The sequence below is a fragment of the Talpa europaea genome (assembly GCF_964194135.1).
Source record: "Talpa europaea genome assembly, chromosome: 4".
NCBI lineage: Eukaryota > Metazoa > Chordata > Mammalia > Eulipotyphla > Talpidae > Talpa > Talpa europaea.
The window spans coordinates 115,419,875-115,491,963 of NC_140070.1; the positions used below are offsets into that span (position 1 = coordinate 115,419,875).

The 72,089-nt window shown below is 41.0% G+C and overlaps 3 protein-coding genes across 3 annotated transcripts; 2 read left to right on the forward strand and 1 right to left on the reverse strand.

Moving 5' to 3' along the window:
• Positions 1 to 4,282: 4,282 nt before the first annotated feature.
• Positions 4,283 to 11,351, forward strand: TMEM41A (transmembrane protein 41A; the record flags this gene model as incomplete). The annotated part of the gene is made up of 5 exons (XM_084232281.1): positions 4,283 to 4,401; positions 6,592 to 6,745; positions 8,785 to 8,946; positions 9,301 to 9,439; positions 11,134 to 11,351. 5 exons carry the CDS (start codon positions 4,283 to 4,285, stop codon positions 11,349 to 11,351), a joined length of 792 nt encoding a protein of 263 aa, XP_084088407.1.
• Positions 11,352 to 18,987: 7,636 nt separating this feature from the next.
• On the reverse strand, positions 18,988 to 57,015 carry MAP3K13 (mitogen-activated protein kinase kinase kinase 13; the record flags this gene model as incomplete). Its single annotated transcript, XM_084231806.1, has 13 exons — positions 56,535 to 57,015; positions 49,990 to 50,173; positions 46,177 to 46,368; positions 43,420 to 43,578; positions 40,996 to 41,154; positions 40,358 to 40,466; positions 31,013 to 31,122; positions 30,172 to 30,288; positions 29,327 to 29,464; positions 24,480 to 25,266; positions 22,628 to 22,698; positions 19,840 to 20,137; positions 18,988 to 19,089 (listed from the first exon to the last, which is right to left on the reverse strand). The coding sequence occupies exons 1-13, from the start codon at positions 57,004 to 57,006 to the stop codon at positions 18,988 to 18,990; spliced, it is 2,898 nt and encodes a 965-aa protein (XP_084087932.1). The 5' UTR covers positions 57,007 to 57,015.
• On the forward strand, positions 32,923 to 33,396 carry LOC311169411 (activated RNA polymerase II transcriptional coactivator p15; the record flags this gene model as incomplete). The annotated part of the gene is made up of 1 exon (XM_084231305.1): positions 32,923 to 33,396. The coding sequence occupies one exon, from the start codon at positions 32,923 to 32,925 to the stop codon at positions 33,304 to 33,306; it is 384 nt and encodes a 127-aa protein (XP_084087431.1). The 3' UTR covers positions 33,307 to 33,396.
• Positions 57,016 to 72,089: the final 15,074 nt, after the last annotated feature.

A 72,089-nucleotide genomic window follows, 5' to 3' on the forward strand; every position in this document is an offset into this window, starting at 1 on the left:
ACCAGCCTTTGGATCCTGCTCTTTGAGAAGGTGTCTATCCTGACACAATCAGTTATGTTTTACTGGTGCTGGGGCGCAAAATCTTGTGATCTTCATAACAACTCTTTTCAGTTCCATCCAGACCCACGGAAGCCTTAAGGAAGAGTAAACTATTGACAGCCATGGTGCATGACTGGCTAATTTACTCCACTGAAACTCTTGCCTGGCCTTTACTCCCACTTCCCTGATTCAAGAGCAACTACCTGTGTCCCAATCCAGCAGGTGTCCTCATTGGAGGTTGCAGGTATCCTTTGTCAGGCTACCTGCACATGACTGAAAATGATGGGGACTGGACTGGAGGCTGGTGTAGCCTGTAGGTGGTGCAGTGACTGGTTAGAGTTGGCTTTGCAGGTGTTGTGATGGGGGCCCATCCCCAACCATGGGGTTGGGGACATAGATCAACATGGAGGTGGGTTGAGAGTGGGAAGTCCAAGGCTGCTTCCTCAAGCAGATAGGTTTAACAGAGGAATCAGAATAAGAGAATGGCAGGACTGGAGGTGGGGTGGGGGTTGGTGGTGGAAAGCAGAGCTTGGGGAGTGAATCTGTAGGAAATCAAGTCTCCAGAGAGTTCCGGTTTCTTATACTCCCCTGTTGACTGTATCCACAAACACTTAGGTCTCCCTGCTGGATTTTTCTGTGGACTGTCATTCATACTGGTTCCTTTTCTAATAGTCTTTCTTGACCCTTCAGACCACTCCTCTCCTCATCCCCACTGATTGTCATCCAACACCCCTAAATGAGCCATCCTGTTCTCTTTCACGGTTTCCACTATTTCCTTGCCAATTTCTCATCTCAGTCTTCTCTCCCAAACAGGTAGTGTAGAGATTAGGTTCTGGTGTTTGCTTTGTGACCTTTTTGATCACCTGTGTTCCTAAATTTCCATTTCCTGGACTGTACAGTGGAAGAGTCCCAGCTTCACGGAAGTTGTTATGTGGAACGAGTACGTTCATATTTGTAAAATCTCATGAGGTCTGGAGTGTATTAAGTACTCAGTGAATATCAGATGCTGTTACTTTCCCTCTCAAGGCCTCCAGGAGACCTTCCACTGCCCCCTCATTTCAACTTTTCCTCTTGATGGCTGACCTCCAAATCTGAATGGCCAATTTGCGCTCTGGATTTTTCACTTGCTCAATGGAGAGGTGGCGTGAGACAGAGGAAAGAGCAAGAGCTCAGGAGAAGCAGATAAGGGCATGAATCCTTTTCAGCACTCATGACTGTGGATTTTACAAAGTGGCTTCATCTGAAAACCTTCTCATCCATAAGTGGGATATAATACTTGCTTCTCTGAAGCGAATCAATTTTTTTTTTTAATATTTTTTTTTTTTTATAGAGGCATGTTTTTATTTATTTATTTATTTATTTGCTTGCTTGTTTTTTTGTTTATACATGCACTGGGTACAGTCAGAAGCGCGGGAGAGTGAGAGAATTCACCAGAGCCAGAGCGGGGAGCAGAACAGGCAGAAGGACCGAAGTACACTGCTGAGGGGAGCAGCGGGCGGCAGGAGAGGTCTGCGCACCATGTGGGACCCTCCTCTGGTGGCCGGGGAGCAGCCGGGGATCGAACCGGCGCTGCTGAGGCCGCGGGCAGCTTCGCAACCCAGCGCTCAACCGCTGCGCCACCGGGGAGGCCCTGAAGCGAATCAATTTAACACGTGTTTCCTTCCTAGATATTCATCATACTTTATACTTGTATTTTTCTCCATGCTCTCTCCCACCAAAGGGAGAGTAAAGTCCTTGAGAGTGGGAACCTTGTATTCTTGTTAATTACTCTATTTCTTGTCCCAGCATACTCCTGGTACATGCTCACTAACGTTTACTTCTCATTTACTTCCTCTCCTATATTCCTTTGATATCTCAAAATCAACATTGCCTAATCATTTCTTCATGAGACTGACCCAGTAATTTAACAAACATTAAGTGCCACTTTTATACCAAGCAAAGACTAAGGATTGGGGTGAGACATTTGTCTTATTTTTGCTATCTACTGGAGACATGGATGATATTGGAATACAGTATTTATGAACCAAGTTATACAGGCACTCTACAGGCAGGCCCAAGTACAGAGAAGGAGTAACCTTTCTTCTGGAGAAGACTTCTCAAGGGAGATGAAAATTGCTCTGGGTGTTGATGAAAGATTAGGAATTTTCCAAGCAGAGAAGATTGCTAAATAGAGGGAGAGTGTTGTCAGAGGCATGGGTTCATATTTAGCTGGGATGGAAGATCTGAAGGGAGAAAATTAGAATGAAAGGCTGAGACCATATCTCTTCATTTTTTGAAATGGAAAATTTCAAATAGGTACAGAAATGAGAAATGGTATACAATTATCCTTCATGCAGCCACCATCCAGCTTTAAAATGTATCAGTTTAATGACCAGTCTTTTTTATTTATATCCCTATCTCCTAAACTCCTATCCAGTTATTTTGATGGCAAATTCCAGACATTGAATCATTTCATTCAGAAGAACTTTAGTATTTTTGAAAACATGTATTTTTTTCCTTTTTTACAACTCCATGCTAACACTGCAACTTGTTTGATTTTTACCCTCACCATCTTTCAGGATATGTAGTGTTGCCTCCATCTTTTAGGAGGGTATTCAGTGTTTTAGTTGTGAATTCACCATAATTCACCTTCTAATCCATGAGTGATAGGCATTTAGGTTCTTTCCAATCTCTTAATATAAAAACAGTGCAAAAAGAATACCTTTGAACATCTTTGTCTACTGAGTGTATATATAAACTAAATTCCAGGACATGGGATTCCTAGACTTTGCATACTTCTGATTCTGACAGGTGCTCCCTATTTGACCCAAGAGGTGATTTGAATGACATGACAAGGAGACTTTCTCTCTGTTATCCAGGTTTGTGACATTTTGGGTCGTATCTGTCCCTTTTTCATTACACTCATCATACGTCCTACCAACTCAACTCCTTTCAGTTTGTCCATTTTTCTCCATTCTCACTGCTTTAGTCCTGACTCAGACCTTTATCCTTTCTCTCCAAGACAGGTGGAACTCTCAACTTGTGTTCTAATCATCCACCCTCCAGAGCTAATGCCCTAAAATGGAGTTAAATAGCTTTCTTGGTTAAACACCTCTGTTGGTGTCTCACCGAGTACAATATTAAGAAAAAAAAAAAGTTCAGCTTCTTAGCTTGCATGCCTTCCAGTTTGTCCCCAACTTCTCACTCATACTTTTGGCTTCACAGAAACTGAACTATAAGACATTACTTTTTCCCCAACCCTTTCCCTCCTTCCTCTGTTGTAGAAATCCTGCTGATCCTCTAAGATTTACTCCAATCCTACAGCCTCCATGACTTCATACCCCATAAGGACCACTCATTTTGGATCTAGGTTGACTTGGATTTTAATCTTGGCTCTCTTTGGGGCAGGGGGAGGGGGATGTCAATTACTCTTTCTGAGGCTTAGATTTTTCATCTGCTAAATAAAGACAAAAATGCCAACCCTGCAGAATTGTTGTGACGATCAGGCATATTGGACATTTAGAAAGCACTCAATAAAGGGTAATTCTGGGCCTCCCCTGGTGGCGCAGCAGGTTGAGCGCGGCGCTGTGAAGCTGTCCGCAGCCTCTGCAGCGCCAGTTGGATTCCCGGCAGAACAGGGAGATTCCCACATGTCACGGCAGACCTCTCCTGCCTCGCCCGCTGCTCCCCTCAGCAATGTATTTTGGTCCTTCTGCCTGTTCTGCTCCCTGCTCTGTGTCTGGCGAAGCCTCTCACCCTCCTGCGCCTTTGGCTTCTATAACAAATCTTAAAAAAATAAAAACAAAACAAAAAAACCCCAACCTTAAAAAAAAAAAAAGGTAATTCTGATTATTTCCGTGGTCACTACCCCTGGTTCTACACCTGCTGCATTTGCTTTGTGTTGCAGTTGGTGGTGGACAGAACTGTCTTGACCACTAGACTGCAAGCTCGCCGTAGGCAGGGTTCATGTTTCATCCCTGCTTCTCCCGGTGTCTGACAGAGCCTCTGCAAACGCAGAACGAGGAGTTAAAGATAACACACGGGGACACCCGCTGGAAGACAGGCTTCCCCTAGCGCAGCTCTGCCCAAGAAATCGCAGCAGGAACCCGGGCCGGGGGCGGGGCCTGGGCCTGGGGGCGGGCTCTGCGGTGGCCCCGCCCCTGTCCGTCGGCAAACGCGCTCCCCTGGCGGAGCCCGCGCCGCGAGTTCCTCGCGCTGAGTCCCGGCTCCTCCGCCGCCCGGCGGGCCCGGGTTCCGCGCCGACATGCGCTCCCTGCTCGGCCTCCTCCTGATCTTCGCTGGCTGCACCTTCGCCCTGTACCTGCTGTCAACCCAACTTCCCCGCGTGCCGACCCTGGCCTCGGATGGAGAGACTGGAGACAGGTGTTTGGCGGGGTCGGGGTTCGGGTCAGAGGAAGGGGAGCAGGTCAAGGGATGGGGGCGGAGACTCTGAGATTCGCGTTCCGGGGTCGAAGGCGTCGGGGATCGGGATTTGGGGTTCAGTTCTAGGGCTGGAGATCGGGGTACGGTACCCGGGCGGCCAGTGGAGTAGCCGGATCCCGGATCCCGGCCCTGACCCGGACGTGCGCTGTCAGGGCGCGCAGCTCGGGGTGGTGGGTTTTTTTTGTTGTTGTTGTTTGTTTTTTTAAAGATTTATTTATTTATACAAGAGCTGGGGTACAGACCAGAGGATCTGGAGGGTGAGAAAGTTCACCGGAGTCAGAGCAGGGAGCAGAACAGACAGACGGAGCAGCGGACGAGGCAGGAGAGGTCTGCCGCGCCATGTGGGTTCTCCCTGGCCGGCCGGGAATCGAACCCTCGATGCAGAGGCTGCGGACAGCTTCACAGCGTGGCGCTCAACTCGCTGCTCCACTGGGGAGCCCCTCGGGCTGGTGTTTTGCGGCGTTTTACCCAGCGGAGTCTTCTTCTCAGGCACACCCTTGACCCCCATTTGCCGCAATACAAATCCGCCACGACTGCCCTCGGGGCTCCCATCCAGCCCATTTCCGTCAGGTCTACCCTTGGGACCTTAAAACCTTAGGTCTCCAGGAGATGTATTGCTCTGACTTTAAATTATTCACGGATCCTAATTGCGTCCATCTCTCTTCTTGGCTGCCTGTTTTTCTGCTCTGACCCACTGAGTCAGAACGGTACCTGCTGGACTGGTTTGTTGCGAGTGCTGCATCCTTTGTATAAAGTTACAAAAGTGGGCCTGGCAGAGTATTGTATTGTCAAGGATGTTACTGATGGTTGAAGATCAGGACAACTGTTTTTTGTTACTGTGTTCTTTTGGTCTGAGAAGGCTCTGCTGTCGGTGTTAGACATAAGAAAAGAAACATTCTTATGAGAATTAGGAGGGTTTGTTCAAAGTTGATCTTTGACGGATTCTGTTCAGGTGGCAGAAGCAAGGTAGCCTTTACTCTGTAACCCTTGTACCGGATTCAGAGTACACTAGAAGCCAGGTTAAGAGCTTAACGAAAAAGCAGGCCCATTGAAAGGGCTGGTTTCAAGACTGATACATTATCAAGAAGGTTATATTTATGGTGTGGGACAGATAAACTTTCTCGGAGACTCTTTAATTGGCTTATTACTGATTGATAAACAGTCGTTTAGCCTGCTAATTCAGGAACAATGTGATGTTGTTAATTGTCCTTGACCTAAAGCTTGTGGGGGAGGGGGTGTTTTTTGAGTGGAAGGCAACATGGAAATTAATACATTTGCTCTTAAGAGTAGATCATAAAACCTCAATGCTAAAAGGGAACTTAGTGATTATAAGCACCAACCCCTCATTTGTAAGATAAGAGACTAGCACAGGACCATAAACTAGATAGTAGGGGAGTTAAGATGTTAACTAACCCAAGTCTCTTGCTTCCAACCCAGCGCTCTTCTGTCTGCCTCTGCTGTGCTGTTTCAAGTCACCTGTATCCCATGCATTCATTATGTGTGTTTCTAGCAGGCCAGATAATGGGCACTTTTTTAAAATAATTAATTTTCTTGCATTGTTGTTCATTTTTGTACAATATTCGATTTCTCCCCTCAGGCGTAGACCCCGTAGTTCTCCCACCACCATAACGCTTGTGATCCATCTCCACATTCCCTTGTTCTCTTCTCTCCCCTGTTTTGTTTTTTTTAAGATTTATTCATTTATGCATACAAGAACTGGGGTACAGGCCAGAGGTGTGTGTGGGGCGGGGAGGATTCACCAGAGACAGAGTGGGGAACAGAACAGGCAGACTGACTGAAATACGTTGCTGAGGGGGGCAGTGGGCGAGTCAGGAGAGGTCTGCTGCGCCATGTGGGTAGCTCCCTGGCTGGCCAGGGATCGAACTCGTGCTGCAGTGGCCGCAGATTGCCCCACAGGCTGGTCTCAACCCCTCGCGCCACCAGGGAGGCCCTCCTCCCCCGTTTTGACCTTCTACTTTCCTCTCCCCTGACGTATGCCTCAGATCTATCTATGTTCATCTTGCAAGTTTTGTTTGATATAAACCTACTTTGGAAAGAAGACACAAATGATTTTCTTAAGTGCGTGGCTAATCTGGACTCATGTTTCCATCTGCTTTTCCAAATCCCCAGGTCCCTGCGGTTCCCCTCAGATCTGGCAGAGCTTCGGGAGCTTTCCGAAGTCCTTCGAGAATATCGGAAGGAGCACCAGAGCTACGTATTCCTGCTCTTCTGCAGTGCCTACCTCTACAAACAGGGCTTTGCTATCCCGGGGTCCAGCTTCCTGGTCAGTGCCCTACCCTTCTGTGTTTACCAGGAGCCCACCTTGTGTTTCGAGGGGCCCTTGGCAGCAAGTCATATGGCCTTGAGACAGACTACACTGACTACTTCTGACAGCTTCCTGTGTCATGCACTGACCTAGTTGCTTTCCCTGCAAGATCTCACTTAGTTCTCTCAAAAGCCCATAGTGGGCATTATTATCTGCATTTTACAGATAAGGAAACAAATGGTTTGAAGTAACAGTTTAAGGTGACTGGTGAGGAGGGGGCAAGACTGGGGTCTCAACCCCATCTCTTCCCTTGCTTTTCCTCTTAGGTATGTTGCTGCTTTGTTTCTAAGGCATTGATACTTAAGGAAAGCTGTCCCTGAGACAGACACACAGGCATGCACACACACTCTGGACTGTGCTACCTCCTGTAATATTCTGCATGTTAGCCATATTTTTTATTTTTTTATTTTTGTTGTTTAAATCTGTTGTCTCTACTTGTCTGTGAATTCCTTGAGGGCAGAGCCTATTCCTTATTATCAACCTTTGTATTCCTTTGGCTGGCACAAAAAGTGCCTTCTAAGTGTTTGATGAATAAATGCAAGTTGTTTATGGTGATACTAGGCTGTAGAGGATTGGGAAGTCTCCCTGGTGTTGAAAGGACAAGTCCTGATTTGCTAGCAGTGCCCTGCTTTCAGGAACTGCAGTGTTAGACCTGGGCTTGTGCTCTGTCTTTTGGATGCTCCTCATTAGTTACCATCTCAGGTTTTGCAGAGAATCTGTGTGATCCTCCCAGCAGCATTTTAAGTTGGCTCAAATAATTGTATGCATATGTTTGGGCTTGGAGTGGGTTTGAGTCATAGCTGTGTAACTGTGGGCAAGCCTTTTACCTTCTCCAGTGCTGTTTCCTTATCTATTAAACGGAGACACTCCTACCCACGATTGTTGTGTGGGAGAATCAAATGAAAGAGTAGGTTTAGAGTGACCATCTTGGTGATGGTCCCTGGCACACAGTGGCTCTCAGCAGTTGTCAAATGGTTGAGTGACTAAGCAGGACACCCTGTCCTCTTTGGCTCTCCTGTCCCAGCATCTTTTCTCTACTTCAGGCTCAGGTTGGATCCAGTTAAGCAGTTGGAAACTGGAAGAAAAGCAAACATGTCCATGGCAAGAGAGACAGGGCAGGTGTGGAGACAGGGATAGGATATGCTGGGCTTGCCCCGAGGGGTTGCCTGCCTTCCCTGTTGACCTGATCCTTTAGCAGGGCAAAGAACCAGCTGCTCCATGGGGTACCTAATGTGATCTGGGGCCCAATACTTAATCTCTCACCAGCAGAAGAGGATAAGGGGTATTATGGTGCAGTGGGCAGTGAGGATTGAGCAAGACATAGTCACGCACTTGCAGTAGTAGGTGCTCTGCAGACCCCTTCTTCTCACTTCCAGGATCCCTTTTTACTTTCTATTTTGAATTCCAAGTTTAGCAGGATGATGTCTACTAACTGAATTGCATTTAGCAAGGAATGGTTCATCTTTCCATTTCTGCTCATTGAAACCTTTTTTGCATGTCAACGAGAGCTCTCGTCAACATGGAATCCCGGGTGTTAGCATACCACATAGATGTCACCCCAGCAAAAAGCAGAGAAACAAGACATTTACATCACTTACATGGTTTTGTCGTAGAAAAACCCACAGATTGTGTGCATTTAAAATAATGAAAATAACTTGCAAGTTGCATTTCGGCCTTACTAGAGCATCAGGGTTTGCGGGACTTGCCATGGTCCACATGGAAGGCTGGGTGCTGTAGACGTGTATTTTTACATCTCACCCTCTCCTGCCTGTGAGGTTTTAAAAAACCTCATCTCTGTTTTAAAGGTGAAGAGACTGAGGCCAGGGCTGGAGTTCGCAGCTTTTCCATTACTTTTCATTCACCTCTTTGAAATGTGAGTTGGGTTTAGGCCAGGAAAATCACTGAAGGAGAAGGGAACATATGACTTTGGGGCTCCAGGACAAGGTGATTGGCAGTTGTGAAACGTTCTAATGGCTGAGAGTTTGCTTTCTTTGCAGAATGTTTTAGCTGGTGCTTTGTTTGGGCCGTGGCTGGGCCTTCTGCTGTGCTGTGTGTTGACCTCCGTGGGCGCCACGTGCTGCTACCTGCTCTCCAGTATTTTTGGCAAGGATTTGGTGGTCTTGTACTTTCCTGATAAAGTGACCATGCTGCAGAAGAAGGTAAGGAGGGGAGGCACAGCTGAGTGCTGGGCCCCTGGAGAGCCACTTGGTGGCCTTGGGGGAACTAAATGGTAGGGATTCCCCCTAGTGTTCCTCTGCCCTGCTTTGAGAGAATCTTGGGCTTCTTTTGATATCTTCAAAAGACACAGACCTGGGGTCAAATCCTAGCTCCATCATTACCACCTCTGTGATTTTGGGTAAATTTCTGATTTCTCTGAGCCTCGGGCAATTCTGTTTTAAAAGTGAAGATGCCAGTTTCTATCCCAGAGGGTTGTTGAAGGATTCTAGAAACAGAAAGTGTATAGTTTTCTTTTTCAATCTGCTTCTTAATGCCCTTGTCTTTTTTGGCTATAGGTGGAGGAGAACAGGAACAGCTTGTTTTTTTTCTTACTCTTTTTGAGACTTTTCCCCATGACGCCAAACTGGTTCTTGAACCTCTCAGCCCCTATTCTGAACATCCCCCTGATGCAGTTCTTCTTCTCTGTTCTTATCGGTAAGATGCTGGTAGGATAAGCTTGAGCATTCAGAGTTGTCATATTGGGTTGTTTCCCAGGGTTATAGCCAGCCACACGGGCATGTGCCCACCTTGAGGGCCCAGTGTCCTGAAGAACATCTGCAAGCTCTGTGACCAAAAGGAACTCTACCTGATTTTAGAGCTGCTCAGGCTTGAACATGAAAACCTATAAAAAACTACTTGTGGGAAAAAAATAAGGATTATTTATTCTATAACTGTATGCAATGCCATTCTGCACTAGGCACTGGGATTGGAAGAGTAATCTATAAAGCCCTCGACTTGGCCCATGGTAAGTTCTCAATGAAAGCCAGCAAAAGCCGGGTAGGAATAGACAGAAGAAAGCAGCAGAACAAAGAACTTCATATCTGGTTTTGGCCTCTGTTTTGGTAAGATCTGTCTTAGGTAGAGCTGGTGTCACTGAGTTGCTTTTCGACAACTGAATGACCTTCAGCTCCTCAATACCCTCAGTGGGCTGCTTGGCCAGATGAGGGGCTGGGGGCTTGAGTGGTCTATGTTTTCTCAAAGCATGGGCCTTGGATCACCTTTATCAGAATAGTAAAGGTGCTAACATCTTATAAGACCAAAGACTAATATTTTCTCCATGCTGGAAATAAACCATGTTCTTGCCTTTGCTAAGACAAGGATTGGCTCTCTTCAACCTTCTTTAGGGCATAGAGGGAAAGTTGCTCAGAGCTTTTAGGTCAAACATAACAAATCTGTGGTTGAGCAGCTTCTATTAATAGGGAATTCTTGAGAGAAATTGAGATCTTAAATTGAAGCAAAATCTACCACAGCTAATTTTGGTCATATCGGCTTTCAGGCAAAGAGCCTCAGTACCTCGGTAAGCAGCTTGTATTTACCTAGGTAGTGTGAGGCTTGGAAAGATTCTGGAGGTGTCCCTTCTGATCAGCTGTGTGACCTTGAGTGGTCTGTGATCTTGAGCATATGTACTATAGAAGAGGATTGGATTATCGGGGGTACCAGACCAATCAATATCTTACGAGTGTAGGTGGGGAAAGGCTTTTAAAATGCTGGCTCTACCAGACCCAGGTAACCAGAATCTCTGGGGTCGAGCTGAGAATGTTTTAGGAACTTCACCAGTTAGGGGGCTGGATATAACCAGCCTGTCTACCACATAGGCTTTGGGGTTAGCAGATTTAATCTCTTAGAGACCATGTAGAACATGAAAAGTAGTACTTCTACAATATGAAAAGTTTTTTCTAAGAAACTTATTTTTTTGTCATTCTCATACTATAAATTTCACAGTGTTGCTGCTGCTCTGTACTTGCATTTGGGCACTCAGAACCAAATTTGGACCCTTCCACTGTCAAATGGGTGAATCTTATGTGCTTTTTGTACTAATAGTATGCCCCTGTTTATTTTATTCTTCACTCATTTGGTTTTTCCTAATTTTTTTTGTCTTATTGAAGTATATATCTGTTTTTATAAACTATCTTATCCTTTTATTGCACAAGGCAGATGTATATGGGAAGTTGAAGGAAGGAGGGGAGGGAGGGAAAAGAAGAAGGGAAAGGGAATTGTGCAGGGGTAGTAGTTGGAAGAGAAAGACTGGATGTCCCTGTTGTGACTCCTTGGGGGCATTTCTGAAATGTTACTCTTCTTCATTTTTTTTTGTCCGCCAGTAACAGGCTTTTTCCCTTTTCCTCTTGCAGGTTTGATCCCATATAATTTCATCTGTGTGCAGACGGGCTCCATCCTGTCAACTCTGACCTCTCTGGATGCTCTTTTCTCTTGGGAAACGATCTTTAAGTTGTTGGCCATTGCCCTGATGGCCTTAGTTCCTGCAGCCCTCATGAAGGTTAGCCAGAAAGACCTGCATTTGAATGAAACAAGTAACACCAGTCATCTAAATGGTAGAAAGGACACATGATGTGAATTTGTTGGTTGCTGTGTTTCTGGACCCTGTTGCTTATTTGTATAATGGGTGTGGTCCTCTAAAGCCCCTCATTTGTTGTTTAACTACCCTCAGCAGGTGATTTGGGTACTGTTTATCGTGTACATTGTTTTGTCATAAAGGACAAATCTGTGCTCTGGATAGTGAATTATATCAGGTTCCACACTAGCCCTGGTTTAGCAAGATATGCTACAAAATGGGCCTCCTAGCAAATCCTGATCTTAGTTTATTGAGGGACAAGAGACTCAGGATAGTCCACTGTATTCATCTGTTGCCAAACGTGGAGGTGGCTGGGGAAAGGATGCTGATTGTCCTTGTCCAGAGAACCTCCTTTGCAAAGTGATAGGCTATTGTGACAAGTGTTCTAGTAAGTCCCTAGTGGATGTTTCTAGTAAAAATGGCATGTGAGCCCACATCACTGGCATCGCTCTCTCTCTTTAGTCTCTTGAAAAGTATTTCTTCTGTACTTCTTTTGCTGATGACCTACCTCTTCCATAAACCAAGGGAAACAAGCTGACACGCTACATAGAACTTCATGTTCAGTTCAAATGCACTATGATTTCTGTGATGCACTTTGTGTTGAGATACTGATGTTAGCATATTTGTCTCCTGACAATTAAGCTGATTGCAAACAGACTATTAAATATGAATGGAGCAAATGGGTATGTTCTGGGGAAGTTTTTTACCCATGTGGATAGGACAGGGCCCTGACTCACTTGAACCAAAGGACCATCAGTACATTTTCTAATCAGACCTTTCTCTGTGGGAACCTCTTCTCCATCTCCCTGCTGGGAAAGTGGATTCAGTACTCTCAGATATCAGCAAATGTACCCTCAGAACATTTTTCATTTTGGCATTTGTTGAGAATAACTGAGCAATAATTCTATTTATCTTTTAGTTCAAAGAGGAAAACTGGTTTTGGATCACTTTATGATGTTGTGTTTTAATTATCTATACCTATCATTACTTCCTGCAGTGGCAATATTGAGTGGGCACAGATCTGGGAAATGTTTTTAAGGACAGAAAGACCTTGGCTCCTAAACTGACCAGGTCTGGGATCCTGTACCCTGCAGGAGGAACTCATCATTTCTTGCCAGCACTGTTGCCCTGGGGCATCACTTACTGGGTTTTTTTATTTGACTTGGCCAAGGAGTTTGCCAAGGCTTTGATCTGGATGACTTGTTCTGGAAATTCTTGGGAATGCTTATGTTCAGTAGGAAGAATGAATTCACAGGCAGGGAAATGATCCAAAAAACACAACGAGAATTTCATTTGTAAAGATGTGTTGCTTTAAGAGAAGCTTGATTACATGAGTGGGGGTAAGGGGGTGGCCAACTGGACTTTGCAACCCCTGGCTGTGTGTTCTGGAGTCGGGGGAGGGAAGGGGCCAGAGGAGCTTCTCACACTTGCAAGTGTGTGCCCTGTGCCCTTATCAGGAGGAAACTGAGATTTGTCCTTCTCTTCCCCCTTGATTTTGTAACAATGTGCCTTATCAGTTGTGAGTTTACAGGCAAAGCAGTTTCCCAAATAAATGGATATAAATGTTCTGTGTGGTGCTTATTTGTGCATGTTTCAATCTCCCTTGCCAATGGGAGTTGAGATCGGCTGTAAATCAGACAATCCAAATGGTATTTTAGCTTTCCACTCTCAGTAGGCTGACCGGTATCATTCTTTGGGAAGGAGATTTTCGTTTTCCCCTCTTCCTTTTCATGCTCACTTTAATGGGCCCACTAATAATATGCTACACAACAGGCATCAGAAAGTCCTAGGGAAAAAGCAGAGCGCCTGCCTAGGCTGTTCAAGCATCAAGAAGAGAGTACACCAAAGGAAAAGGATGGTTGTCTGTTCCTTCTGTGAATGTGTCTGATGAAAGTGCCACAGAAACCAGCTTCCCCGTCATGTTTCTCCTGCCTGCGGACAACCAGTCGTATAAAATCTTCTTTCCCTAAAGTTTTGACAAATGCTGAGACTTGCAAAGGCAGCTTTCAGGATCCAAGCTATATCTTTAGGAAAAGACAGGACCAGGAAACAGTGAAGTACACTTTTTAATTCCATGCATTTGCTTTGATAGTTGCTCTTGTTCCCATGGCTGTACAATACACAGAGGGTGTCCCGTCAGAAACCAATACAGGGTGCAGGGGAAGACCAGTCCTGAGACCATAGGGAAGACACATGAGGGGGCCCATTTTGAGATTTAACTCAAAAAAAAAAGTTAATTTGCTCCAAATTGATAGGAACTCAAATCATTGCAAATAGAATCAGAGTGGATTTTTTTTTTAAGAAGTGGGGTACAGGTCAGAGTCGTGGGGCGGAGGGGTGAGAAGATTCACCAGAGAGATCAGGGAGCAGAACAGGCAGATGTCCAAAATACACTGCTGAGGGGAGCAGTGGGCAGGACAGGAGAGGTCTGCTGCACCATGTGGGGTGTTCCCTGGCTGGCCAGGGATCGAACCCGCATCTCAAAGGCTGCAGACAGCCTCACAGTGCTGCGCTCAACCCCCTGCACCACTAGGGAGGCTCCCAGAGTGAATCTTTGTACCTGCGGAATCCGAGCAGCCTCTCAGGAGGCAGAAAGCCTCCTGGGGCATCTTTCCATGCCCTGACATTCTGGCTGAGGTCCCCTCTGGCCTGCAGCCACCGGTCTGCCTGGTGTCTGGACAGCAGTCTGCCACCAGGAGCCGGCATTCCCCTGAGTGCTGTGAAGAGAGTAGGCCTGGGATTCTACTGGAAGTTTCCTTATGGTGGCCTCGCCATCTGCTTGGGGGCTTGGTTCTGAAATCCTGCCATCATGCCATGGTCACATGATGGAAGCCTTAAACCGACCCTGTTTCTCAGAACAGTGGTTTCAGAGCTCCCCTCTTCTGCCACCTGTCCCTGAGAAGTGTTCCAGGTCCCACGGGGCCCTCCACTCAGCAGTCTAGCTCATTCAGTTTGAATATGAGTTGCAATATAGGCTGTAACATGCAGACAGAAAGACTAATGCGATTCTAAGGTGAAGTGGGTCACTGGTGGTGTGATCATACTAGGACATTTATTCTATGAAATCAGCAAAGAAAAATCTTGCTGCCTGGAAAGGCACTAAATTCATTGTGACGGTACAAGTCCAAGTCTTAAAAAGAATATCACATTGTTTTGGTACAGAGACTAAGGAAGAAGCAACTAACTGGGACTTAACATATCAACTTTCTGTTTATAGCAGATGAGGAATGAACATGCTCATTTAATACAACGAAATGAGGCAAATGAAGGGACATGTTGGAATTCAATCCATCAGTGATGGGAGATTACTCAATCGGAAGTACCGTCCAAAAGGGCAGTGGGTGGAGGTACTTATGTCGCCACCTGACAGCTATTGGGTGGGATCCATTAGGAGAACACCAGTGTACTCCTGTCGTTCTCCTGTGAGGTATCACACAAGATCTCAAACCACCTTTGGAAAATTAATTATGCGCTTAGACGTTGGATGGCAAACCTCCCTGGCACAGCAATTCCAATCAAGTGGTAATTGTTGCCCCAGGTGCTGAGTGGTAAGAAGTTCTGGAATGTCCAGGCTTAGTTGGAAAGGCTATGGTGATCAATAAATAACGTTAGTCTTGGGTGTTTATGGTGGAGATGGTAGATGGAAAAAACGAAACACAGCACACTATATACTGCAGAGCAGGGTGGGAATTCCTTGGAATGTTATATTTCACTTTGGAGATCAATTTCAGGAAGCTCAAGAAGCATATTTTAAGAAAAGCAGGAAAAGCTGAAACATGGGACATGGAAAAAACCACTAAATCATTTGATTGGTGAGGATGCATTTACGCCAAAAGGTTGCCAGTAAATCTATTACATCGTGTAAGAGGGAAATTTAGCAAATTGAGGCTCTGAAATGAATGTCCAGTATTATTAAATCCTATTAAAATGTCCTTAATTCTACAAGGATAGATTTATTCATCCTAAAGTTTTAAAATAGCTGAACTTCAAGCAGGCTAGACCAGATGGTCTAGCTAGCGTCTCCACCTCTCTGAGCAGAGCGCCCCCAAATTTTGCAAACATGTCTAAACTTTACTGATGGGAGGGCCTGGTCTAATTTCAAAGTGTATGCAGGCTTCTCATTTCTTCTGCTAAGCAATTTTAGGAGGAATTGTTATTCAGAGGACACAATCTAGAAATAGATGGAAATCGGAACCAAATGCTCATCTGCAACACACATTAAAACTCATTATCTTGCAGTCAATCAAAAGCAGATGCTAAATGAATGTGGACATTCATCCCAAGGCGGTGGAACTTTCCATCAACAATGAAGCTTGAAATCACAGTCCTGTGAGGTTTTTTTTAAAGCATTGTTGCACAGCTGTCAAAACTGAAGACTTAGCTTTTGAATTCCCTGAGCTCCTGATTCAATACTCTTTAAGCGACTGGAGTTGTTCTCAAGAAACCAATATACCAACTCAAAATCATCCTGGTTATCTCAAGGCAGGCAGTGAAAGGCAAGGCAGGGGTGGAGAAGGGATTTCTCTTTTTAACCTACACTAAGGACACTATTATTCTCTGTAGCCTCTAGTCACTTATTCTAAAAAATAAAAATGTGCAATGTGGAACTTTATTCAACTCTTGAGGACACAGAGTCAAGAAGATTCAATAGTGTTGCCTCCCCTAACATGCTCATAATAGTTAATTCACATAAGGTATGTCACATTTTTATGATAGTCAAGACAGGAATTCGAAACTTTCCAAGATTATCAGGTATCAGGTGTGGGTTTTCTAGGAAGACCGAAAGGTGTAAGACAGACTTCGATACTCGTGTTTCTCTTATGGCACTACAGGTGGCCAAGAACTGGGCAAGCTGAAGTGTCAGTGTTTTAGAAAAGTTGGAGGGAAAGAGGATATAGAAATTAGCCTCTTTCTTCCTAGCCACAGTGAAACAGAGACATTCACAGCACAGGGTGGTCTGAAGTCAAGGATGGAAAACATGGCCTTTCAAGAGACTTTACCAGTCCTATTAAGACCCTCTAAGCCTCATCCCAGAATTTCTCTCATTTTGTCACAGGATCATCCCAGCCAGGCACTTTTTGTCCTACCATAAATGTGCGTGTGTGTGTTTTCCTTTGTTTCAGTTTCCCTGCCACCCAAATTAGGAGAAAAGTGGCTGATTCTGTGGCATCTGGCAGGAAGGAGATTACAGTCTATGCCTTCAGTTCTTCACACTATCTAACCAAGGGCCCCAGGCAGAAACGCTCTAGGTCTGTTACTCTCAGGGCATTAAATCATGCTCCTTTTGTTTCTAATGTAGTTCATGATTTTATTTCTTGAGAAACTTGAGGAAGTTTACAGCTTTTGAAACTCTTGTCCATCCAGCCACTCAGTCATCTGTCCACCCAGGAGATTTCATGATCAAGTCAAAATCATAGCGTACCCATTGGGCTCCAGGGCAGAAGACACCTCCGGTGATTGTTGTTGTACACAGAAAATGAGGGAATACAACTAACACGGATACCAGGAGCTCCCAAAGCGCAGTCCATTTTCATTCCTTCACAAAAATCATAAAAATCCATAATAATTCATGGTTAGCAATAAACACAATCATTGTGCTGCACCATAAACCACACCTTCTGATCGACAGAAAATGAGAGTAACGATAATTATTATAAAATAAAATAACAATGATAAGAATGCCATAACTTAAGATCTTTCATGTAGTCCAGCTACAGAATTTGTACAAAAGGGAATAATTTAATGCAAACAATACTGCTCTCTGTATAAGTTAAACATTTTCCTTCATCCTACCTAAGAGCTATAACACGAAAATTTAAATCACTGTCTCAACATAAAATGTAAACAAATGGAGGGATCAAACAAGCAAAGGAACCACGCTACATTCCCTCCTGCCTTTCCTTTTTTGGCTGACGCCATCAGCGAACCCCAGCAGTGGGCCACGTTTTCGTCCGCACGGGAGATGGTGTAATCCATGTATGTGTCAGTCTCTCCTAATGTCCAGGTGAGGCACTGTCAAGGAGAACAGCCATCTTCTGAAGTCTTGAGCCTCGAGAGGTTGTTCGACAGTAACCTACCTTGAAGACAGACTGCAACTAGGCCAACATCTATTTTTATATAAAATTCTAGCTAAAAATACTTCCTTCAAGCCAAGGCACTGTGAAGTACCTTGGGATGATTTGCAGAGCTCATGACCCTGGAGACATGAGGGACCTCATGCTTTGGACAATGTAAAATCTTTTCAATTGCTGCTCAGCAGAAGTTGCTCTTTCCACAAATTGTTAAATCCAATTATTCAAAACTGCATTGATCCAAAGGGAGGTAAAAGACATTTTTTACAAGTAGCATTTAACAAAAATGCTACTGGGGTGGGAGAGAGGTTGCCTTTTGCAAGTTGCCTAGTTTGCCTTTACTATGATAGTTGTAATCAGTCACTAAAACTTCCAAGATAGGAGTTAGCGAATACAAACCAAGGGGACAGTTTGGGACCGGACATGGGACAGACTCACACATATCTAACTGTCTTCAAAGTCTGTCCAGTTAGCATCAGTCTGACTCTAGGAGACAAGCAGCCTGGTTCCACAGAGGGAGGGTCGCATCTTCTCCCAGCGGCTGAACTGAGACATTCTGAGAATGCACTCTTACAGATTCCATGTTTGCTTTTCCAACACTGTTGTAGATTTTCTTTTTTTCTTTTGCCCTGCTCTCTGCCTCAGTTGACCCTCCTTTTCTCCTGAAGGAAGTGGTCAACAGGTGAAAGGAAAAAGCTAGAAGAAAATGGCACTTGAGTCTGACAAGTCAACACATTGGTCAAGGAAATGACAATGACAGCATTAAAAAGGGAAGTATTTGTCAAGGATAAGGTTTGACACTGTAAGTCTCACTACCAAATACTGCTTAAAATTTTAAAAATGAAATCAGCTTCCACATACAGTTTTCCTTTTCCTCCTAGAGGAAGCACATGCGCTCAAAGACCATGGACACAAGTATCTGGTCACCAAACTTTTCTAGGTCATTCCCATTACCCATCTGGACAAGCTAATGTAATCTGTCACCAGTTATCTAAAATTGATTTCCTGTTGCTGAAAGGAAAAGCATTTTCTAAAATGCTCAATATGTCTTGCTCTGGCTCTTCTTCAGTCACTTATGGCCAAAAGAATTGGTCCCCTGTTCAAGTAGCAATAAAACCTCCTGGCCCCACAAATTCCCAAGGATGTTGCTCCTAGATTCCACTTCTTTCTTTCTTCCTTTCTCTCTCTCTCACTCTCTCTTTTTTTTAAGCAAGAAATTATTGTCTTTCTATATATCATATAGTTCACTCTTTACAGTACAAAGTGTTAAAATGTCAAACAAAAATAAATATCAATGTTACAGTAGCTAGAATATTCAATAAAATAGATCCCTGCCATTCTTGATTGAAATGTTCAGTGAGACTTAATTTCATTTGGATATTTTTTCCAGAGATTTGCAAAGTCTCAATTTCCTGTTATTGCAGCTCATTTCTAGGGGTAAGAAAGATAGGGCAGCTCTCTTTCCCAGACAAAAAAGCAGGGAGAGAGTGGGAAGAGTCAGGGGTGGGATGGACTTGAAATGCCAGGATAGCCACGAGCTCTTCGGGGTGGGTATTCTCGCATTACCAAGTAGCAGAGCTGTAGTGCTTATTGGTCCTAACGGTGGCATCAGAACACTCCCCTTCTGAAGAGTCACAGTCCGATTCTTCAAACTGCATAGGATTCTGCAAAGTCCAGACAAAAGAAAACTCATTTATTCCTGCACTCAGTGAACATATGTTGAGCACCTCCCGAGCAACAGCCACTTTACTGGTTTGCTAAAAAGGGGGTGATGGTGATGATGAGGCAGGACCTGCACATCCCCACTTAGCATTGGCCACATTCCAGACTCTGCTGTGAGGGCTTTGCATCTACTCATTCATCTCAGCCTCACAACGAGGGACAGATGCTATTACCATGCCCAGTTGACAGAGAAGGAAATGAACCTACAGAGAGGTTATGAGGCTTGCCCAGCATCCACAGTAAGAAAATATAAAGGCTGGGATTTATATGTGGGCTGGCGGACTGCAGGCCGTACACGCTCAGCCTCTGCGCTCTGGCGTGGTAGGCAGCGCCTACATGGGCTAAGGTGCTAGCGCAGTGGCAGCACCCTGGGGGCGAGAGGGAAGGAGGTTGGGCACTGGGAACACAGAGCAGGGAGGCCCATCCCATTAACCAGGTGGGGAGACGGGTCCCAGAGGAGGTGACGTTTGAGCTCAACCTTGGGTGGAAGGGCTCCTAAGCAGCAAGGCGTTTGTGCGGCCTCCAGGAGAAACTACCCTGATGCTGCAGCTTCGCTGATCTCGGTATTGCTGAGTCACGGAGGCAGCTGTATCTTGGATGCCAGGTCATAGCCGTAGAGGATGTGCACATGTTCCAACCCAAAAGAGCTCCAGGATGACAGGGATGAGAGCAGGGGGCAGGAGAGGCCTCACCTCATAGCCACGTTCCTCCACGCACAGCTTGCCCAGCGACATCTGCGTCTTCACGCGGCGCACAGCGCACTCCTTGTCGGAGAGCCCGTCTGAATGCGAGGATATCTCGATGGGGATCTCTGGCGTCTGGGACAGCAGGTCATCCAGCTTCTCTGCCAGGCGGTCTTCAAGTTTGTGAGGCAGCTCATCGGGACTGTTGGAGTGGTCGCTGGTATTTCCCTCCTCTCCATCAGACACGGAGAAGTTCTCGGAGCTGAAGGTTGAGTATGACTGGCAGCTGCTGATACAGCGGTGGGGCCTGGAAAGGAAAGAACCGAGAACAGAGACTACTTTCCTGATTGGGTCAGTGTGACCTGGGTGAGAAGTTTCATCCTGCCCCTGAGGGGTATTTAAATACAGATCAATAGAAACTATAGTTGTGAAGCAACAGACAGGGAAATTGTGTTTCCTTATTTGGCTTTCCTTTCATTAGTTTGTGTGGCTAAAAGGCTACATGCCACAGCTGATGGTTTGAAAAAAGTCATCGGGTGGAATCTCTCTGCGTACACCTATGTGTGGTGGGGAAATGCTCAAACTGAAATGTTTTTTCTTATTCATAGAACCCCTGTATCCCACAGGCGAAAGAAAATGGAGATTCTCTAGTCAAACTCATGTCCTGCATGAGAAAACGGGAGCCAGAGCAAGAAAGTGACTTGTTCAAGGCTACACTGTCAGAGGAAGTGCATCCCACTCAAGTGCCCTCCTCGACCCCAACTGCATTTCCTGGGGTGTGGTGTCCTTCGAAGGCTGTGACCCATCACGATCCCTGTGGGCCAACGCGTGACAGAATTGAGTTTGGAAAGAAGGTCACTCTACAGCTGTGGTCACTGCCCAGCCAGTTAACATTTGGGTTTAACTCTGATGAGGCAAAACATCTAGGGGATGGGGGGCTATGCAAAAGCTCTTCATTTCCTTTAAGTCAGGAGGACTTAAGGTCTCACTTACAAGGGGACTATAGGGCAACCAAACAAAGGATCAGGAAAAATACCAAATTTGCAAGCTGACTATAGATCTGAGGCATACTGCAAAGGAGGGGGGGTGTAAGGGGTCAAAATAGGGGCGGGAAGAGCACAAGGAACGGTGGTGATGGTGCACGGGTGTCGTGGTGGTGGGAGAATCATGGGGACTACACCTGAGTGGAGAAATCAACTATTGTACAAAAATGAATAAAGATGTTAGAAAGTAAAAAACTAAATTAATAAAAAAAAGTCCTCATTTCTTGCCCATTGTTTAGAAGTAGTCTAGCAAACAAGCACATTGTTAGCTTTCACTGGTTTAAAAAACAAAACAATATAAAGGCAGACTGCTTTTTCCTTGGTCATTGTCTGATCTTTCTGTATTTATGATACAAAGTCATTTGGCTGGCACGTGACCGAGCCAGGCAGGTGACCTGGCATGTGAGGGGAGAGGGGTGGCACATCAAGGCCACATGAAAAGAGGGCAGGCAGGAGAGGCTCACGTGGGCAAGGGAAGCTAAAATAGGACTCACACAACTTCTCTAGGCTGGTAATCCAGAAGGGAGAGAGGGAGAAGAAAGTTATATGTAAAAAACAAAAGTGTGAGGTGAGAACATAAAGATCATTTGCATCATGGCAAGAAAGGTGGGAAGCCAGTGGGTGGGCTGAGTTCGTGGAATGTCACAGGAACACAGGCTGGAAGGAACGTAACTGTGACGCCAGTACAAGGAGTTCAGAGAATGAAAAGCCATTTTACTTGGACACATCTCACTGCACAGAGAAAACACAGCGTCCAAGGAAACAATAAGACAGCAGTAGCAACGTCGTGGGAATAGCTCAGGGGATGAGGACAGACTTCAATTTTGTGTAGTGCATAGACGCAGAACATAACTTAGCACAGGACTAGGAGGGGCCCCTTGGTTTGCAGGGAATTCCTGTTTCTGGCAGGTACACAGAATCCTGAGGGCTTACTCTTTCTTGGAGGAAAACTAGTCTCCGTTTCTACAGAGGGGCAGCTCTTATTCCAGAAGCAGGGGGATGCAGTCCATCTTTAACCTACCAGCAGATTATTATTGCTGGGTGAGCAGGAAGGTATTTCTAAGGTTGGGCTGAAGAAGGACTCATCTGTTTATGCTATGGACTGAACTGTGCCCTCCAAAAATCACATGTTGAAACGCTACCCACAAAGTGACTAAATCTGGAGATTCAGGACTTAAGGTCTTTAGGAAATAAATAGGGTTAAAAGAAGTCATAGGATGGGGCTCTAATCCCATAGGACTGTGGTCCTAAGAAGAGGAAGATTTCTCTTCCCCACCTTGTGAGGACACAGCAAGATGGCTGCAGTCTGCAAGCCAAGAAGAGACTTGGACTTATCAGTGTCCACAACTGTGAGAAATAAATGTCCATCGTTTCAGCCATGCAGTCCATGGTATTTTGTTATGGCAACCTGCGTGACTACTATAGGGGGGAACACTGGAAGCCAGTAAAATTTTCCATAAAATAGCACAGCCATTCTTCATAAAATCCCACTGTATTCTCAATCGTCATCTTGAACCTATCTTTACACTCCTCATCTTGAAGTTCCTAGGGAGGGAATTCTATTAAACTAGGATCTTTTATGCTGAGCCAGCTGCCAAAATGTGGCAAAGGGACATCACGAACACAGCAAGTTCAAACTCCCCTGACGTGACTGTTAGAAAATAACCTTGGAAGCAGGAAATTGGCAAACTCAGGTGCCTTTCAACACACACACCATTATGATGAAGGCAATCATATGTGTTTGTTGGTTTTACCTCTGTCTTCGTGGAAATTCAACTTCACTATCTACTTCCCCTTCTTCCTCTTCAGAGGAATCATCTCCACTCTGAGAACAAGAAAAAAGTTTTATTTTTCATTCATTAGCAGGACAAGCTAACATTTTTGGAAGGTTGATTCGTGCCAGACCCTATTTACAAGCTTTATATATAAAACTCACTAAAAACTATAAAACTCACTACAATCTTCACATTAAACAATGAGACACCACCCACTATTGGCCCCATTTTATAGGCGAGGTCACTAAGGTTCATGGAGGTAATAAGTGAAAGAGCCTGGCTTTGAGCTCAGGTCTGTCTGAGTCTCAAGCTTATGCTCTTAACCGCCATGGTGACTACCTCGTGGCTAATAAACCACAGGCAGCCAGGGCCATGGAGGAGAACAGGTTTAAATGTCTAAGAACTGGCTGGATTATGATGGTTACTAATTTAGTCAGTGTTTCCCAGAATGTATTGTTGAGAAAGCTAGTTCTATGGGAGATCATAGATGTTAAACTGAAAGGATGGTCTCACTCATAGCAGGAATTTAGAAAACTTAAATAAGAGACCAGGGAAAAGACTAATCAATGCAAAGTAAAAATCAAAATCAACAAGCAACTATAAACCAGACACACACTACGGGGGGTGGGGTGGGGGAGAGGAAGGTACAGGGAGGGGGGTGCAATTGCATGGGGAATATAACCATAATCTTTGCATACATTGTGCGAAGATGAAAAATGATGTAAGAATTTATAAAATAAAATATTAAAAAAAAAAGGACAAATAGGTGAGTGAAATGCTGGATTCGACAGGGTGACCACATCATTTCTCAAGCCCAGGGGTAGTTAATGCGCGCTAGGAATCTCCAGAAGGGGGCAGGGGATACTGTCTCCCAAATTTGTTTTATAACAGGATCCTTCCTTCTTGCAACATCCCTCAGGAGCGGGCTACATTAGTGGTTTACAAACTATTCTGATTAAGTGTCCCTAATATATGGTTATTTATCTATTTTTACATTATACACATTTGAATCAGTCCTTCGGGTCAGTAGCTCCCAAAGTTTTTTCCTAGTTCCTCACCAAAGTAGCGTGGAAAGTATGGTGAAAGAAACTTTTATGCTTTTGTGGTTTCATGCTCTTACGGAATGTGTACTTTTTTTTTTTAACTACTTAAGGAATTTTATAATCCAAATTATGCTTCCTTGCTCATTTATCAATTTCTGTTATTTAAAACAGAAGTGACATTATGAGCAATTTCTCAGTAAAGAATTAAAAAACTAAAGAAAGGAATGCTTACATTCTTTTTTTTTTTTTTTTTTAATAGAGGCATGTTTATTTATTTATTTGTTTGTTTGTTTGTTTTTGTTTATACATGCACTGGGTACAGTCAGAAGCGCGGGAGGGTGAGAGAATTCACCAGAGCCAGAGCGGGGAGCAGAGCAGGCAGAAGGACCGAAGGACACTGCTGAGGGGAGCAGTGGGCGGCAGGAGAGGTCTGCGCGCCATGTGGGACCCTCCTCCGGTGGCCGGGGAGCAGCCGGGGATTGAACCGGCGCCGCAGAGGTCGCGGGCAGCTTCGCAACCCAGCGCTCAACCGCTGCGCCATCAGGGAGGCCCAGGAATGCTTACATTCTTAGACTTTGCTGAAAATTCTTTTCCTAGCCCCTATAAAACAGTAATTTTTTTTATATTTTATAATTTTTTTTGCACATGTGTGTTTTTAAATCAATAATCTAGCACTAGCATGGTATTTGCTAAACTGGCATCAGTGTTCACTTTTTTGGTATGTTTTACACTGTGTAAAACACGACAGACTGTGAAGGCAGTGACATACTGCTGTTATTACAGCTTACCTTCTGAAGAGGCCTTGTTTTTCGAGGTAGCAGTGGTGGGGTGATGTGATGAGGGGTGCCAAGGGATGATGTGGACCTACAGCCATTGAATTCATTTTCTTCTATTTTCTCAGAACTTTGCGCATTTTCCGAGAGAGGATTGTGTGCTGGTGACTTAAAAAGGTTGGAGCTCCTCCCTGCTGGCTCAGTTGAGGGCACATCTAGGGACCCACACTGTTCTGGCCTGCATTGGAGGTAGGAGTCATAGGGCTCAGCCGGACAACAGCCCCAGCGGGCAGCTTGGCCCTTGTCTGGCTCGGGACTCCTCCGGCAATCTGCTGCCATGGCTGTGGAGATGAGGTCGGGGCTGGAGCCAGGCACCTGTCTTTGAGCATGGTTGCTGAGTGGGCTCCGCAGGGCTGCTGCTGGCCCAAAATACCTCAGGTTATTGGCGCAAGTTGCAATGTCCTGCCCGTGCATATTGAGCCTGGGGTGGTGACTCTGAGACATGGCAGGAGGGGGTTGCTGGTATTGCTGCTGCAGAGGATCATGGTGATGCAGAGGAGGGTACTGGGATTGAGCCTGGTGTAGGTAAGGGGGGTGAGGTGAATTTTCTGGAGTTGGCTGGTTTTTTAAGATCGCTGCAAAGTCACTATGGCTGCCTCTGCTATTCCCTCGGCGGTGGCGTGGTTTGCTCCGATATCGGCTCTTGCTGCTTGAGGTGGACATTTTGGGGCTCCCTGATAAAGGGGATGCAGCAGGAGCCACCTCCATATTAGGGATACCTTCAGATTTCAACAGATCTGGCCTGGGAGAAAAAAAAAAAAAACAGGTTCAGTTTTAACCATACGAAAACATATTTGATTTTGGGGAAATGTATCCTGAGTTTTACAATGCACACAACTTTGAATCAGCAGTCACGTATACATGGATTCATGCAGTGGTGATAACGGCCATGTACAAAAAAGTAGGTGCAAAATGTTAGGTTAGAGTATTGTTTAAAATAGCAGAGAGTTAAAGACAACTAGATGTTCACTTACAGAGGATTCCCTTTATTCCTTCTGGGATTTAGCCTGTGCCTCTCAGGATTGAGGGAATCAATCCTGTTTAAATTCTAATCCTACCCACTGGGTTTCCTGAGCTCATCCTCATAATCTCAGCTATCAAGAGCCTGGTGCCAGTATACCAAGGCATAAGCCTGGGTTTGTCCATGATAAGCCTGATTGTCCACGATCAGAAATCTGACTGGTGATGAATCTGGATGGACAGACAGGGAAAGAGTTCGGCTACCAGAGAAGGAAAGCTCGGGGGAAGTTTGGGAAGTTTGGTCTAGACATGGTCTTGCTGAGGGCTGGAATGATGTCATACCCATCTTTGTATGTGAAGAATGCTAGCAAGGAGTCATAGTAGGCACTCAGCATATGTTTAAGGTCGTGGAAGAAGGGGTGGACACAGGAGGGGGAGTAGTAGCGAGCTCAGGAGGTTGAGTAGAACCAGGTTGTGAGGAGTGATCTGGCACGCCACAGTGCTCCTCAGGGTGGAGGGTCCTCCCAGTCCTGTCCTCACAGGCCCACTAGGCCAGTGGTGCAGGTCAGGTGCAGGGGGCAGTCAGCGCCTGAAGGTGCAGGTGGCACACACGGACCTCAAGGCACACAGATAAACAGTAAGTGGTTTCCAAGGGAACTGACTCAGGTACTGATTCACCACTACTTCCTTCCCATCAGGGAGTGGCCTCACCCTCCTTTAGAACCAGACACAAGTCAGCAGGAGATTTCAGAGCTGGAGGAACCCAGCTTTTTCCTTTAACAACAGAATCGTTTTCTCGAGTTATTGTGAGAAACCCACTATACAAAACAGATAGAGTAAGAGAATATAGATTGGTAACTGCCAATATAGATTGGTGGTGGTGGTTGTGAGAAGGGGAGATGGGTGAAATGGGTAAAGGTACAAATTTACAATTATAAAATAAACAAGCCATGGGGGTGTCATGTGCAGCATGGAGACCATAGTTAATAATACTGTATTACATTGAAAGCAGATCTTAAAAGTTTTTCCAAAGAAAAAATTATAACTGTGTGATGATGGATGTCAATTAAACTAATTGTGGTGATTGTGTAGCAATATGTACATGCACTGAATCCTAACATGGTGCATCTGAAATCAATATAATGCTATGTAATGTTCATTATATTTAAAAGACAAAAAGCCCAGCTATAGTAGAGCAGTTGACAAGAGATGGTGAGGTGAGCCCTTCCCTGCAGGCCTCACCCACTTCATCCTCTCTACCCCTGCAGTAGTTTCTGAGATGCCTGTTCATTCAGGCCCCACGGTGTCCCACACCTTGTATGGAAACCAGAGGTTCCTGCCAGCATCCTCTATGATGAGGACCCCAAAGGCCAGCCAAAGTGGTTCAGGGTCTCACCGCTTGTTACTGATAAAATCCAGACAAGCAGTCTACTCATTGCCCGTCTGGCTCACTGGATAGTCAGAGTACAAGCTTGTAGGTGCATGCAAATCACTTGGGAGTTTATTAAAATGATCGAGGAGATCTGGGATGGGGCAAAGAGTCAGCATAGTACTGCCATCAGCAGCTTCCTGTCTCAGATTCACAAGCTGGTCAAGTTGAGACACAGAAGATAATCAGACAGAAGAGGTCCTAGGGAGAGCCTTCCAAAGGCCAGTTAGAGGCATCTGTGACTAGTAGCTACGGGGGGATCTAAAAGAGGGCTGAGGTGAAAGTGTCCTGTCAGTGAAGACTGCTTTTTTGACGCTGGCAGGGCAAAAATCACAAAATGACATTGACACAGCATTGTGTCATTTACAAAGCAGTTTACAATATATAAACATGCTTTCCTACTGTCAGAATACCCACAATAAGGGTACAGAGGTATCAGAGAGGTTAGCTGGCTTGTGTCTACGACAAAGCTAATAAATGGCAGAAGTTATAAATCAAGCCCAAATCTTTGGACACCAGGGAGTAGCTCCTTCATGATTCCATGCTTCTTATTATGAAGCTTTCAAGCTATCTTATTGGATTCAACTCACTTTTTAAAGATTTATTTTATTTATTTATACATACAAGAGCTGGGGTGTAGACTAGAGGTGTGGGGGAGGGGAGGAGTGAGAGGATTCACCAGAGACAGAGTGGGGAGCAGAACAGGCAGATCTACTGAAACACACTGCTGAGGGGAGCAGCGGGCGAGTCAGGAGAGGTCTGCTGTGCCAAATGTGTGTCAGCTCCCTGGCCGGGGATTGAACTCTTGCTGCAGTGGCTGCCAATAGCTTCATAGTGCTGAGACTTAACCCCTTGCACCACTAGGGAGGCTCCTCAACTCACTTTTGATAGGCTTGCTGGATCCATAAATAGATTCTGTCTATTCTGTTTAGTCCCTTAGTAAATAGAGACTGAAGCCTAGGCTAGAGAATGGTGGCTGGTTCCTCTCGATCACTTCAGAGGTCACTGGATTCTGATGTGATAATCATTGAACTGTCCAAATTACCTGAAATCCAACCAACAATCTGAAAGTGTAACTCTGCTGTCCTGATCCCCACTCTGGGCTGCCGTCCTGGGATGTGCTCATACAACTAGGCATCTGCTGATGGTCAAACTTTCTAATATATTTCTTACATAAAAGTGAAAGTAAAAGTGAGCTTTTATTTTGAAAAGTGACTCTCCCCCCCAACCTCTTCATTTAACTTTATGCAGAATCAAAGAGGAGCTGACAGGTGACCTCTTGTTTAATTAGTACACCCAGAAAAGAGGTGTTGGGGTTCCTGAGAGTTTTGTCAGGTGTCACCTGGTGACAATGCCTCAGAACCTAACTACAGGATAGTTGTGGGTAGTAAATGCATGAAAACTTGTGATTAATCCACGTAGTTACCTATTAGGTATATAGTCTACTACCTAGTAACTAATGATAAATTAGGCTTATATTAGTCATGGTGTGGTAGAATGTCCACCATTTGGAAAATCTTAAATTACATTTTTGGTTTGCATCTTCTCATTACTTTTATTCTTAGCACACTTGGTTAAAGTTTCACTGTTGGGTCAACCCCTCTGGTTTAGGTTCATTTCTTTCCTTTAGCTTAAAGGTGAATCAGGCCTTCATTATTTTAGGGGGGAATGAGGCTTTGGCAGGGTGTAGTGATAAAAACTGACTGGAGGAGTTTTCTAAGGTTATGTTAACATAAGAAACATGTTTTGTAGTTAGGGGAAAGAGCAATCTATTTTTCAAACTATTCAAATACCAATTTTTTGATCACCTAAGATTTTCTAGGTGATTTTACATGCTACCTTATTTAAATTTCACAGAAGTCCCATACAAGGGTGGGAAACTTCGGGTTAGATAGAGGTAGTTATCAAAACACCTGCTTTTGGTTTGGCGGTGGATTTACAGGCATTCATTACACTATTGGAAAGAACCAAATAGGAGCCTCCCTGGTGGCACAAGGGGTTTAAGCTATCAGCAGCCACTGTAGCATGAGCTGAATTCCCAGCCAGACTGCTGACTCACATGGCACAGCAGACCTCTCTTGACTCACCCACTGCTCCCCTCAGCAGTGTATTTCAGTCAATCTGCCTGTTCTGCTCCCGCTCTGTCTCTGGTGAATCCTCTAACCCTTCTGCACCTCTGGCCTGCACCCCATTTCTTGTATGCATAAATAAATAAAAATAAATCTTAAAAAAATATGCCTTACAGAGAACTAGATTCTTAGAGTCCACGGCACACTCATCCTCTGTTCTATCGCAGGGCATGTTTGCTAATGACGAGGCCCGGAGTAGCCATACCCACCACCACCTGATAGTGTGTTTTTAGGGGGAGTGTTTTCCCATCTATCTGAATATCAGGCTGGCACAGGTGTCTCACCGTTTGGTTTGCATCCCAGGCTTGTGAGGCACCCCTTTCCTCTTCATGAGTTTCTCCATGGCATTGGGGTGGATTATTGGACGCACAGGGTGTCGTTTGTAGGTCCCAGGATACTTCTTTTCCACTGCTTGCTCACGCCTGCAGGGAGGAAAGAAAAAGCCACATCTCAGTCACTGCAGACAGAAAGGATGGGCAGAATATTTTCATAGGCTGGCCACAGGCTCGGCCCACACTTAAGAGATCTCAGCCATTTGGACAACAAGGCTGCTATTGAGGTTAAATAGGAAAAAAAAGATACTAAATTCAAACTAACCTGATTTCATTGTGCTCTTCAGCTCACGCACGGATGCATTCAGAGGCTGACCTTCCCATCCCCAGCACACCTTGAAGAATACAGTGTAATAACCAATGCCATGGTGGAAGCCCTACTTATTTTGAGTAGCTGCTGTTTTGGTCAGCACCCCAGGATCTTCTTGCCACTATCAGGAATATCCTGAACCACTTGCAGCAGCCACCAGGGAACAATAAACTCCCACTCATCCACACCAAGCTCTTCTTGAAATGAGGACCCTCTCTGTGAACGTTCAGAGGGTGAAGCTGCAAATTTCAGCTTCCAGAACATCTTTTCCCATAACCAATTGGATAGCAATTCCACTTAACTGTATACCTTCCCAGAGGCAAGAGCCCCTGGGAAGTGGCACAGCACATGCCATCCTTTTAGGAATGTTGGGAAAATGAATAAAATATCTGTCAGTTCTCAGTGGCACAGCACAGAAGAGAAACCTGCTGATTGAGCTGCTGATTGAGAAACCCAAATAATGCAGGAAGGACAGACAGATACTTACTTAATGAGCTCCTTCTCCCGCATCTCTAGCTGCAGCATGATGGCACTCAGCTCCATGTACAAATTATTAGCCCGCTCAAGTTTCCTCTCATAGTGTTCACGAATATCCAAAGCATGCCTGTCCAAGAAAACACTGGATCAGCAAAGCCAGGTAATTTGGAAGCGAACAAAGTTCAGCTCTAAAGAAATAAGAACCAGGAGGGTTTAATCTCAAAGCATTTGCCCAAGGGGGTCTCTAAATTTAAGGTTCTCTTGTCCAAACAATGGCTCAAGATGGAGTGGGTGGTGGGATGTCAGAGCTCTCTTTTTGGGCTATCATTAAAGGCCATATCCAGTCATATAGAAAAGCCAGGAGGGCCATAGATAACATCTGAATGTGAATTGTGTATAATTTGTAGCCTTCATTTACGTAGTGTTGGCAATACCTTGCTAAGAATACGGTATAATAAATTCATCTGTCAATGGAATATCTACTCATTCATACTTATCTATGGGACAGATCATGTCTAATTTGGCAGTCATATATGAATATGCCTATATCTGTTTATATAAGACCAGGCACAACATCTTAAAAATTTCTGGCTTTCCGTATCATGTAAGACAGGGACTGAGTGAACAATCAGCATTATTCCAGGAGTCTTAGTTGCAGATATGCATAAAAAGGGAGGATTGTTGAGTTGAGGGGAGAGGATAAGAAGGCAATATAAAGGAGGTCTAACTTTTAAAGAGAACAATCATCAACAGCAGAGATGAAAAGTATGAAAATGTAATTCAGAAAGACAGTTCCTACGAGAGGCCGCTTCCTCCCCTAAGAGGAGGCAGGGAAGGCAGGATCAGCTGACCTGAGCTCTTCTCTGCGCCTTCGGATCAATTCTTCATCTAATCGATGAATACAAGTTCCTTCACTTTTGATCTTCTCAAAGTGTTTTTTCACTTCTTCTCTCCATTCGGCCTGGACAAGGGCAGATTAGATTTTGTTGATATTTTAGGCGCTTCAGTTTCTGATATAACCATTGGATCATGTACAACATATTTTTTCCCCTGATGCTTCTACTGAAGAGCTTTACAAAATAGCTGTTCAGTAGGTATTAGTTGATGGAAAAATAGCTCATGTAAGTGTAATCTGCACCCCCCCACCTACTTTTTATGTTTAATCCAATATGAGATACTATCATGTACAACATATTTTTTCCCCTGATGCTTCTACTGAAGAGCTTTACAAAATAGCTGTTCAGTAGGTATTAGTTGATGGAAAAATAGCTCATGTTAGTGTAATCTGCACCCCCCCACCTACTTTTTATGTTTAATCCAATATGAGATACTATTTCTCTTGGGTTTCTTTTTTATAGTATTGGCCATAAGAAATGTTATAGCTGGCATACAAGCCATCACCTCTGGAACAAAAGAACTCTATTTTAAGTCAAGATGGTGGTTGGGATGGCCTGACAAGAAAGAACTATTCTGATAACCACATGCTACAGTATGTATCTGTGAGAATATGATTATCTTTATAATTAGCACCTGAATCTTTCCTAGGCTAAGTTTACGAAAATATCTTGAGAAAATGTTTGGAGTAGAAGACCCAAAGGACATGAACAGCAGGAGGTGGGAATAAAAATATGATGAAAAAACAGAAAAAGGGAAGAGGAACAGGAGAAATGGCTAAAGAACTTAGTAGTCTGACAATAATTCTAAAACAGGGCTGGATATCTAATGTGATCTAAGTTCAAAATGGAAGCCTTTTCTAGTTTCCTAAGCCTTTGGTAAAGTCTCTGACATTCACTTGACTTTGAATGAGTGTTTTTAGTTGTTCTGTTCTTTTAGAAATCAAGGAAATGTGCTGAACTTTATGTTTGGGTCAATGACAAAACAAAGATAAAGGAATAACCACAAGATGGCAGAAAAGGGGCAGGCCAAGAATTTTACAAGGCAAAGCCTTGTAAAAGCCAGAGTGGGCATGAAATTGTAAATCTCCCATGGATTCAAAAGGTGTTAAAAAACACACTGGACTTCCCATAGAGAATCAATTCCAAGTTAATTTTATCAAAATTTGGGGGGAGGGGCAGGAAAACCTCTGCTGGGATACAATGCTGGGCCATTTCTAGACAAATAGCTTGAGATGTTTTCTCAAACTTTGTATAGACTACCACCCCAAGAAATGACTGAGGTTGACTGAGCAAAGGCTAGATGTGTAATTAAATGTCTTGCATTGCATAATATCCCTCTAGAACTTTTCCATTACCTTTAGATTCATGTTAAAAATTATTGCTCTAGGTCATGGAAGAAGTTATGCTTAAGTAGTTGTGAAGTTACTATTTTTATATGTATTTGCTATTTCTCATTAATTTTTTTTATTGAGACAGTTATATTGTAATTATTTAGAAAGTGATGACCCTGCCTATCTGTTTATAATGTGCTAGATCTTCATATAAATATATATATTTGTTGACTGACCATTGGAGAGAGATTCTGTCTTCACTTTCAGACACCAAACCTGCCAAACAATGCCATCAAAAAGTCAAGATCTAGAATGTGCTACTACTCATTGTTTGGTAACAGTCTTCGACAGTATCTAAGCAATAAATGCAGGTTTGGTTGAGCTTCAAATAATGCTATTTGTTCTTTAAATCATCAGAGAAAAAATCATGAAGTAGGAAGACTATCTTTGAGAGGCCAAAGATCAACAGTTAAAAACTATTAGACCAGAGTCTGGAGCGAGCGAGCCGAGAGCTGTTCGGGACCGAGCGGAGCAATGCCTAAGTCAAAGGAACTTGTTTCTTCAAGCTCTTCTGGCAGTGATTCTGACAGTGAAGTTGACAAAAAGTTAAAGAGGAAAAAGCAGGTTACTCCAGAGAAACCTGTGAAGAAGCAGAAGACTGGTGAGACTTCGAGAGCTCTGTCATCATCCAAGCAGAGCAGCAGCAGCAGGGATGACAACATGTTTCAGATTGGGAAAATGCGGTACGTTAGTGTTCGGGACTTTAAAGGGAAAGTCCTAATTGATATTAGAGAATATTGGATGGATCCAGAAGGTGAAATGAAACCAGGAAGAAAAGGTATTTCTTTAAACCCCGAGCAGTGGAGCCAGCTGAAGGAACAGATTTCTGACATTGATGATGCAGTAAGAAAACTGTAAAACCAGAGCCATATAAAACCTGTACTGTTCTCGTTGTTTTAATCTGTCTTTTTACATTGGCTTTTGTTTTCTAAATGTTGTTTTCCAAGCTGTTGTATATTTGGATGCAGAACAGTTTGTAAGATGAATACTTTTTTTTTTATGTGCATTATTAAAAATGTTCTGAGTGAAGCTAATTGTCAACTTTATTAAGGAGATTTGCTTTGTGCCCACCACCTAGTGTAAAATAAAAGCAAGTAACACAACCTTAACTGTTGTGGCCTTCTTTGATCAGAAGAATTGGTACTGCTTAAGGCCCAAAGTAACAGTATATAGACCTTTTTAGTTTCAACTCAGCCTTTATATTTAAGAGCATTTGTATTGCTTTGAATTTATCAAGTTTTTGTTTGTGAAATTCATAGCTATGTTTTCTTCCAACCAAATGTCTAGAGACTTGTTTGATTGCCCTACCATGGAGATACTTTACTTCCCTCCTTTTTTCTTTATTTCATTTTCCTTTAATAACTTACCATGTTCTGTTTTCACGTTTTGCTTTTTCTTTCCATATATTATACTAATTTGGAAAGTCAGTAAAACTGTCCAAACCTTAGTTATTTCAGTAAGGTACTTGTAATTAAAATACATGAGAACTACAGTCACTAATTCTACTGTTTTAAATATTAGGAGATAAACAACATGGCTTATATGAAAACTGAGCAAGTTAGTGTTTGTCATTATCTGTAGTGTTCTGAGTAGTTATCTTAATGCTTAGTCTGCAAAAATAATGACTTAGATGTCCAATTTGCTTTCATTTATCAAACATGTTCACCATGGGATGATGTCTATAAAATCAGATACTGTTAACTTAGAGTAGGTTCTAATAAAAGTTGTGAAAACTTAAAAAAAAATAAAAATAAAAAAAAATAAAAAACAAAAACTATTAGACCAAAAAAAGAAAAAAGGAGGTCAAATTTGGGCCTTAAACCAACCCTTTTATGCAAACACCTGACCATGTTATCCTTAGCATAATATTATTATTATTTTTCCTTAGTACAATATTATTACCTACAATACAATAGTACTGATACAATATTATACCAGTACAACACTTAAAGGGACCAGATGAAGGAATATCCCACCTGGTGGTGAGGAATCAGACACACAGATTAGATTTTTTTTTTTTAAATTCTGAAGAAATAAACCTCCTGATGTGTAACTTATGGGTATGGGAAATCTAGCAAACCATCTGAAGATTAAAACCCATTAAGAAAGTAGAACAAGATGTGTGGGAAAATGCCAGGCACTGAATAATAATGTGCTTTCCTTCCCCAAAGGTATCATGTTACTGGTATATGTTAATTTTGAAGTTTCATCACACATACTTAGACTCTTTATGTAATAAGAGTTCCAATTTGCACTTCATCTGCAATCAGGCATGTCTGGGCATATCTGAAGACATGGAGGGTGGGCAGGCCTGAAGCACATTTGCACAGAGACTGAGGAGCCTCTGAGAGAAAACATGTCATGGGTGAAGGATTCCCATGTGAACTTGACCGACAACAAAACCACCATCATAGGACAGCAGGGGCATTGCCCATTGTTGCATTAAAATACCTATAAAATGGGGGTCTCCCTATTGGCCTATGGGTTAAATCTCAGTGCTAGCACCACTACAGCCTGAGTTTGATTCCTGGCCAGGGAGCAAACCCACTTATGGCGCAGCAGACCTCTCCTGTCTCACCTGCTGCTCCCCTCAGCAGTGTATTTCAATCAGTCTGGCTGTTCTGCTCCCCACTCCGTCTCTGGTGAATCCTCTCACCCCCCACACCTCTGGCCTACACCCCAGTTCTTCTACATAATCACACACACATACACACATATAAAACACCTATAAAACACTGGGTCACAACCAGCATTGCTCTGTTATCTTTGTAAAGTGTAACTCAACAGGAAAAGGAAGAGTTCATTGTGTAAACAATCATGTGCAGCTTTGGCATCTTGAGAAGTGCAGACCTTGTAAAAGCAGGAAATAGCAGCTCCAGTGGGTGCTTTAAGGATGCAGTGGCATCCAATAGATGCCAGCTGGGGACCACAGTCCTTTAGCAGGAAACAGTGCTAACCAATAATGTTATACCAGCAGATGCTAAGCAGGAGATGGCTGTGTCTGGCCAGAGTTTGTGAAAAGCAAATCTGATGTTAATGTGAGCCTATTTGAGATTCCCCACCCTTCACTGGGGATTTCCCTCAAGATACAAGTTGGGGATCTGGGGCGAGAAAGTAAGGGGTGCTTGACAAGGTACTTAAGTCCTGTGTAAGCACGTAAAGGGAAAATCCAGTGAAACTTAGGTTATAACACTTAAATGGAATATTCTTTATGTCCCAGATAAGGTCTAGGAAAGGTGAGAACATTAGGACCTTTGTCTTTTCCAGTTATTCAATCAGTAGACTGAAGCTGCTTTTTTCTCCCCAAAGTACAGGTCAAAATGAAGTTGAATGACAAGATGAACGGATAAACAAAATGGGGTATATGCATACAACAGCATATTACTCAGTCAAAAAGGAGAGACATTATGATGCATGCTATAACATAGGTGAATCTTGAAAACATGCTAAGTGGCGCTAGCCAAACACAAAAGGAAAAATATTGTATAACTAATTTGAATGAAATATCTAGAATAGGCAAATTCATAGAGACAGAAAGCAGAACATAAATTGTCAAGGCCTGAGGGAAGCGGGAGATTGTAAGTTACTGTTTAATGTGGTGATGAAGGCTTTTGGAAATAGTGATGATGGGTTCACAATATTGTGAATGTAATTAATGCCACTGAATTGTACACTTAAAACGGAACATTTTATATTATATATATTTTATCAAAATTAAAAGAAGAAAGAAGCTGAGCCAGTTCCAGCCTAGCTTGAGGAAAAGAGAAGCAGGATGCTGGGGAGGAAGGAGCCAGGAATCAGATTCTTGGTGAGAAAACACTTCATCTAGCTCTTGGCACATGAGCCCTCTTCTCTCCTGCACAGGTCTGCGAGCTCAGCCTCTGCCCAAGCTCCTGCTAACTCAAGATGGGATAACCCTGAGGGCAGCATGATCTGGCCCTATAGGGAGAGAATATCCCTGCAACTCCCAGTCCCTGAATTACAGGGGAGACACAGCGGCACTTTAAAGGAAATTAAAATGGGGCAAAGGCAAAGGGTGGTGGAAGAACTTAGAAGCAGGGCACATGACGCACCTAGCAGCTGGGGTCTGACTGGGCTAAAATGCTTCCTGAAGACTCATATCAAATATAATTGAATACAAGGAGCAATAATTGCCTGCTTGGAGGAATGGGTTATTGTCTAGGAATGAAGCCATAGCTTTGGCATAATCTAATATTGAATTGAAATTTGTTGCTTTGTTCATCTGTTCTACATATGCTGCATCTTTATACATGATCTGTTGATGAGCAATTTCTCTCAGGAAGGAGTCAGCTGGGCTCTTGGCACCCCCTGACTGACAATTTAGGGGGAAGGTAGAGATCAGTAGCTAACAACCACAGACTGATGATTGATGGGGAGAGGATTTTGTCAGCAGGCAGAAGCCAAGACTGCTAGAGGAAAGCAAAGCTAGTGCTAAACAACCAGTTCTTCCCCACTTCAGGAGGATAAGGTCAAAACACAATCAACAGGAGATCCCTGGATGCCATCTTGTGCATCTCAGGAATTTATCAGGTAAATTGCAGAGTGAAACAGCCCAAAGCTGAATTTCTGTAGCTTTATGAGGGGTGAATAATAACAACTCACCATCAAATTGGTCTTTACACTTTCAATATGCTTGCATTTCTATCATCTCATTTGATCCTCACCAAACTCTAAGAGGAAGGGAGATATGATTACGTTCATTGCTTAGATGAGCTCTCTGAGGTTTAGAGAAATGTAGTGACTTAGCGGAGGTCACAGTACAGGGGTTTAGACTCAAGGTCTGTCACTTTTCCTGGTACCTCATTAGCTAGTTCATAAACACTATTATCGCTAGTAAGAAATAGTGTGAATTTCAGACCCAGAGACAAGTCAGCTTGCAAGTGCCTAAAAAATTCTAGCAACTAGCAAGGAGAACAGACTTGGAGCTATGTAAGGAGAAGTACATTTTGATACAGAAAGAAAAATGTGGAAGGATTAATGAATATTAAAAGATGCCCAACACACAGTTTATTTTCTTTTCCTTCCTTCTCTTTCCTTTCTCCTTCATATTCCTAGCCCATAAAAACCCTTTTCTTCTGAGTTCAATTTAAATGCTGCAGGTATGGCTAATAAAAGTGAGTTTGTCCATCTGTGGGTACTTAAGGAGGCTCTCACAATGATGTGGACTGGCCTCAGAAATCATGTGCTGGAGGCACTTGAATAAAATGTTTACAATTTGAAGTTTCCAAGGAACTACAGATATAGTGTCTCAATGGCTTGAAGTTACTTTTCAAGATTGTGTCTGTATAGTTTTATTGTAGAGGAAGTACATTTCACAAAAGAGCCTAAGTCTTTTTCTGAATACCAAGAGAAAAATTTTTTAAAGATTTCTCATCCAGTGTCCATACCTATGTGTATTTGAATAATTAGGCAATAGTTTAATAGGTCTAAGGGAATTTATCTGAATGTATACCAAAGAACATAGGAAATGTCATGACTTCAACTTCCTCTGATTTTTCTCTAAATGCATTTACCTTTTAAAATTGAGATTAAATTGACAAATAACATTATATTAGTTTCAGGAGTATGTAAACACTTTATTTACATAATGATTCATGAACACCAAGAAACTTTAGGAGCAAGCCTGATCATTTAAAGACACAGTTGTGAGGGCAGCTAAGCTTGTTGTAGAAAGTGTATTGCAATTCTGGGCAGCAGGATAAGTGTCTCTGATTCAGTCCTAGAAGCTGTATAAACAAACATAAAAACCCATGTGCCTTTATTAAGTTATTCCCCAATGTCTGATGGTGTCGTTTATCAGACACCAGAGAAGCAAGTAGTCCATGTCTCTAGCCGGGGCAGGGAGAAAAGCAGCTGGAGGACTTGTTTAACTATCAGGGATGATGCCCCTTCCACCCAGTATTCTTTTCAACACATACTTTCTGGTAAGTAACTTCACCACCTATTGGAGATGGCGGGCTATAAAGAGTAGACTGAGATCAAGTGGCAATGAAATGTCTTCTGAGAAAGAATCTTTGAAATGACTCTGAAAGTCAGTGTGGAGATGGAATTCATCTTAGAAAAATTCATTTTAGAAACATAGTAACATGAACTGAGACAAAGTTATATGAGGAGAAATTATTAAATTCTATAAACATAAAATTTTAATTTAGAATAATAACATTTATTCAAAAGCCATAATTTTATCCCATTTTACACCTTTTGCTGTTGCCTGGGTCTGATAGGAATAACTCATCTCTTGCAACTCCCTGCCCACATTGACAGTTCTAAGATCACTAATCCTTACCACATTTATAGCATTTCTACTTAAGAAGGACAGATTCTTCCCCTATTTACACCTGTCCTTACAATGTGCTGTGAGAGATTCTCTTGTCAAGAGGTGAAGTCTATATCTCAACATGGGTGGTCTGTGACTTGCTTTGGCTAATGAGACATGAACATGCATGACGCAGGCTTGAAAATTACTAATGCACTTGCTGCATTTGTTACTCTGAGAACACAATATAAACATTGCTATGCTAGCCTGCTGAAGGATGAGAGGACACGTGGAAGAGGGCAGAGGTGCTCCAGCTTCTAGCCAACCAACCACCACATTGATGAAACAGGCCATCTTGAACTTGTCAATCATCAATATATTTTTTTTATCAATATATTTTTAAAATATTTATTTTATTTATTTATGCGTACAAGAACTGGGGTGTAGGCCATAGGTGCAGGATGGAGGGGGAGAGGATTCACCAGAGACAGAGTGGGGAGCAGAACAGTCAGATCTACTGAAATACACTGTTGAGGGGAGCAGCGGGCAAGACAGGAGAGGTCTGCTGCACCATATGTGGGTTAGCTCCCTCACTGGGGATCGAGCTCATGCAGCAGTGGCTGCCAATAGCTTGATAGCGCTGACACTTTAAACCCTGTGCCACCAGGGAGGCCCATCAACATTTTCTAAGTTGACCTGGTAACTGCCTGGGGACACAGGGTGAGCCCCATCCAGCTAACAAAAGCACCAAGCCCAAATTCAATGCACAGAACAGGGAGCTAAATAAAAGCTATTATTTAAAGCCATAGTTTGGGGATGGTTTGTAATGTAGTAAAGGCTAACAGACCTGTTAAATTATATTTTATTTGGTGCCTCTAGATGATACTTAAAGTTAGAGAAAAGGCTCTCTCTGGGCCTAATTCTATCCTGGGCTCTCTCTGATATTGAGCTTCTCTGTTGTGTACTTTAATTTTTCTACTTCAAGGAAAGCAATACTTTCATGAAGTTCAGCAGTATTCTAGGTCAGATATATATACATTACAGTTTTTACATCCTCTTTTCCTCCTTTCAGTAAATTCACCAGCGCCCACTGTGTGAAGATGTGAAGATGACATTCCCATACACTTTCCTTTTAATATGAGAGAATAATATATGTTAAGGGCTCAAAAAACTCCAAAATGGGGCCTCCCTAGTGGTGCAAGGGGTCAAGACGCAGCCTATGAATGAAGCTATCCGCAGCCACTGCAGCACAAGTTTGATCCCGGCCAGGGAGGTGAACCACATGGCACAGCAGACCTCTCCTGTCTCGCCTGCTGCTCCCCTCAGCAGTGTTATTTCAGTCAATCCACCTGTTCTCTTCCTCACTCTGTCTCTGGTGAATCCTCTCCCCTTCCCCCTACATACCTCTGGCTTGTACCCCAGTCCTTGTACGCATAAATAAATAAATCTTTAAAAAAAAAACCTCCAAAATGTTTGTGAGGTAGCATAATTATTAATTATTATTTGGTAATGAATGGAGACATAAAATTGTGATGAGAATCAGCATGGTCCTCCTTCTAAGACTTATTCTTTCTCACTGAGAGTTCCTGTGTGCCCGTTCAGTAGCATCTGGTAGAAAGTTTCCAGACTTACCTGAGACTTGAAGTAAGTTTCTTGTGGGGTGGCAAGTACATCTGCAGATGCGATGTCTAAATGCATGAGTGTCTGCCGAAAAGATGGTCGGTTGCGGGGTTTGCTCTGCCTAAAAGCAAAAAAAAGACAGCTTGTGCATCTCAGAAGTTGTGTCCAAGTAAAAGATTTTATTCTACTTCATGGAAAACACTTTCACTCCATGCATGGCTGTATCTCAGGCAGTTTTGACATACTGAAGAGCAAAAGAAAATGTAATTATAAAATACCTCAAATGATGAAATGGGAATCTCTATGATCAGTGACCTGTGTGATAATAATAGTTCCTTAGGATTGGTAAAATAATGATAAGTATCATTTACTAATGCCTCCTATTTTGAGATATCATATAAAACTTTTTATAAGTTTTAATTAACCACAACACAACTCTGTGAGTAGGTGTTATCCCATTTCACAGATGAGAACTTGGATGACAAGTTCAAAATTGTGCAGATAGAAAAGGGCAGGGCAAATATTGGAACCCAAGGTTCTCAAACTATCAGGTGGTCCACTCAAAACATACATTAGAGACTTGCCTGCAGTTTTAAATATATTTTGAGGAAAAAGACAAAAGAGAACATTGGGAGAAATGAATCTCTTACCATGTCTGTTTCATAAGGATTTTGAATCCATCAGGGCAAGTGGAAGGAACTGGAAGGTGTAGGCTATTGCTTCCAACACCCCAAATAATGGCTGAAGAGTCTACATCTTTGTAAGGGATCTCTCCTGTCAGCAGTTCCCAAAGCACCACTCCAAAAGACCTGCAGTAGGACCAAGAACAGGCACAGAAGGCATTTCAGAAAGACTGGCTTGTACATCAGTTCTTTCTTCAGTTTTAACCAAACAAATACCCAGTTTTAAAATTCTAATACTGCTATCAGAAAAGTAGGAACAGGTAGGAAAACTCTGGAAAATAAAATCAATGAAAGATAAACAATATTACCAGATATTAAGACATGTTATAAGACTTCAATAATTAACTCTGGTGGTGGTGGGGGAATAATTAATTCTGGCACATGAGCAGATAGCTAGAGCAATAGAATAGAAAGGAAATCCAGAAATGAACCGAATGCGTTTAAGAGTTTCATATACAATAGAAGTGACATCTCAAATCAGTAGGGAAATTTTGATTATTCAATAAGTGCTATTGGGACAAGTGGGGAAAAAATTAAATCTATACATCATCTTACATCAAGACAAATTCCAAATGAATCAAAGATTTAAATGTGAAAAATGAAGTTGTAAAAATCCTAATGGAACACCTGGGAAAGTTAAAAAAATAATCTTAGAATGGTGAAGTTTTTTCTAATTATGAGATTCAGAAGTCATAAAAGGAGAGACTGATAAATTTAACTGCATTAAATAAATCTGTCAGGGAAAAAAAAACTCCACCATAAGCAAAATAATAAAATGTGAAAAGCATAGCTGTAATTCATATACACAAAAGTCTAATTTCCTTAATAGATAAAATTCTTACAAGTTGATAAGAATAAAGATGAGAAAACTTAGCAAAGGATATGAGTAGTTCACAAATAAGTTATAAATGATTCATAAAGGTGTGAAAAATGTACAACTACACATATAAGAAGAGAAATGCAAATTAAGACTGCACCCAAGATTCCATTTTTTACCTCTATGGCTGGCAAAAGTCCAGTTTAACATATTTTGTTGGTGAGACTGAGAAAATATTCATACTTTTCTGTTGGGAATATAAACTGGAATAATCCCCAAGGAAGACGCTTTGGTAATAATTACCCAAATTACAAATGAGCCCATATTTCCATTTTATCTTATTTACTCTGGTGTTACATGCCATGTTAACATATGCTATTATTTTGGTTTTAAATCTAGAAGTTAACTAGTAGCCCATTTTAAGAATAAAAGAAAATGGGTCTCCCTGGTGGCACAGCGGTTAAGTGCTGGCTTGCGAATCTGCCCGTAGCCTCTGTAGCATCGGTTCAATCCCCGGCCCCTGGCAAGCGTCCCACATGGCGCACAGACCTCTCCTGCCGCCCGCTGCTCCCCTCAGCAGTGTACTTCGGTCCTTCTGCCTGCTCTGCTCCCCGCTCTGGCTCTGGTGAATTCTCTCACCCTCCCGCACTTGACTGTACCCAGCGCTTGTGTAAATAAATAAATAAATCTTTGGGAAAAAAAGAATAGAAGAAAAGCAACCTCGGGAAAATATACAATTAATAGGAAAGATTTATAATCTCAGAAGAAACACTGATAAAGATTTCTTTGTGTGTGTACGGAAGGACCGGAATATAGGCCAGAAGGGGAGATGCTGGGGGGGTTGGTGAGAGGATTCACCAGAGACAAAGTGGGGAGCAGAACAGGCAGATGACCGAAGTACACTGCTGAGGGAAGTAGCAGCCGAGCAAGAAAGGTCTGCTGCGCCATGAGGGTTAGCTCCCAGGCAGTGAATCAAACTTAGGCCACAGCGGTGATAGCTCAGAGTCTTAACCCCTAGGCCACCACAGAGGCCTCTGATAAAGATTTTAGAAAGGCAAAAAAAAAAAAAAAAAGAGCAAGCATAGCCAACAGGGACTTTCAAATGAAAGGAAAAACAGCCTTATACATGTAAAATATGTCTAAAGCACATAACTATAAGACAGCAAAGTATCATACACACACACACACAAACACACATAAATTGTCTGTAGTCACCAAGTCACACATTTGTTTGGTGCGTTTTAGTTAAAGGAGATGAGAATTACATAAAATATTTCCAAAAGTTTTTTTATACCAAGTGTTTCCAGAAATTTCAGCATTTTCTCTGAGGGCCCCCTAAGCAGATGATTTACCTGACAGGTATTCACCCTACTTCCTCTCCCAGCCCTTCTTACTATGTGTCATCACACTGAGTGTATCTCAGATAACAGGAGACAGAAATCAGCCAGAAGTGAGTAACACTAAGGACACTAAGGAGTATTTTGGGAAAAGAGAAGGAGGAAGTGCACCCCCGCCCAACCCCAAGCCCCGTGAGTGTGGAAGGCTTTAGAGCTGCCACAGGGGGCGCTGCTCACCATATATCGACTTTCTCAGAGACAGGCTCGTTGCGGATCACCTCCGGCGCCATCCATGCCACTGTGCCTGCGAAGGACATCTTGGTACTTTTATCGCTCAGTTCCTTGGATGTACCAAAATCTGAAATTTTTACTGCATCTGTGTGAGTCACTAAAACACTTTAAAAAGAAATAAAGAAGACAGCCAGATCATTAGTACTAATGAAAATCACGACTAGAATTGGCAGCTGAAGCTTTTGTTTGCTCCTCCTACCTTGTGGAATTCAGCTTGCAATTTCCAACACTACTGGGCGTGAATGATACACTAGCAACAGCATCATTCACACTTGCCAGGCAGCAAAGCACAGTGGGTTTTTACACCTGCTTTTATCCTGCCTCCATCACTTGCTAACTGTGTGAACTTTGCCAAGTTACTTAAGTCTTCTAGGGCAGGTTTCTCATGTGCAAGCTGGCAGCAGTTCAGGTCACAGTATCTTAAATACAATGTGAAAAGCTCTGAAAATGGTGTGTAGAATTTTTTACATGTATAAAACAAGCTTACTTTATCCCACTTTGTGTGACTGTCAAAGGTTTTGCTATAGATACGGGAGTGTGGCTGATTATAGGGTGCTGGGGATATAAGGAAATACTCCATTACCTTTCTGAAATCATCTGACTCTGAAAGTTTTGGACAAGGGATTGTAGGCCTTTAATATAATGGGACTCAGCCTCATAGAATGTTCCACCCTTGCCAACCTTGGAAAACCCAGTAAGAAAAACCCTTCTTTAAAAAAACTGATATGGCCCAATAAAACCATGCATGGGGCCAGGAGTTCATTCCACTAAAGGACTAGTAAGTATGCTGGAATTCCACTAATGTTGATAAGGAAAATCAGGAATAAATTTAAGCTTAAATAGAAGCCACACAATTTTTTGCTTATAGATAGTAACAATAGGGTTGTCACAAAAGTCATGACACATTTTTGCTTGAAAAGCATAGAAAAAATACGTTATGACTTTTTTGACAACCCAATATCTAAAATGTGACCTGGGCAAAGCAGACTTTGCTAGTCAGTCTTAAGGATGATGAGTCTGGTACCAGTCAAATCCAAAGTATTAACATCCTCAAATACTAGACTGAATTCATTTGAAATAATGTTATTTAGAATGTTAATGAATTAGGGTGTCAGAGGCTTAATGATATAGCAATGCATCTGTAGCAATAAGAAGGCTCTGATACCCAAATAGTATGAGAAATGAGATAGCTAGAACATAGAAATGTCTCAGCTTATTTCTTCCCTCTTTGTTTGAACCAGAGACTTCATGTTTACCTTCCTTTCCACCAGTTGCAAAGGGTTATTTACCAAACAGCTCAGTGATCATAATTAGTTTATAAATACCTCATTCACATCCTACCCACATACTTGCATAATTTAGGAGTTTTTGAATTAATGGTCCTAGTCTTGGTGAAAACACCATTGGAGTAAACTATCATGGGAAATCAGAGATAATTGATGGTAAAGTGATAAGTTCCTAGAAAGAAAAAACACTAGAAACTTCTCTTTCTGTCTCTTTTGTAATTCTCACTGTGGGACCTATTGGCATGACATGAGGGAATGAATGTGGGAGTAAACTAGAGCAGATTGGATATTGGAATTTAGGTGAAATCATCTGAGATAAAGTTGGGGTCATACTGGCTGAAGATTTAATGCCAGTAAAGAAATCTTTCTTAACAGCAAGCCAGATTGATCTTTGCCTACTCAAAGATCTTTAAGTGACAGATGTTAAAGTTGCATGCAATTTTTTATATTCTAACTTTCCTGACTTCCTCTAAAATTATTTTTCAAGGAAAACAAGGTGGTTAAAGAAACCATTCAAAGAGGCCTTTGGCAAATATGTCATGTACTTTATGTACACGTGTTGTGGATGACAAAAGCAGGTTTGTGTTAAGAATGTGAACAGAAGGAATGAACACTATACAGTAAGGTTCACTGGCAAGTAAAGAAAGGAGGAGGTTGTTTGCAGAGCTAACCACTGTAATAAACATTGTTCAGAACCACGGTGATAAATAAAAATTGCTCTGAGTCTATAAACAAAAACTGATTTGTATCTTCCATGGAGACGAGGCAGAATTCATTGTGAACCCTCACCTTCATATTGTGAGTGGGCTTCTGTCCAAAAGTTCTGGATTCAAGTCCTAGCCAATGACTTTGGACTCTGAGCCCAAGTTTCTCTTAAATAAAATAAGAATAATGATACTCGTTTGCATTTATCCCACACAATTCTTGCATGGATCAAAGCAGATATTATAATAGATATAAAAAATGTTGAGAATCATGAATTTACTATATATGTTCTTCTCTCCTCTAAACCAAAATGTGATGAGAAATAATAAAACAATGTTTAAGAATGGGTGCCCACTGAAATATACCATTTTATCAATTCCTTTCTTTTCTTCATGCAATTGGGGGACCTGAATAAACACTCAGTTATTCAAGATGAGAGGCAATTACCTCAGACATTAATGAATCTTATTTCACAGTTGAGCAATTAAAATGCAACAAAAAGGGAAAACTAGGGTCAGGTGCCCAGGTATATTTGCCATCTGGGTAAATAACTAGGTCTCCAATAACCCAAAGGATATGCAAACAGAATTACCACTGCACTGCTCTAAACCGAACTGGTAGTATGACGTCTGAATGCTTCCACTACGGTTGATAAAATTCCTGGTTTCAAAGCAATAAAGCAAGACGGGTGAAAATTAGCTCCAGAACTCACTTAGGTGATTTGAGATCACGATGAATAATTTTATGAAGGTGCAAATAATTCATTCCACTTGCAATTCCTGTAGACCAGTCTACTAGCAACCGAGGAGTGATCTTCCTGCCAGCTCGCAAAACCTCGTAGAGTTGTCCATGGGCACAGTACTCCATGATGATACAGTAACACGGGGCCTGGGTACAAACACCCCTTTCAAGAAAACACAAACACACATATTAGTACACATATTCACACAATATACATGTATACATATTGATGTTTTAAGAATATTTAAGACCATTTCTTGGGAACAGAAAGTATACTCCTCACATACTGGCTACGCAGGTGGATTTAAACAAGTAACAGCTGCTCAGCTACACCAGAAGGATCCAGTGGCTATTGTAAAACTAGCTATTTATGGTATGCTACCAAAAAACCTTCACAGAAGAACTCTGATGCAGAGGTTGCATCTGTTCCCAGATGAGGATATACCAGAAGATATTCTTAAAAATTTAGTAGAAGAGCTTCCTCAACCACGCAAAGTTCCCAAACGTCTGGATGAGTACACACCGGAAGAAATAGAGGCCTTCCCAAGAGTGTGGTCTCCACCTGAAGATTATCGACTGTAGGAGAATGAAAATTGTGGAAAATACCACTGAGGTGATTGAAACCTCTTCCTGATGAGTATCTCCTGACCTGCAGAGCAGAGTGAAGTAGCTACTGTGTTTTGACAAGAAACCTGTTCTAGGTGCTGAAAGTTTGTGGGAAAAGGTCGGGAAGAAATGTTTTTTCAATCGAAAATTGCAATAAAATACATTAGTTTATAGAAAAAAAAAGAATATTTAAGACCATTTCTATACCTAAATTATTTTACTTAATTAATTTTTATTGAAGTTTCAGCACCATAATTTGACATTTATACACACTATATATACTGCAATTGGATAATCTTCCCTGATTCTTAAATTAGCATTAAAATCCCTCTAGTCTACAGGTTCCTTTAATACAATAGACAATTTAATTTGTTTTGTTTGCTTCAGATATTGATATGTGGTGTTATATTTGGTCCTTTTTCTGTGGGACAATTCCATTCTGGGACAAAGAGCACTGTCTACTGAGACTTGCGTAGAGTGGAGATTGTGTTGTTTTAGATTAAGAATAATTAAAATTTTTCCCCTTAAAATTAAATAGAGGATTTTTTCATATAATGTACTGAAAGAGAAAATTCAAACATTATATTGATATTTCTACTATTTGTTGAATTCTAAATTATCCAAATTTAAGACAGACTAGACTGCCGTGACTAGACTGAGGGGTAAAAAAAAGAATCAATTTTATTATCTAGTCTTTCAATATATGCTAATTAAATAGTTAACATTTAGGATATTCTTGAAAGATTTCTGTTTAGAATTTAAAAATGTTATTCAGGGCCTCCCTGGTGGCGCAAGGGGTTAAGATCCAACCTATGAAGCTATCCACAGCCACTGCAGGGAGGTGAACCACATGGCGCAGCAGACCTCTCCTGACTCACCCGCTGCTCCCCTCAGCAGTGTATTTCAGTCAATCTGCCTGTTCTGTTCCCCACTCTGTCTCTGGTGAATTCTCTCACCCCCCACACCTCTGGCCTGTACCCCAGTTCTTGTATGCATAAATAAATAAATCTTTAAAAAATGTTATTCAGTGTGTTATTTCTACAACTGCTATGAAGGCTTTCTTGATTGTTCCAGTCAAAAAGATCTTTATATTCTCTAAATTCCTGTTACATAGCAACCATTAGCTATTTATAAAGAATTTTTCCCTCTGCATATAGATGCTCCTTGAAGGGAAAGGTCTTCATGTTCCCTTCTCTCTATCACAAGGCCTAGAATATCAAGCAAGTTCTTCAGAAATTTTCTTAATTTCACCTTAACTTTCTTTGTCAAACAAAAGAACTTCACACAGACACGTGCAGAGGCAAAGGGAAGCAGGAAGGGAACTGACATGAAAGAACACCGATTTGCCAGGCATCTTACATATTTATTTAATTTGCCCAAACCATTGAGAAATAGAAGCTACCTTTTCCATTTTTACCAATAAGGCTCAGAGCGGGAAACTGACCCTAACCAGAGAACTAATAAGTGATGGAGGGGGAATTCAATTCCAGTCTGTCCAACTTCAAAGCCCAACTTCAAAGCCCATGCTTTTCCCATATGCTCTGCTGCCACTCTTTTAGCTTTTTTACCTCTGTAGAAACAAACAAATTGGGGGTTCCTAGATTAACATCACAACCCCATAAGAATGGGAATAATAATATTGACCTTTTCCACAGTTTTCATGTGTTGTCCTGAGGATGAGGAAAGAGAAGAAAAATGATCATAATTATGGACTTCTCCATGCCCCACTTTTTAAAGGTGTGTATATCTCCCTTCAAGACTTCTAGAGAAGTTACAAGAGTACCCTGTGCCAGACTTCTAGTTCTAGTCCTCAGTCAAGCTACCAACCCGTGTCCTATCTCTCAGGCTACCGAAAGTGAGGAAAGAATGGCGCGGCCAGGGCTGTGATCACGTGGAAGTCTTGTAATAATAGCAGGTTATGAAGAAGCATAATTACTCTCTATTTCGCCTGCCGTGACGTGCCTGTCAAATGCCACAAAGCTGTTTCTACCACTCTCCTACCATTTTCTAAGTCACCCAGAATTCTCCTCTTGATATTCCATGAAAATGTTTTTTTTTTCAATTTTGTTACTTGACTTTTAGGACTCCCCACAAGAGCACACGTACATAGCAACTATAAACAGACAATTTAAGTTTCATTACACAGAAATAATGAATAAGGCAGGAATAATGCCATGTGCTTAAGAATATAAAAATATATATTTGTTTGAAACCAGTCAGCATCCTATTCAAATATGTTTTAACTTGTCACACAAACATAGACAGGAGGGCCTCACGGTGATGCTATGCGCTTTTCCTTTTCTGACTGACGAATAAGAAGCAATCATCCCATCAGCCCCGTACTATGACAAGGCTTCTTAGTAGCTATAAATAACAGCTCTATAATCACTTCTAATTGCTACCTTTTCTTCCCCTCGGCACTCAATTCCAAGAGGAACAGTCAGGTTGGGTTTTCTTATAAGACTGCTTAAAGAACTGGAAGAAAAAAAAAAGAATATAGTATTCTTTTCTTGTCCTTCCCCTTGTGTACATGGTTCTGTACTTCACAAGAAGCTGTAAGCACAAAAACCAGTATCCAGAGAGGTTTAAAATCTCCTCAGCTTTCATATCTTCCAGACGGTCCTGAATGATTCATTGGCCAAGCAACACATGGCACAGATGGCTGAAAACACAAGGCTGCACAGTGCCTCGGGAGCCCGGCGCAATGGGCCAGGGACACGGTGTCACTATTGTTTGTCACGGGGAGGTTAAGACTACTGAAGTCTCCTCCGCCTAAAGAGTTGGGCATGAGCATGGGATGCTCGTCCTGAAATGCTGAAAATTGCATGGGTAGGTAGGAGTGCCAAAAGAGTGAGGTCAGGAAAAGACTGCAGGGAAAAGGGATGAAGTTAAAAGAGAGGAAAAACAAGCTGCTCACACCCATCCTCTAAAGTCACACCTTTAGTGAGCCAGGACATCCTACTGGAAAACCCTCTTACTTGGGACTCAGACTAGCTCACTTTAGGTGGAGCAAAAGCCATGCTTTGAATAATCCTTTGGTATCCTCTCCAAGCACATAGCACAGGGGTAATTAAGTCTATAGAGCATTCTTGATGTCTTTCAAAGCAGGAATGTATATGTTAATATCAGGGGAGAGAAAAACCTACTTCTTAAAAAAAAAAAAAAAGCCTTGACCTACTTGAAAGCGATGATGTTAGGGTGCTTCAACTTCCTCAAATGCTTGATATCCGTCTCATTCTGTTCTCTTACTTTCTTGATGGCCACCTCTTCTGCTCGGAACTTGCCTAGGAAGACAGCTCCTTGGGCTCCACTACCAAGCCACTGCAGCTCTGAGATCTCCTCAAATGGCACTTCCCAAGTATCTAGGCACACAAGTGAGAAACAAGCTTAAAGAGACCTCAGAATTTGCTTAGGGTTCATTCTAAGCAGCCATGTCCAAGGTACCAAACTCACCATCACCCAAAAAAGACCTCTACTCTTTGCTTCCCACTGGTAACTCCCCAAAAGATTAAACCTTTCTGTGAACTCTGATACTATGGATCTGATACACACACATATTAGTTCGTCCCACTTCTTAACCAGTGAAATCCAGCAGATCAGAGATCTTCAATATACTCTCCTCCAAGCAAAACATACCCTGACACCCCTATAGTTCTACCTCCTCATCTCAAACTTGATGTTCAGTCAATTCACCCGTCCGGACACCATTATCCCTTACCCCATCACCAAAGGTAATTTGTTTTATCTTTGAATTGCTAGTGTAGATGCTCTATTAATCCTTGCTGAGTGAATTTTCAGTGATATTCTCTTAGGACCTAGTTGTACATAACACTTACATTAGTATTCACCTTTACTATGTGCTTATTGTGTGCCAGAAACTAGCAGCACAGCGCTTTACATCACTCATGTGTTTAATTCTTACAAAAATCTTACAAGTCTGACTTAATTGTGGTTATTTAAAGATAAGAAAATTAAGATTTCAGGTGGTTAAGTAATTTACCCAAGATGATATAGCCATTAAAGGACAGAACTGGACCTGGAATTCCTGAACTGGCTGATTTCAGGCATAGGTTCTCTACTACACCTCATTGCCTCTCATGAAGTATATCTATACAGTATTTTCAAGTTTCTCTTAGAGTTTAATTTTTTTTTTCACCAACATTTTAACATGGGTCATTTCTAACTGGTGGCATAATTGATGATTGATATTACGTTCATTATCTTTTTCTGTATTAAACATTTTTTTACCATAAGTCTATATTACTTTTATAATGAATAAAATGCTAATTTAAATAAAGCACTTCAGAAATTCAATCAACATGTGCTTTAATCTCATGAAAATTACAAAGAAGAATATAATCCATTGATCCTTCTCCTTGTCCCCCTTTTTGCCAGTACATTATCACTGTGCTGGGAACAATGAACATCAAAGAGCAAGGTGCCCTGCTGAGTAGGAGAAGGATGATGACAATGTTAAAGGTTAGAAGAGATTTTTGTCAGCTCACTGATCACTAACAGGCCACTGTTTGCAGAACACTGAACAAGGTAGCATTGAGTTCAGCTTTGAAGATATTCTGGTCTTGAAAGGAAATCAGCTCACTATTGTGTTGTTGAAGCAAAAGCAGAAAGACTTCTTCAATATCTAGAAGGGAACTACATTTCCCTTTTCTCTAACTTCCCCTATCTTAAGAAAAGAGAAATTCCACAGAGTCCTAGTAAAATGTGGTTTCTCATTATATTCAAAATATAACCACATAGAACAAAAAATTTATAGTGAGTGTGGTTTATAGCATGGACATATGCCCGATTCTTTGGATATGAGCAGAATTACAAGGTTCTGCTTTATTGAAATTGAATAGATGTTACATAAAAGAAATTTCTCTAAAATACAAATAGCTCACCAAGATGAAATCACCAAAGGAACAAATGATACCATATGAGATTGGGGGGCAAAGAATAAGTTACAGGTTTGACTGCTTTCTGCACCGTTATGGCTGCTAATGCCTGATGAGTATCAAGTGGCTCAGGCAGTCTCACTTTCCTCTCCCAAAAGCTACAGTGCAGGACTGGACACATGTGGTTTTGACTATTCTGGGGTGGAATAAAGTATTATTACTGGAATCTTGGGTAAGAATAAAATGGGCAGTATTTCATTGAATAACTGTATAAAAGCCCACACTTAATCTTTAATATAATAATTAGTAAAGATTAATATAATAATCAATCTTTTTAATTGCTGGATACTAGAAACATTAGAAAATATTAGAAAAATAGAAAACCCCCCCCATATTTAGTTTTCATCTTCTCTTCTAGTCTTTGCTCATATGTATACAGCTATGGAAAAGTTGTAAGTTATGTATAATTTTTTCTACATTTTCCCTGTGTTATGTGTTCTCCATATAGTTATAGTCTTTATAAACTTAAATAGTTATTTACTGTACTCTATTTTTTTGTTGTTCTTAGGTTTTTCCATCCTTTTGTTTGCTAATTTAAATGTAATACTTTTTCCTTTATATTTCTTCTTCAAACTCAATCCTTGGGTTAAAGAATACAATTTCCAGGCCCTTGCTACACTTCCAAGCAGTTATGCAAAAGGATTTTGCTAGTTTTGCTGACAATAGTAATGTATGAGTATGCTCTTTTTACTCCAGCTTATTAATACTATCAATTATTTTTTATCACTAATTTAGTTAGGTAAAAAATAATGTACTATATGGTTGTGCTACTTCAATTGCCAATGATACAGAATATTTTCTCCACATTTAACATTTACATCTGTTTTGTATGAATTGTCACTGTTCATTTATCTATTAGTGTCTATTGAAGTTGAAGAGGTCTCTATTTCTTTGGTACATATGAAGAGAATATTTCTACAAGAGACTTTTCCTTTTTATTATATTTTGGGGGAAAAAAACCTATATTTGCTTGTTATTCCCTTTGCAATTTCCCCACTAGCTACTCTGTCTTCTAAGAGTTGGTTTTTTAAAAGCTGGACCTTTACATCTATTTGGAGTTTATTTTGGTTTATAGTATGAGGACTGATGTAAATTAATTTTTTATAGTTATCTAGTTATTCCAAAGCAATTTGTTAAGTCATCCTTTCTCATATTATTTTATAATAATTTATTATATATTTATAAGCAAGGCCTATTACTCTACTGCAAACTGTTATTCATTATCTTTAAGTGAAATATAAATAAATGTACACAAAGTGTAAAGTAGTACTTCAGCTAATTTTTTCATCAATCTTTTTACTAGAATTGATCACCAGAAATAAAACTGATTGGATGACTTAGTCTTTTTGTCCCATCCCGATGTCCCTGTCAATAATGGAGTAGAGAACCAAGGAGCAGGAGTGGCAGAAAAAAGAATGTTAATTATACGAATGTAAAAATTGGGGGCCCAGATTACTGACAAATGAGATAACTAACCTCTTAATTGTGGAAACTCGCTGTGCTCCCTCCAAGTTTAGTACCAGCCTTTCTGCTGCTTTTACAGCAGTCCCATTGGTACTGTTTCCTAGCTCTCCCCTTCTCTTTGAGTTATCACTATGACTACCATCTTAATTGCAATACCCACCATGAGCCATAGGATTGAGAAAAAGCCACATGTCCACCTACTTTAATGCATAATTCTCCTTTGTTTATTGAGTCATGTCGATGATAATACTTGTTTTGAGGCTAGGAACTATTTGGTAATAAAAGATTTCAATTACATGCACTACCTTACTTGGACTTCACTACCAACATACTACATGAGAGATGAAGACATGTTTAAATTTTTTAAAAATCCAGTGAAATTTCCTTATAAGTACCAAATGCAGGGACACATCTGTTATATGTGTTATTTTTTGGTTGACTATAATCCAGGATTAAAGATTAGCTCCTGATCCCAGAACTGACAAGGAAAGACTACCATAAGTTTCTGGCTAGCAAATTTGTTTTACAGCCCACAGCAACACCAGCCCACACGAGAATATCCTGTCATTTGCTGAAAAGTTAGGCAGCTGCTGTATACTGGTAAACTTAAGCTGACCAGACCTGTTTCTTATTTATTACTGAAATAATTCTTTTTGAAAGTCACATAATCAATTGGAAGAAAATTAAATACAAACTTGGAGAACAAGAAAACATTTTAAAATGTCCCTTTCACAAACACAGGGGCTGTGTCTGCTACCCTTCTTTACAAGTTTGATTTCAAAGCTGCATTTGGATTTTGAACCTCCAATTATCACCAGAATAATAATTAGATTGATCAAATTAAGATCTTAGAAGCCAAATGTAGTTTATCACTTAAACATATGTTAGTAGATTTAATAGTTTTTATATCTAAGCAGAGAAGCAGGAACTTTTAAAAAGTAATAAATTAAGGACAGTTGTCTCTGGATTGTGGCAAAAAACAAGTGATTTTTATTTTCCCCATTGTGCTTTTCCGTGTTCCAACTTTTAAAATGGTAATAATGTGGTTTACCATAGCAGTCCCCCACCTTTGTGTGACATCAAACAGCTTTTTAATGCCTTTGAAAGTAAGATTATAGAGGGGAGAAAATGATGATGAGTATTTCATGGGGGAGGGGTGGGAGAGAGGGAGAGAGAAACAGGCAGATAAAACCCAGGGAATGACAAAGAATTCCTTCATGGAGCAGAAGAAGATGCTATAATAGAAAAATATCAATATACTTATGGGGAAGGGGGCTTGAGGGAGAGGTTGGTATTGGTTTAAGAGAAAGTATGGCAGAAATAGGAAAAATAGAAAACTTGAAAAAGCAGTTTATGACGACTGATGTTTGACTGGTTGTCATGCAAAAACTATCACTAGCCTTGACTGAGACAGAGATATATATATGTATTTTTTATTCTAGTGTTCTCTCTTTATTTTTATTTATTTATATTTTTTAAACAATATTTGCTTCCCCCATCCCCTCAGATTGAGTCCCCATAGAATTTCCCTCCCCAAGGCACCCGTGCACCATCACCACAGTCCCGTGTGCTCCTCCCTCCCTCCCTCTGATCCCTCTCCCTCCTCCTCCCCTGCAGGATATAGAGAGATATATTTTTAAGGGGAAGTTATAGAGTTATAAAATAAACAAAATAGAATCTCATTTCTCATCCATATTTTTCCTTTCCAAACTTTCTTGATATGAGAACTCATAACAATCGAATCATTTCCATAAGGCTACAGAAATATTTATCAAAAGCCTTGAAAGCAAGAAACACTTAGTAGCCAACTATTCTCCTTCTGGATATTTATCCTAAGGAGTAATCAAACATATGTGTGAAAATTAAGTAATGGTTATATAGATGTTCAAAGTGGTATGTTTTTTACTCACTAAATACGACAAACAAATTAAGTGTCAAGCAATAGAGGACTGTTTAAATAAATATTGGCACATTCATATAATTCAGTATTATGTAGTTATTAAAAATGATGCTGAAGAAGCGTATTTTACTATATAAGAAATGTTCACAATATAAAATGAAAAAGTGTTACAAAATAGTCTGACTCTTTTTTTAAAGCACATCACACACAAATAGGGCACAATATACATCAAAAACATTAATGGTAGCTATTTTCAGGAAACAGAGGATCACAGATTATTTTAAAATTGAGGGAGAACTTGTCTGCATATTCCAGATTTTCTCTATATATTTTCTATATATGTTATTTCTTTATATATTACTATATGTTCTTTTAAAGAATATAAATGAAGTTTTTATAAAAACTCCAGGGCCACATTTTCTCTTTACTTCAAAATCATAATGCTTGAATTGAAATACACAAAAATATATGTTATACAGTGATGGGAGTTAAAAAGTGATTATTTAGAAAGCTATGGGATCTAGAAATAATAAAGCTTCTTGAAGATTGATTATGCATTTTTCTTTCCTCAAAATGTGAGATTTCTGTGCTTGCTGTAAGAAAATGATTGCTTTTTGCTACCTAAGGCATGTCTGCAATCTTTGTTTCTTTTTTTAAATAAATTTTATTTTTATATTCCCCATACAATTGCAACCCCCTTATTTTGACCCCAATCCCTCCCCTCCCCGCTCCCCACCCCCCATAGAGTGTCTCTGGTTCATAGTTGTTTGTTGATTTTAATTTTCACTTTCATATAGTTATTCATTTTCCTGGTCCCTTATTTAAGTTTTCTAGATTCCTGCTATGAGTGAGACCATCCGGTATTTTTCTTTTTCTTTCTGGCTTATTTTGCTGAGCATGATCCCTTCCAGCGCCATCCATGTTTATGTCTGCAATCTTTAAGGGCAATGTTATATGGCTTCTGTCTGGTTTTGAATTAGTCAAATGGCCATCAGACTTTTAATTGCACAAACTTTTAGTAAAAAAGTTTTAAACATGCACCTGTTACAGGATTTATATATAAATTATAGATGTGCACAACTTTATTAAAATACAAAATATATGTGAAGACCTGCATGAAATAAAAATTTTAAATGATAACAAGAATAGGACTCTTCCTCAGAGCTGTTGTCTTGTATGTACTTTATTTTCAATGTCATGAGACTAGACAACCACAAAAGATAACCTTCAACCAAAAAAGACGCAGTAAATGTGAATATGTTCCATTCACAAGTCTCTAGGAAACTGCTAGGGGTATTCATCTGGCACTAGTTCTTTAATTTACCCACATGTCAAAGGTAATCCCATTAAAGGAGGTGATGTGTCTGCACAGGACATACCTTCCAGGTCCATGCTCTAGCTTACCTTGCTGCTGCAATTTGTAATCAGTGGAATATGCCTTCCCAATAATATTCCACACCGGTCTTAAGCAGCCAAATAGTCCTTCGAGAAACCCACCACTGCCACTGCCTGACCTGCTGAATTGAATCTTGATGTCCTCAGTTCCACTTGTGCTCTCTCCATCCACTGTGTTGTTCCCCTGAGACATGGCCATGTCTGATTCATCTTGTTCCCGTAGCTGAAGAACACTGTTCTCAAACTGGTCCCTGGAATCCTCACTTACGCTGGTCAACACAGTTGTGGTGATGGGGCTGCTCATGGTCTCAGTTGGCTCTGTTGGCACCACCCCCTTTTCCTGCAGGTCCTTAAGGAGCTGGGGTGCAGGATGGCTCCCCATAGGTGAGAGTTCATCTTGAAGTCCATTGAAGGTTCTGTTTTCACTCAAGGGCAGGTGTGGGGAGGAGGAGCAGCTCAGGTGCTCCTGAGGGTCAGCCATCGTGCCATGAGTGTGCACAGCGTCCTGAGATGGTACTCAGAGGGGTAAGGGGACAGAGTTCTGATGGAAGAGACGGCTCCAAAACCTGGGGGAACAGGAGGACGACATGAGATCACCCTCTCTTTATTTACCCACACGACCACACTTCTGTTTATAATAACCAGATCATTGCAACAACGGACACTAGTTAAATGGGGGCATGTAGCCACATGATGGAATACATGCAGCGGTTAAAAATCATGTTGCTAACATGAGAAAGTGTTCATGCCATGTAAATATAAAAAACAGGTTAGAATAATTTACACAACATAAACTTTTTCATTTTTTATTCAAGGAGATACACACACATATACACAAGAAAAAAAGACTGGAAGCACTCATCCAAAGAATTAACAATCATTAGTTTGAGGTGATGAGATTGGGGGGGAATTTTACGTTGTATTTTTCAAGCTATTCCAAACATGCCACATGAATATGTTGCTATAGACTTTGTGCATGTGGCCCTCAAAAATTCATATGTGGAGGGGCCTCCCTGGTGGCACAAGTGGTTAAGCACAGCACTATGAAGTTATCCGCAGCCTCTGCAGCACGAGTTTGATCCCCAGCCAGCCAACGAGTTAGACCCACATGGCACAGCAGACCTCTCCTGACTCGCCCACTGCTCCCCTCAGCAATGTACTTCGTCAGTCTGCCTGTTCTGCTCCCCACTCTGTCTCTGGTGAATCCTCTCACCCTCCTGCACATCTGGCCTGTGCCCCAGTTCTTGTATAAATAAATAAATCTTTAAAAAAAAATTCCTATGTGAAAACCCAACCTGCATTGGAAAGGGGAGTTTTAAAAGGTATAGGTCATTAGTGTGGAGCCCTAGTGAATGGGTCTAGTGCCCTTGTAAAAGAGACCCCAAAGAGCTCCCTCGCCTGGTGAAGGCACGGTGAGGAGGTGGCTGTCTATGAATTGGGTAGCAGGCCCCTGATGTTGGACTGCTCAGCCTGCAGAGCTGCAAGAAATAAACTGCTTGAACCATTTAGTCTATGGTCTTTTTGTTACATCAGCCTGAATAGACCAAGGCATAGACCTTATGTTTATAACCAGAAAAAAATTGTTTCCCTTCCTAAAGGGAAATTAACTGTCCTGATAATGTTTTAAATGAGAAACTGCATCCTGTGTTATTATAAGTTACTGGTTTGTAGGTTATATATATTTGTGTAGAGAAAGGTAAGACCAAAGACAAAATCAGGAGCTAGATTACAAGGAGCTTTGTATGGTAGGCAAAGAGGCCTGGGTTTTATCCTGAAAGTGATGGGGAGTCATAGCTCCATATTGGAGATTATGGATAAAAGTAAACTTAGCCTGCTTCATTAATTTTTTAATCTTCACTACATAGACCCAAATTTAAAGGCCCAGAGAGCTTATATGAGTGAACCAAGAAAAAGATCCTATTCTGTGAACTCTCATTTACTCACTTAAACATTAATTGAGCTCCTACTACATACAAGGTGTTAGGAATTAATGTATGCTACATAGGTTCTTACTATAGAACTTACAATCTAGAGAAAAAGACCAACAAATAATGACATATGGGTAGACATGGACATGTACAATAGGGAGTTCAGAAAATAAGTATGTATGTCTAGGAAGCCCTGGGAAAACTGTTTGAGTTGGAGGATGAACCAGAGGTCCCTTAGAGAGTGAGACTAGACATTCCAGGTAGTAGGAGGAGCAGCAGGTGGAAATTCTTACAAAAGGTGGGCAAAGGTCCGAATACAGTAGATCTTATGACAAGCTAAAGCATTTGGATTTTGTCCTCAAGACAACAGAAAGCCACTAAGCAATTTTAAGCGAGGGTGTCATTTGGTCAGATTTACAATTCCAAATCACATCTGTAGAAGTAGAGGTTGGCTTGAAGGGGAAAGACTGAAGGTCAAGGTATTAGTTAGGAGGAAGAGTTCAAATAAGAAATGATGAGGGCCTGAACCAAGGCAGTAGCAATGGCAATGAAGAGGAGGGGTAGATATAAGAAAGAATTGGTAAGAAGTGGTGATTGATTAGACATGGGGGTAGGTGAAGAAAAGGTAGAAGAAAGGAGGCAAATATAGGGGTTCCTTAGCTCAAGGGCAATATATCAATATATTACAACTTAATATATTGTTAACTTGGGTTAAAATATAAAAATATATTTATTAAATATATGCTAGAGTCATGCCATGCCCTGGGTTAGGGTTTGTGCATATGGATATTACTATCACTACTTTTAATAATAAATAAGACAAAGTGGTTTAAAATTTACATTTATATACTAAGTGATATGCTGATAAACCAACTGCCCAGGAAAAAAAAAAAAAAAGCCTCAACAATTCAATCTGTAGTGTAGAAATTTGCCAAGTTCTGTGGTATAAATACTCCCACCATGGCAAATTTCAAGCTAAGAACAGTTAACAACCTGCTTGCAAAGTTACTAAATATCTGACAATTGGCTCTCACAAACTGCTGTATAACCCAGCTCCAGCACCACAGTTCTTGTAATAGTGTCATTCTTATTTTACTGAGAAGTAAGAAACTTTTCTAAGGTCATATGTCAAGTGGTAAAGCAGGAATTAAACTCTCTCTCTGGTGAATATTCTTACTGCCCTCCACCTCATACTGCTGACACCCCAGTTCTTGTATGCATAAATAAAGAAAAACAAATCTTTAAAAAGAAACTCTAACTCAGAATTCAGATCCCCAAATTCCCTTGCCTTTTTAATACTATGACAGCACATTTTATGATAACCCATCACCTTCTCAGAGTGCTTCACAGGTTAAAAAATGGCCTGTGATCTCGATCTAAACATTGATCCCCTGTGTAAAGAAGCCAGGGCATAGAATCATTACTCCTAACTTTTATGGACATACACTAAGACCAAAAAGAAGGATTTGCTAAGTTTATGGAACCAGGATTAAATACCAGGTTATTTTTCTTAATCCTAATCTCCCTCCTATATCATGCAGACTGTGTAAAATAGAGTTCCTTCCTTCTAACGCTTATAAGCCACTTAAGAAGTTAATAATTACATTGAGAGAATTACCTTCTCTCCATCCCCATGACACACATGTCGTATTCCACAGAGTTGTAGAGAAGGGACAATGATGGGGACAGGAGCGGCAAGCTCCAGCTGGATGAGAGGGAGGACCTGACATGAACCTTTGAAAGGAAAATGCAACTGAGACTGACCAAGGCTGCGACATTCAGGAGGAATAAGAGCATTAGCTGAGGCAGGAAAGCAGACACCACCACAAGGCATGTGTGAGAAGCGGGGTAACCCAGAAATAATAGCTGGCTAATGTTGGGGAGCAGCATGCAACAATGGTGACTCCTGTCTCATTTCATGAAGGCTCATGAAATAATACAGATGATGTCTTCCCTTTAATCAAGTCAGAGAGGTCAACTTAACTGCATGAGGTTGGATTAAGAGTGACTTAAATTCTAGGGCCTGGAGAAATTCAGGGGCTGGGAAGCTGCCCAGGAATATAAAAATGGAAGAGGAAGAAAGAGGAAAAAATAAAAAGCCAGAGTCCTTTGTTTACTCTTTGCTGGAGTGACCCCCTTCCTCTCACCTCATGCTCTAGCTTACCCCTACCCGCCTTTCTGTGCTCATCTCTAAGCTTTGAACTTACTGATCCCCTCGTTTTGCTTTCTTGCTATCTCCTGCCACAACCTTGAGCTGCCACTTGCCTTTCTCCTCTCACACTGGCTCTGCCTGATCTCTTTTAAGACTGCTGACTTCACACTCTGACCTGGCTGCTGCCTTACAGCACTTCCAGCTGCTTTTGCCGCAGACTCGTGGTTATCCTAACCCAGCACAGGGCATAGTTTCTGCAGTTGGCTCACATCAAATGAAGATAATGCAAGCTCCCAAATGCACATGTGAATTTCACACAAATATCTACATGTGCAATTTATTCTTTGAATCAAACTACTGGACATGGTGTTCATTCCTGGTCAATTTCCATTTTGAGCAATTTTACTCTCAGTTTCCTCCTGATGATGTCATATTGGAACCAGCCCATACACAAAAAGTTAGAAAAATATTTATGAGTTATATAACCTGTTCCCATTTCAAAAAGATCAAGGGTGCACAGGAAATGGGTCTGTTCCCACTGGCACTGGAAATGAGTCTAAGAAAGAGAACTTCAGCACAGTTTTCACACTCAGTTTGATATTTAAGAGATCAAAGACTAACTGGACCTTCAAAGAATACAGTCCAATCTACTTATTTTACATATGAAAATCAAATTCCAGAAAGAAGCCTGACTTTTTTTTTGGGCCTCCCCGGTGGCGCAGCGGTTGAGCGCTGGGTTGCGAAGCTGCCCGCAGCCTCTGCAGCGCCGGTTCGATCCCCGGCTGCTCCCCGGCCACCGGAGGAGGGTCCCACATGGCGCGCAGACCTCTCCTGCCGGCCCGCTGCTCCCCTCAGCAGTGTACTTCAGTCCTTCTGCCTGCTCTGCTCCCCGCTCTGGCTCTGGTGAATTCTCTCACCCTCCCGCGCTTCTGACTATACCCAGTGCATGTATAAACAAAACAAACAAACAAATAAATAAATAAATAAAACATGCCTCTATAAAAAAAAAAAAAAAAAAAAAAAAAAGCCTGACTTTTTGAATACAACAACCTGTGAGGGTCAGAGCTGGGAAGAGTCCTTCCTCACCCTATGTCCTTTTCCCTAGCCTGGTGGTTTTTTTTTTAAATTCAGATAGAGAAACAAATAGCCAGAATATTGTGACCACTGAGACAGAAATCATAGTGATTTATAGTATTATTCTAGATGCACTAAAGTTACCCCCAAGAAAGCACAAGCACCACCTACTGGGATGAGCTTTACCTGTCAACAGAACAGCCAAAGGTTATGGAGTTATTGGTGATTTGGCAGAGTGGGCAGAAGCAAGGGAAACCTTGCATTGTGTGTAAGATGGTACAGAGGCTTCCTCCTGCTCACCAAGAATATCAAGTCCAATCTCAACCAACAAAAGCAGAGAAATGGAAAGACAAAAGAACAAAGGGAAAGGAATCATCACCATGACTATATTCAAATATGACTGGAGCTGATGCTACATTTAAGAAGAATGTAGGAGGATAAAAATATCTCTGTGTTACCTGTGTGTGTGCACACCCACATGCCGCCACTGCACGCTGGAGAAGCTGGGAACAGAGGGAGCACATCCCCACTATCACTGCCTCTGTCTTTTGCCCTCTCGGTTCCTCTCTCCCTGTCCAGATTTAACTCAGGTACCCTCAGAGGAACTGACTGTTTGGCTCTTTTAATTCATGAGCAGTCAAAGCTAGTATTTATTAGACGATAACAGGAAATGAAGCAAGATTTTTAAACACTGAGAGTCAAATGGAAAAAGATGAAGGCAAACAGGTTAAAGGGCAAGACTGGAAGGTCACCCTCACGAGTATCAAGCTCTGTGGGCAGAGCAGCAGCTGAGATGTTACTCTGCCCCAACAAGGGCTGTCCGGAGCACTAGGTAGTGCTTCCCTACCTGCCCTGCGGCTTGCTTCCCCGGCCCTCTGAATTTCTCAGCCCCAAGAGGAGGAAGTGGTTGGTGCAAAATTAGCAGGCAAGGGCTGGAGACAGCAGCAGCAGCTGTGCATTTGCCAGAGCATTGCCAATTTCTGGAAATTACCTTGGCTTTTGGCCAAGATGGATGTGGCATAGAGAGAAGGAAGAATAGAAGAGGAGATTTGGCCAAATGACTCTTGGATTCTGTGTTTTTATTATACCACACATTTTTTTCCCTGGTTCCTAATAGAGGACCATTTTGTAATAAATAAAAATTTGAGTTTTACATCACAAATATGAGTAAGTCAAAGATTATGGACTATTTAGTGTCACACATAAAGTTTTCAGAATGATGAAAACTGAAAAAATTTTAAGTATTATTGCTGAGATTTATTGATTGATGCTGAACTCTCCCAAGCTGTCGTCTCTTTACGTGGCATTTTCTTGTCTATTTCTTAAAATGAACACAACCTTCCATCCTAACCTTCTGGTCATTTCTCTAAAATTCAAATAGTAACTTCAGTGTATAAAGAGAGATTTTTGCTATTAGGGCACCTTTCCCATTTTAAAACTGAAATTAACTGGAATTAAGTGGTTCATAATAATAATGTAAAAAGGTCTTTCCAGGATAGAGATTTGACAATGAGATCGTGATTGGAACCTAAAAATATTAGATAACTTTAAAAATGAAATTATAAAACTAAATATATGTGATTTAAGATGAGCTGAAAGAGTGACCTACAATCTCACCATTACCCCTCACTTGCTCTCTGCAACCCCTGTTTGAAAGGACAATAACCTCCCACCAACAAAATCCACTGGCCTACCTCATTCCATCCTCCTTAGAATATTTTATTCAGTAAACATACATTAAAAAATATTGATTTGGTGCCTACTATAAACCTATATTTTTGGTTAAGATCATAAATATTTAATAATATTGAAGTATGCTGGAGCCAGCAACAATTAAAAATTACAAAAAGGCAGATCCTCCTCAGTGATAGATTACCTTCTGAATACCAGTACCTATAAATACAACCATCATTAAAGTGAAAATAAGTTTCCAATGTAGATTTTTAAGTGATTAAAGATGCTTCATTAATCCAGAAACAAAAACTTATCAAGAAACAAAAACCTGTAAGGCATATCAAATATATCTTAACATACTTCTTGACCGAAGGAATGATTTCTCCATAGCTTCCATAAATCTCTAATAAAATAATATGTACTGTGTACTTAATAATATGTACTACTTATGTACTATAAATATTAAGATTCCAGAATAGAATCAGCATTTTCTGACCTAATCTGATTTGCTATGAAGAAGAAAATCAACAACTAATTAAGTTTACTTAAAATGCCTTTAAAATATAGACATATAGACATATATGCTTTTAATATAGAAATATTAATAATTATATGAATTATATAAGCCTGTCAAAAAATAGGAAAAAAGGTTAAAAAGGTCAAAGGCACTTATCAGTTGCTTTTTAAATTTTCTATTTCTCAAATTTCTATTCTTAGCATGTATTTCTTTAATCAGATGTTTTCAATACAAATCTTTATTGCTTTAAACATAGACTAGTGAGCCATTTTACTATATTTGCATATATGAAAAATGATATGAAATGTTAAGGACATTGCCAGAATCCTACTTGTCAGTGTGCGGAGGCTTGCCAACATGTTAAAGAGTATTATAAGTTCAAACTCAAAAGAAAAATGAGCGAAAAATAGATGAAGATGAGGAAACAAAGCTGACAGCTCATGTTTTGTTTTTACCTTTTCCAACAGGGAGAATCATAATCAAGTTGGGAATGGCAGACTAATCGTGACTTAGATAAGTGAAACTCAGATGGGTGGAGACAAAGGCTTATCTAAGTGCTGTGATTATCTCCAAATTCTAGGGACCGGATGAATTATAGGCTAAGGCACTACAACTCTTGCATTTAGGATCATAACAACAAACTGTGGTAGAGAAGTATCCTTAGGAACTGTAAGCAAAATGGGTAATCATGGAAAAGTAGACCACAGTGAAATACATTAATTTTTAAAAAAGGAAAAAGAGCGTTATAGAAGATATAGAATTATGAACTTGAGTTGGTCCCTAATAAAAGTATCAAGTATATAGTAAGCATTTAAGAATACTAATGAGACAAATAATGCTAGTCCCTTTTCTTCTTTTCCTTTCCTGTTATTATCTACATTCTCTCTCTCTTTCTGGAAAGCTGAGTCTCCTTAAGATAAATAGTTCAGGAGAAAAATAGAAATGACAATGGAAATTATTTTGAAAGAATTATTTATAATTACCTTTTAAAATTTGGGCTATAATGCCTACCTGAAAATTGTTTCCTAATCAATTGAGGTCCTTCTTAAACTTCATCATCTAGAGGGGAGAGGAGGCAAGGCACTGGAGGAAGATAGACCTGGATTCAAATCCTAATTATTAACTTGACCTTACACTCTAAGCTTCAATTTCATCACATATAACTGACGGTAAGAACAGAATCTAGCTCATAGAGTGGATTACATGATTACATGACACAACGCATATAAACATATTTGTCCAATACACATTTGATACCTATTAGCTATTCAGATCTTTAACTAGAAAAACTAGAATAGACATATGCCAATATGGTCTATATATATATACATATATATATATATATGAAATCAGGGAATATGAAAGGAAGGGCAAAGGAAAGTCAAGGTTTTCTCAGAAAAAAGTGAAAAAATGAGAAAAGGGGGGACAAGGAAAAGAGATCAATATACATAAAATATTGAGGTACTTTGAGTTTGCAAGATTCATTTCAGGTTAAAAATGAAAAACAAAAACAAAAACAAAAAGCCAAATCAATAACCAGAGAGATGCCAGGTCAAAAGGGCAAAAATAAGATGAAAAATAGACAAATTTCCTTTGTCTTTACATGTCAGGTTTTAACTAAATTGCAAAAAAAAAAAAAAAGGAAAGCTCTATCTGACTATACTACTTGAGAGAACATTAACACAATAGTTCTAATATATAATATACAGTTCTAGAAAAAAATGTAATTCCATAGTTGTAACATTGCTATGTTAAATTAGGAGGTAATTTTGTTGATTCAAGAAAATATCTCTAGGAAAAGGAGCTATAAACAAAAGAGCAATCGGAACATAGGCAAACCATTGCTGAACTGTGACCCCAAAAGAGGTTATAGGGGTTTCTTTTCTAGAGAGCCACATATTTCCATTTCCACACCAGGTTATGTACATAGAATGACATTCTGCCTTTCATTTCTGCCTAACTCTGCTTTTGCATCGCCCATCTTCCAGGTGGCTCTATTACTCAGCTCAATCTTTAGGCAGCTTGCCTTCACTTTTCTTAGGAAGACTCTATCCCCAAGGCAAAGTTGGAAAAGTTTTCTATATCTCTAGGCCTAGAGAATTCTAAATAATAGCAATTTCCCACAAACTTAGAAAAATCATATAGTTTTAAGTGATAACTTTAACATTGCAGTAAACTGTATGAGCTCTGCATTCAGAGTGCCTGACTTTGAAGTCTGATTCTGTATACAGGGAAATTTCTTATCTTTGTGTGTTTCTGTGTCCATAATCAAAAGCTAGAATAATAAGAGTATCTACCTAATAGGGTTGTAATGAGCACTAAATGAGATAATATTGGCAGTGCTTAACATACTACCTAGCATAGAGTAAGCACTCAATAAAAGTTTCCTGTTTATATTTTAAATTAATAAACATTTTATTATAAAATAAGGAAGTATTTTCTTTATTAATAATTACATTCTTATAATTAAAAGTGTTCAGGTCAAATTACAACATATATTTTAAAATAGATTTGTTCTTGATCATTTCGGGGCTGTAACTGAGTCAGAGGGCAAGCGGAGAGCCCTTAGGGTCAGAATAGAATAGGAAAATCCTCAGAGGAATAAGGAGGGCTCCAGAGATAAGGGCAATAAATTTCAAAGGGAACTAATAAAACACCCCAGGACCAGGGCCAACAGGACATTTCTGGAACAAGGATGATAAAGAAAAGTATACTAAGATAAGGGCTGGGACACAGAGACTCAGTCCTGGGCACAGAGACTTTTAGGCAGTGAGTGAGACCACCGAGAACTACCCAATCACAAAGAGACTGGGGGAGCTTTAGAATAATTAGGGAAAGAAGGTGTATATTCCCTGAGACACGACTCCACTTCTGCTTCCTTGCCCCTCCCTGGCCTGGTTCCACTGGCCTGGGAGTCCCATTTTATTCCTGTTATTTTTCTCCTTAATAAACTCTTTCTTTCTCTAAACACATTTGCCTCTTCTCGCTTGCTTGCCTGAGTGTCAGCAAGTTCCTGCTGTGGCTTCGTGAGATGCCAACCCGTGGTGGTCTAGTGGCTGGGACTCAGCGCTGCCCCTGCAGCCTGGGGTGACTCTAAATAATATTTTATATATTTAGAGGAAAAAATAAATCCCCATACTTCAGTCTGGGCAGAAAAAACAGGTTGTGCAGTGGATACCCAACTGTTAAAGAGCCCAGGCCTGACACCAGAGTTCAAGTCTGGGCTGTAACTGGGGTGACTCTATTTGGCTGGAGACTAGACCTGAAAGCCTAAAATTACGGTATCATAACCACAAACAAAGACAAGCTTAAAGTTGTCCCAAAGAATGGTTATTTCCATTTTATATTTTATAATGAAAAGCACCATTTAATTCCAAGGGGTTAAGTAGAGAAGCTTAGCCAGAAATAAGAAGTGGCCTAGCCTGCAGGATTTGTTGTCACTACTTATTGGTCCCAGATGCTGATACCCCATTCTTGTAGACTCTATGCCTTGCCTAGTTTGCCAAAAAAAATGTTTATTGATGTAATTTGAAGAATTATAACTGGAAAGGTAACCATCAAAACTGAGCCGCTGCTACTTCGAGGTCTTCTGGATCTTTTGGTTTGGTGAGAAAATGTGAACTCTGGCGTCGGCCATGGGCTCTTTAACAGTTGGGTATCCACTGTACAATCTGTTTTTTCTGCCCAGACTGAAGTATGGGGATTGATTTTTTTCCTCTAAATATATAAAATATTATTCGTTACATTAATTTCTTTCATGGGCGTTAATACCAATACAATATATCCTAAAAGTATTTCATCAGTATGAACTAAATAATATCCATATTGTGATTACAGTGGAGGTGATTTGCTATACATGGGTTGCTGAAAAACCGACTTCCTCCTAGAAGATTCAGTTGAGTTTTATATGATAAGGGACATGAAAGCGCTTTTCAAGTGATGAAATGGTATTCTTTTTTTCTTTTAAAGACTTATTTATTGGGCCTCGCCTGGTGGCACAGGTGGTTGAGCGCCACAGCTGTGAAGCTGTCCGCAGTCTCTGGAGCGCCGTTTCTATCCCCGCCCGCTGGAGAGGGTCCCACATGGCGGGGCAGACCTCCTGTCTCACCCGCTGCTCCCCTCAGCAGTGTATTTCGTCAGTCTGCCTGTTCTGCTCCCTGCTCTGTCTCTGGTGAATCCTCTAAACCTCCCATGCCTCTTACCTGTCCCCCAGTTCTTGTATAAAAATAAATAAATCTTTAAAAAAAAGATTTATTTATTAATGCATACAAGAACTGGGGTACAGGCCAGAGGTGTGGGGGGTGAGAAGATTCACCAAAGACAGAATGGGGGAACAGAACAGGCAGACTTCTGATCTACACTGCTGAGGGGAGCAGCCGGCGAGTCAGGAGAGGTCTGATGCGCGATGCAGGATGCTGCTCAAACTCATGCTGCAGTGGCTACGGATAACTTCATAGGTTGCATTAACCCTTACGCTACCAGGGAGGCCCGAAATGGTATTCTGATACTAGTTGTTGCTATTAGAATATATGCCAGGCATAGGGAGATGATGGATAATATGCTGCTTAGAGGAATTGGCTGTCTGCTGTCAGGAGTTACCGTTCATTACTTGAAGCAAAGGAAGGAGGAGGGAAAATCCTTTGAATGAAATTATATTATGAAAGTTCTCTTTCCCCATTAAATTTAATGTCAGTTTTGTACTGTTTAATTCGACAGTAAAATATAATCAAAGTGGAGATGTGCATATAACACATTCTGCACTTGTCTTATACTATATATAACATTAAAACCAAATTAATTCATTGCTAGCTTGGTGTAATAGAGTGATGAGCAGTAGTAACAGATTTCCAGTGATTTATTTGGAACTTCCCAAAAAGCTGCAGATCCTATAGGTTGTTCCTGGGCAAGTCCTACATAAATATATTTGGCAGGCAAGAAGTCATCAAGCATCCTTCTGCTATCCTTGCATTATTTTTTTCAGGTCTTGCTTAGAAATGATAGAATCATAGAGGGTTAGATTCAGAGACAGCAACCAGTGGGCTATGATTCTTCAGGAGATATAACTCATACACATTAGTTTGCAAATTCACTTGGAGCTGAATCCAAGTATATATCTCCATACCATGTTACTCTTCTTTTCTTCCCTATCTAGCTCCAGCACCTAGTACAGGATCTGGTAAAATATGATGTGATTTACTTTATGGATAGGAGAACTTTACATACACATATACACACACAAAGCAATGTGCTAAGCCATATATTCATAACAATAGCTTATATTTACTGATATTATTGCCACCTATTGCTCTAAACCTTTTCCTATATTCACCTTAATCTTCACATTAATTTTGAGAAAGGTCGGATTATTACTTCTGAAAATAACTGATATTATCTCCCTCTGGGACACAGAAAATTTAAATAATGTGCCTACAGTGACTAAGTAGTAAAGACAGGATTGAGCCCAGTTTCACTCCAGCTCCAGAGTCTGAGCCTAAGTCCAGGCAAAGCTCATGTCCTCCATCACCACAGTCTCCCGTCAATATTACAAGGGGCTCCTATCTAATTGAGAAAAGTCTAGGAAAAATATGGACTCATATCTTACCTCAAACTTAGGTATTATACTTAGGATAAAAGGTAAAAATCGGTAGCTTCTAGTCATATGTGCCTATTTAACTTACAAAGATGAAAAATTCAGTTCTTCAATTACGTGGATCCATTCAAAGTGCTTGGTAGTCACATGTGGTTAGTAGCAAACACTTTGGATGATGCAAAGTGGCACATTTGCATCATCCAATTATAGAACATTGTGATGGGGAATAGTGCTCTACATGCTTTATTCATATTGATAGATTTATTGTGAGGGTTAATATAAAATTGTAGCTTCCCTTTATATATGAGATTTACTAAATGTATAGAGCTCTACTACTTCTTTAAAATGGGAGTTTTGTAATCAAATTTTAGTGATGCTTGTTTAAAATAAGTATAGTTCATTCTAATGTTGGTTCATCAGGGTCTAAATAAAGCAGAATTAAAAAAAAAAATTAGTCGTGTCTAAAATCTCAGAAAGAGCCAGAGGGATAATTTTCAAATACCTAAGCAGTTTCAACAGTCATTTGTGGACAATTTTTAAATGGAATTTGGATTATTGCTATTCTCATAAGTTACCATTCCTTGAATTTCCTAATCATAGGATTAGTAGGTGAAAGGTAGAAAAGTAGGGGACGATTAACGGGGGTGTGGGGGGTGGGGGGGTGGGATGAGTGGGACCAGATGTTCCTACTAAATCCTTAGCAGCTCTTGTCACTTCTTAAAGAAGACTGTATCACACAGGATAAAAACTCCAGGAGGAGCAAGGAACTCTAGACTCTAGATCCAATGTCCAATTTTAATAGATAAGTAATTAATAACATATTAGTAAAAGATCTTATTGTTTTAGATGTTTACATTTCTACTTACTTAACATAGTTTTTGCTCACAGAAGCAATCTTAAGCTTTAAGTTTTTAAGGTTATAAGTCAACCAAGATGATACCCTAGAAAATGTAAGATAGAATATTTTGAGCTTTAGCAAGAATAGAAGTTTGAGATTGGCAAAGATCAATCATTTTTCACCTTTCTCATGTCTCTGCTTTGGAATGTGAATTTGACTTTGTGCTAGCCAGTAATCCAAACCCATTATTTAATTATTCATTTGGATAGTTTCCATTTCGACTCCTAATATATAGCTGAAATTTGCAGACTACTAAAGGATCCTTGATAAGTCCCATCTGCTTAAGATGAAGATGACAAGAAAGAACATCAATAAATATTAAATATTTATTCTGTGTTAAAAAATAATAAATGTACAAGACAGTTCTAATGGAAAGAAAAATAAATGCAGAACAATACAGTATTTGTAATAAAAAAAAAACCAGCTGGTATATAACCTCCATGCAAAGATGAACATTACAGAGGGTGAATTCAAAGACATATTTAACTGTTTCCCTTCAGAAATTACAATTTGTATAACAAGTGCAAGTTTTCAACATGGTCCTAAAAAGTTGTGGTATAAATCACAATTTCAAAAAAGTTAGCCAAAAAAAAAATCCTCAATAAAAGTTACTATTTGAAGTAATGTTGGTATATCTATTTGCAAAGGGAAAAATCCATTTGAAATGCTAATGATTGCTTTTATTACACTTATTTGGTTAATTTGAATTTTCTTCTGTTCCAATGTCTGGTTAAAACCATCACTTCTCATAGTTCTTAGAAAATCTGCCTGAGGGCCTCCCCGGTGGCACAGTGGTTGAACACCGTGTTGTGAAGCTGTCTGCAGCCTCTGCAGTGCAGGTTCAATTCCCTGCCAGCCAGGGAGAACACCACATGGTGCAGCAGACCTCTCCTGCCTCGACTGCTGCTCCCCTCAGCAGTGTCTTCGGTCAGTCTGCCTGTTCTGCTCCCCGCTCTGGCTCTGGTGAATCCTCTCACCCTCCCGCACTTCTGACCTGTACCCCAGTTCTTGTATAAATAAACAAATCTTTAAAAAAAAGAAAAAAGAAAAAGAAAATCTGCCTGAGTAATTAATAGTCTTTATAATTGGCCCTGTTTGTATACTCCTCTTATGAGTAAACTTTGAGTGCCTTGTGACTTGCATTCTGGCAATCTGAAAACCTTCTCCCTCTCCTCACTTATTTTCTGGTTTTAAATAACTATTTGAAAATTTGTGTGTATGTTTGTCTAACTGATCTTAAAGTATAGCATGATCTACAGTCATAATACCTTGTGACGTGAGGACAAGACAATTCTACCTTAAGAAACAATGACATGCCAGTGGCCCTTTCAGTCTAATATGCAGCCTCTAACAATAGCTTTGAAGGGAACATAACTGGTTTTTATGGCTTCTACATCCAAAAGAAATGAATATAACATGAACATATGTTATAATCCCTTGTTTCCCTTTATGATCCACGAATGAATCTTACTCATGTGTTGAACTTACTGTTTTATTACACATTAATGTCTTCATTTTATTATTAAATGTTATATATGATCTTTTCGACACATGTCTCTCTTATTAGAAGAGAAGCTTGCTGAGGGCAGGGCCTATCTTAATACTGTTTTTTCCAACACGTTGCATGGAATCTGATATTAATAAAGATCTCATGAATTAATGAATCTAGGTTAAAAAATGTCTTTTCAAAATTTAGAATTAATACTTCGTGCTGGGAGGACAGGGAATAAA